Below are 72089 nucleotides of genomic sequence, written 5' to 3' on the forward strand. Positions count from 1 at the left end.
CCGATGTGTTCCTAACCTAAACACCCAGCGTTGTTCTCTCTCAGAGTCTCTTGGTACATTCTCTAGTGTTTGTAATGCGTTCCAATACAACCCATCTCAGGTTGTCAAGTGTATGTTGTAATTCAATGAAATGTTTATTAAATTGTTTTGCGGCTCGTAGACATCGTATAGTCCTCCGATGCTCATTGATACGTGTTTTGACCATTCTAGTGGTCATCCCGATGTATCGGAAATTGCATAGACAGGTGATCATGAAGATGCAGTTCTTTGTGCGGCAATTAGTATGTGTCGCTAATTGCCATGGTGTCCTCTCACCCAAGTCCACATCCTGTGTATGCATCGAAAAGGGACATACATTGCAGTTACCACAAGGATAATGTCCTATAACCCCTAGCCATGATCTAGATTGTGTGTTGTCACGATTTCATTGTGGTAGTGGTCTAGTGTTTACTACTAAGTCTTGAATGTTTTGTGTGCGTTTGAATGCAAAAAGGGGTTGCGCTAAAGCCTCACCTGAAATGTTCAGAATGGACCAGTGTTTTCTAATAATCTTCCTAACCTGGTTACTCAAAGGGGTGAAGGTGGTAACACAAGTCGGTCTTGATTGCCGTTCACGTGAATTTGTGTTAAGAAGGACATCTCTTGGGATATTTCGAGCTCTTTTTCTGGCCTGACTGATAATCCGTAGTGGATATTTACGGTGTACTAGCTTGTGGCTCAGAATCTCAGCCTGGTTATTATAATCAGAAACCTCTGTGCAGTTACATCTTAACCTCAGGAATTGACTAATGGTAAATTCTGTCGCAGAGATTTGGGGTGGTGGCTGTCAAATAGCAGTAAACTATTCCTATCTGTGGGTTTATGAAAAATGGAAGAGTGTAACAATCCATTAGTTAGGATCATACGTAAATCCAGAAAAGAAACTTCGTCTGAGGAAAAATTAGCATTAAAACGTAAATTGCTGTCCAGGGTGTGAACCCACTCAATAAATGCTTTCGCTTGGTCACAGTTACCCTTCCAGACTATTAGTATGTCATCTATGTATCTACGCCATAGTCGGATATTAGAGGAGAAAGGTTGAGTGGATGGTAGAATATATTTTGATTCAAAAGTATACATATATAGACAGGCCAGACTCAGAGCAAATGTGCTGCCCATTGAGGTCCCTTGAATTTGATGGTATAGTTGACTTTCGAACTGAAAGAAATTTTATTTTAGGGCTAGATTTGCACACTGTAAAATAAATGAAACTGGAGTTTTGTAGGGCCAGTCCATTTTGACAAGGATGTCTTTGACTGCTTCCAGAGTGGCATCTTGCGGTATGTTGGTGTACAATGCTTCCACATCAAGGCATATTAACATATCCGTGGTCCCACTCTTATTGATATCATCTAACAAGATCAAAGTGTCCTTAGTATCCTTCAGAAAAGTAGGTGTATCCTGAACAATTGGTTGTAGATAGAAATCACAGAATTTTGACAGAGGTTCTAGCAGAGATCCTATGCCTGATACAATTGGACGTCCCGGTGGTGGGGTCCCTTTGTGTATTTTAGGAAGGCAATAGAAATAGGGGACCCTAGGTTCTTTAGTGTCCAGAAATTAGGCCTCTGCATGGGATATCCAATCTGAATCTTCAGCTCCAGTGATCAATCCTCAAATTGTCTTCTGTAAGCGTGGGTTAGGGTCCGAGGATATAGGTTCATAGTATGTAGTGTCGCTTAATAGTCTCAGACATTCCTGTCTATATGAAGTTGTATTCTGGATCACTATCGCACCCCCTTTGTCCGCAGGTTTTATAGTGATCTCTGGATGATGGGACAATGTGCGGACAGCTTCTCTTTCTTTGTTGGACACATTCTGAAAGTGCAAGGTTGAATTCATTGACTCAATCTCTTGTCGTACTGCTTTTTCAAATTTAAGTACTTCCACTGGTACTAAAGAAGATGGAGGCATGAAAGTGGAAGGGTTTCTCAAATTAGTATCACCTAGAGGAAGGTTGGTTCTTAAAAAAGAAATGCATGCGGATCTTACGGAACAATGCAGTAATTTCACAGTTAAGGTGGAAAGAATCTTCTTTAGGAGTGGGCACAAAGCCCAGTCCCGATTAAGTACTGAGATTTCATCTGGTGAAAGAATAGTGTCTGATAAGTTAACAACTAGGGTTTCTTCGGTGGTCCTGCACTGCGGCTCCTGGTCACCATCTGTGGTTCCTCTTGGGTCCATTGTACGTTCCTGCCTCTTCCTCTGTTTCTTCCTCTGCCCCTGGCCCGGCCTCTTCTTAAAAAAGGATGATATGGGATTTGGGCTTGTGGTTGGAAGAAGGGGTATGGGGGTTGCTGCCACATTGGGAAGTGAGCGTATGGAAACGGAGGAGTTGGACCAAGTGGAAGTGGTTGGCGGTTCCGGTACGATCGTTGTTCATCATCGCTGCTCCAACCATCTGAGCTAGAGCTATACTGTGGTGTACGTGTTTTCCGGTTATTGATCGTATGTGCCATCTGAAGTTTCCGATCCACCCTCCTGCTGGTAATCTTCTTTTTTGTATGGATAAATCCTCTCTCTACTAAATTTTTTGATATCCTTTTGGAGTTTGGTAATCTTCTGGCGAGTCAAGTGTTCTTTAGTCTCATTGAGTTCTGTGTTGATTTCAGCTAAACGAGATTTGAATTGTGACAATAGAACAGTAGTCTTAATAGATGACTCCAACAAAGAAATCTGTATTGTGATGGAGTCCGCCAGACGTTTAGAGGTGTTGATAATTAATACCAACCAATCACATGTACATTTCTATGATACTTGTGCCCAGTCTTTTCGGAATTGCAGATCTTGTAGAAAAATTCTAGGGACATTGGTGACTATCAGACCATTAGGTGAAATATTGGCCCGGAGATATTCTGTCATAATAGTGCCATGTAAGACTGTTTTAATTAATTCTTTTTGAGGCTGGATAATTTATCCCAATCTTCTTTTGAACAAACAGATGGACCACTATGGTCACCATCAAGTATAGATGGTGCTCGTAAAATTGCTTGGACAGTGTCCTCATCAAAACTCAGGCCCTGAAGGTCAGCCATCACTACTACTGGTGAGACTCCACCAAAGTAGAAATATCTGGGTAAGCCCTACTGCAGAGAAGCTGTACTAAATTATCGAATACAAACAAAGAAGGGCTAATATGTCGGGAGTGTTTAGAGAAAAGTTGGTCCTGTGTACGGTACTCCCATCATAATGCCAAAAAACCAAAAGTACACAGTTCCAGCCAATAGACAAGTACAAATGTATACAGTAAGTAATAGAGTCTATGAGTCTGCTCTTATTAGAACAAGAGCCCTCACTCACCAAATGGTGACATGCTTCATCATCTGGCTTTTTGCTCCTCGTCAGGCTGGCACTGCAATGCCTGACGGGCCCCTCGTGGGGGCTCTTTGCCAGAGATCTGTTGAGTGTAAAGAATGCCGGTAGCTGAGTGCTAGTATGTGGGATTGGTATATGGGTATGTGAAAATAAAAATGGCTAGAGGTCTGTAAATATCGTATTTAATCAACCCAGACCTCTGTCATGATTAAAAACATAGGGGGTGATTCTGACCCCGGCGGTCTTAGACCGCCGGGGCCAGGGTCGGCGGGAGCACCGCCGACAGGCCGGCGGTGCCCCGCAGGGCATTCTGACCGCGGCGGTAAAGCCGCGGTCAGACCGGCAACACTGGCGGTCTCCCGCCAGTGTGCCGCCGCCCGTATGAATCCTCCAAGGCGGCGCAGCTTGCTGCGCCGCCGAGGGGATTCCGACCCCCCCTACCGCCATCCAGTTCCCGGCGGTCCGCCCGCCGGGAACCGGATGGAGGTAGGGGGGGTCGTGGGGCCCCTGGGGGCCCCTGCAGTGCCCATGCCACTGGCATGAGCACTGCAGGGGCCCCCGTAAGAGGGCCCCTACGAGTATTTCACTGTCTGCTTGGCAGACAGTGAAATACGCGACGGGTGCAAAAGCACCCGTCGCACCTTCCCACTACGCCGGCTCGATTACGAGCCGGCTTCATCGTGGGAAGGACGGTTTCCCCTGGGCTGGCGGGCGGCCTTTTGGAGGCCGCCCGCCAGCCCAGGGGAAACCTCAAAATACCCACCGCGGTCTTCCGACCGCGGTACGGTATTTTGGCGGCTCCCGCCGGGCGCGCGGTGACCGCGCCCGGCGGGAGTCAGAATGACCCCCATAGTCTCTGGAATAGGCTCTATCCTTGAACCGTTGGATACTTTTTGTGACCATTTTTTACAACCAATTGTCCAGTCATCTGCTACCTATCTGAAAGACACTAAGGACGTCCTTAACCAGATAGAGACTATCAATTCCACTGTTCATGTTCATGCCTTGATTACCTTGGATGTCGAGGCTTTGTATACTAACATCCCTCAAGAGGCCACACTGTGGGTAGTTGAAACTACTCTTTTGTCGACCGATCAACCGCTCACTACTCTGGCGCACTTTATCATGCATTGTGCTTCCCTAGCTATGAAAAAAAAAATCTTTCAATTTGAGGACCTCCTTTTCCACCAGATCCGCGGGACTTCTATGGGCAGTACCTTTGCCCCGAGTCTCGCCTCTCTTTATATGTTTGACTTTGAGTCGCGGTACATATTGCCAGATAGTAATCCATTTCATGGCAACATCAAATTATGGCGCAGATATATCGATGACATCCTGATAGTTTGGCAAGGTACTCTAACTGAGGTCAATTGCTTTACAACCTGGGTCAATTCTTTGGACCCTTTTTTAACTTTAAGTCCTCGGTATCCAGTACAGAGATACCTTTTCTGGATCTTCTGATCAAGATAAAGGACAGCAAGTTACACACAAGTACTTTCCAAAAAACTACTGAACGCAATAGTCTCTTGCTATATGAAAGCCACCATCCAAAAGCATTAAGAGATAATTTACCATACAGTCAGTTTCTTCGGTTACGACGTAATTGCAGCAGTATGCATACGTTTATTTCTCAGGCCAATGACTTGTCTGACAAACTTGACAATCGCCACTACCCCAACCCGGTGGTGAGGGCAGCTTACAAGCAGGCAAAATTTTGCAATAGAGATACTTTGCTTTCTAACATTCCACGCGCTGCAGACACTAAACTCACTTGTGTGTCCACCTTTACACCCTTATCTAACTCTATTAAGAAAGTGGTAAATAGGACATGGTCCATTCTATGTAGTGGAGGGTTGCAGATTCCAAAACCCCTCTTTGCCTTTAAACGAACCACTAATATCAAGGATCCATTAGTCCACACTAGACCTCTCCCTGCTTCTCGACCACCCAGACAGATGTCCTTGTGGGACATTCCTCCGGTCGCCGGGCACTTCCCGTGTGGTAATTGTAATGTATGCACCCTTACGAAACGACTTAAGTCCCATGTCCTTGAACCAATAGGCACTTGGAATCTCCTTAAACATACTAATTGTAACACTCGAAATTGTGTATATTTGATCACTTGCCCTTGTGGGTTACAATACGTGGGGATGACCACACGAGCGGTAAAACTACACATTAATGAGCATCGCAGTAATATTAGGTGCGGGCGCGCTTCCACCAAATTGAGCATTCACTTCCTGGAGGTTAAACATAGCCCAGACGACTTGTGGTGGGTTGTTCTACAGACTAGCCCACACAATAACATCCGCTCTCTTTTTGAATTAGAACAACGGTGGGTGTTCAAACTGCGCTCTCACATCATTGGACTCAATGACGATATCCCTTGGACCAGTTTGGCCCATTAGCTTTTTATGATAAGTGCCACTTTTATGGTCTCACTGACTTAACATTCATTACTGACCTGTACCATTCACTTGTGCCTTATTATTTCTGGTGTCCCTGCAATTTCTATTTTTATTGTTTCTTACCAACTTACTTTTTCCTAGTGGGAAAATGTATTTTATCTTTACTTTTCCCCTAGAGGTTAGATTTATTAGCATTCCCTCGGACTCTCCACTATTTTTGAGTCCTACTTCTGTGTTTACCCCCATGACTCTGATCATAGAGCCCTTATTTACTTTCCGCTAGAATACACGGAGAACCACGTGACTCAGCACTTTCCTGAGCCATCGGCGGTTTATTTCCGGGCTACACTGCTTTTTACCGGGTATCTCCGCGTGTCTCCATCCATTCGGGAGATGCGGACCCGGGTAGGTTACCCGTTTTCAGGAGCAGCAACAACAAGTAAGTTTGACTTTGCGCCGACCCGTTTTTTGGTGCCGACGACTTGCGTCTCCCACTGAGACCCAAGTCTGCGCTCTCCTTGTAGATACGGATCCCTACCACGAGGATTACGTGACTTGCCCTTTTACACTGTGCCTTAGGCTCATGCCTATTACTCTTTGCTGCTTTTCTGACAGACTTACCTTTAATAATCAGAACGCTGTCTTTGGCTGGGCCACTTCAGATTTCTCGCTCACGAGCTTAGTTGACTTTTGCTACATTTAGAAGGTCTGATTCCACCATGTACTAGATATTGCTCATTTTATGATTAAGATGTCTCCACAAATTAGAGATTATAGTTTCATTACCAGGTTTTACACATTTTTATATATGTATGTGAACAGCCTTTTGCGTTTGATTAAGACGTGTTATGTGTCACACTAACTAATTGTTGTACTACCTTTTATCTTTTTGCACTCCTACTCTAGAGTAGTTTTGCGCCTGACCACTGGTCCGTGTGGTCCCATGTAGCACGCTCCCTAATGGGGACGGTAAGCTTGCCCTCCTATATGTGCATGCACCTTTTTGATCACGTGTTGACACTTTCACTGTGCCCTACTACCGGTCTGACACCTCCTTTCCCTATTCCCATATTCAAGATTACTTCATTATGTGGATACGTATTAATATTATTTTCCTTGTTTTACCTGTGTTTATTTTGATTACAGGGCGACAGTTAGGAATAATAGATCCTTCCCATACTAGTGTAAGTGATTGGATACGTTTGTTCTGACAATTTCAGGTTGTAGTTATCCACGCTTTTTATGAATAGGAGATACATATAGTCAACTGGTCCTGAAGAAGCGTCACTGGACCCATATGGGCCACAAGAGACGCAAAACATGTTGACCCTTATGAGGGATGGCTTGGAAATTCCCCACCCTCTTTTCTTTTTCGTTATAGAGTGATTGACCATTACCTCTGTTTCACTCTTCTGACTATTTTTAATCTTGGACTCTGACCCCCGTTTAGACTAATAAACAGATTATTCACTACAGGTTTAGAGAGCCAATTTTATACCCATATCTCTTGATCTCATTCCTATACTCTCACACTTAAGGTCGTGGCATCATTACTGATAAGATCTCCGGTAAAGAGCCCCCCCATTCGGGGTGGTGCCCGTCAGACATTGCAGCGCCGGTCTGACGAGGAGCAACTCCGATGATGAAGCATGACACCCTTTTGGGTGTGTGAGGTTTTTTGCTCCTAAAAATTAGGACCCTTCTTTAGTATCCTCTCTCTTTCTAGCTGGAACAGTGTATTATCTTTATTAGGATTGGTATATGGGTATGTGAAAATAAAAATGGCTAGAGGTCTAGAAATATCGTATTTAATCAACCCAGACCCTTGTCATGATTAAAAACAGAGTGTGGGTAAGGATTAGAAGTAATGTCTAGTCCACCCTCAGAAACAAAAAAACTGTCAGTCCCTGAATTGGGGGAATGTGGAGAGTTAGAGTACAGAACTAACTATACTTCTATCATCGGGGTCAACATGTTTCTCGCAAAAAATGTCTGATAAGATCTGTGCGATTCGTCAGGACCAAAAAACTTACATAATCCACATGTTATAACCCAATACGGGATTTCTTTGTATCACAAAAACCTACAAAGAGCAAAAAAACTGACTCAAAATACAAATATAACCATGTGCACAGTGAGCTCATTCCGGTGAGAAGATCCTTTCCACCTTAACTGTGAAATTACTGCATTGTTCCGTAAGATCCGCTTGCATTTCTTTTTTTAAGAACGAACCTGTGCCACTTCCTCTAGGTGATACTAATTTGAGAAACCCTTCCACTTTCATGCCTCCATCTTCTTTAGTACCAGTGGAAGTACTTACATTCGAAAAAGCAGTGCGACAAGAGATCGAGTCAATGAATTCAACCTTGCACTTTCAGAATGTGTCCAACAAAGAAAGAGAAGCTATCCGCACATTGTCCCATCATCCAGAGATCACTATGTAACCTGCGGACAAAGGGGGTGCTATAGTGATCCAGAATACAACTTCATATAGACAGGAATGTCTGAGACTATTAAGGGACACCACATACTATGAACCTATGTCTTCGGACCCTACTCCACGCTTACAGAAGACAATTTGAGGATTGATCACTGAAGCTGAAGATTCAGATTGGATATCCCATGCAGAGGCCTAATTTCTGGACACTAAGGAACCTAGGGTCCCCTATTTCTATTGCCTTCCTAAAATACACAAAGGGACCCCACCACCGGGACGTCCAATTGTATCAGGCATAGGATCTCTGCTAGAACCTCTCTCACAATTCTGTGATTTCTATCTACAACCAATTGTTCAAGATACACCTACTTTTCTGAAGGATACTAAGGACACTTTGATCTTGTTAGATGATATCAATAAGAGTGGGACCAAGGATATGTTAACCTCTTAGCTGCTGGGCCTTCCCCCCCCCCCCCCAGTGCTGAGCCCTTTTTTGGCTATTTGGGGTAGTTCGCGCTTAGGCCTTCATAACTTTTTGTCCACATAAGCTATCCACGCCAAATTTGCGTCCTTTTTTTTCCAACTTCCTAGGGATTCTAATGGTACCCAGAGTTTGTGGTGTCCCCTGGAGGAGACCAAGAAATTAGCCTAAATACAGTGAACATTTGTTTTTTTCCAAACAAATGGGAAAAAAGGGCTGCCGAAGAAGGCTTGTGGTTTTTTCCCTGAAAATGTCATCAACAAAGGGTTTCTGGTGCTGAAATCACCATCTTCCCACCAATCAGGAATGGGCAGACTTGAATCAGAAAAGCACATTTTTCAACACAAATTTGGCATTGTACTGGGACATACCCCATTTTTACTATTTTTGGTGCTTTCAGCCTCCTTCCAGTTAGTGACAGGAATGGGTGTGAAACCAATGCTGGATCCCGGAAAGCTAAACATTTCTGAAAACTAGACAATATTCTAAATTCAGCAAGGGGTCATTTGTGTAGATCCTACAAGGTTTTCCTACAGAAAATAACAGCTGAAATAAAAAAATATTGAAATTGAGCTGAAAACTACAGCCATTTTTCTTTATGTTTTACTCTGTAACTTTTTCCTGCGATGTCAGATTTTTAAAAACAATATACCGTTATGTCTGCTGGTCTCTTCTGGTTGCGGGATATAAAGGGCTTGTAGGTTCATCAAGAACCCTAGGTACCCAGAGCCAATAAATGAGCTGCACCCTGCAGTTGGTTTTCATTCTATACTGGGTATACAGCAATTCATTTGCTGAAATATGAAGAGTGAAAAATAGGTATCAAGAAAACCTTTGCATTTCCAAAATGGGCTCAAGATAAGGTTTTGAGGAGCAGTGGTTATTTGAACATCTCTGAATTCCGGGGTGCCCATACTAGCATGTGAATTGCAGGGCATTTCTCAAATAGACGTCTTTTTTACACACTATCTTATATTTGGAAGGAAAAAATGTAGAGAAAGATAAGGGGCAATAACACTTGTTTTGCTATTCTATGTTCCCCCAAGTCTCCTGATAAAAATGATACCTCACTTGTGTGAGTAGGCCTAGCGCCCGCGACAGGAAATGCCCCAAAACACAACGTGGACAAATCCCATTTTTTTGACAGAAAACAAAGCTGTTTTTTGCAAAGTGCCTAGCTGTGGATTTTGGCCTCTAGCTCAGCCGGCACCTAGGGAAACCTACCAACCCTGTGCATTTGTGAAAACTAGAGACCTAGGGGAATCCAAGATGGGGTGACTTGTGGGGCTCTGACCAGGTTCTGTTACCCAGAATCCTTTGCAAACCTCAAAATGTGGCTAAAAAAACACGTTTTCCTCTCATTTCGGTGACAGAAAGTTCTGGAATCTGAGAGGAGCCATAAATTTCCTTCCACCCAGCAATCCCCCAAGTCTCCCGATAAAAATGATACCTCACTTGTGTAGGTAGGCCTAGAGCCCGCGACAGGAAATGCCCCAAAACACAACGTGGACACATCCCATTTTTTGACAGAAAACAGAGCTGTTTTTTGCAAAGTGCCTACCTGTAGATTTTGGCCTCTAGCTCAGCCGGCACATAGGGAAACCTTTCCGAACCTGTGCATTTTTGAAAACTAGAGACCTAGGGGAATCCAAGATGGGGTGACTTGTGGGGCTCTGACCAGGTTCTGTTACCCAGAATCCTTTGCAAACCTCAAAACGTGGCTAAAAAACAAGTTTTCCTCACATTTCAGTGACAGAAAGTTTTGGAATCTGAGAGGAGCCACAAATTTCCTTCCACCCAGCGTTCCCCCAAGTCTCCCGATAAAAATGATACCTCACTTGTGTGGGTAGGCATAGCGCCCGCAACAGGAAATGCCCCAAAACACAACGTGGACACATTCCATTTTTTGACAGAAAACAGAGGTGTTTTTTGCAAAGTGCCTACCTGTAGATTTTGGCCTCTAGCTCAGCCGGCACCTAGGGAAACCTACCAAACCTGTGCATTCTTGAAAACTAGAGACCTATGGGAATCCAAGATGGGGTGACTTGTGGGGCTCTAACCAGGTTCTGTTACCCAGAATCCTTTGCAAACCTCAAAATGTGGCTAAAATAACACATTTTCCTCACATTTCGGTGACAGAAAGTTCTGGAATCTGAGAGGAGCCACAAATTTCCTTCCACTCAGCGTTCCCCCAAGTCTCCCGATAAAAATGATACCTCCCTTGTGTGGGTAGGCCTATCGCCCGCGACAGGAAATGCCCCAAAACACAACGTGGACACATCACATTTTTTCATAGAAAACTGTGCCTACCTGTGGATTTTGGCCTCTAGCTCAGCCGACACCTGGGGAAACCTAGCAAACCAGCGCATTTTTGAAAACTAGAAACCCAGGGGAATCCAAGATGGGGTGACTTGTGGGGCTCTGACCAGGTTCTGTTACCCAGAATCCTTCGCAAACATCAAAATTTGGCCAAAAAAACACTTTTACCTCTCATTTCGGTGACAGAAAGTTCTGGAATCTGAGAGGAGCCACAAATTTCCTTCCACCCAGCATTCCCCCAAGTCTCCCGATAAAAACGGTACCTCACTTGTGTGGGTAGGCCTGGTGCCCGCGACAGGAATAGATCACACAACGGTCAATGTTGGTCCTTACATGAGGCAGCTGTTGACCCTGGGGTGATCCATTCCTGACGCAGGCACTAGGTGTAGGCACTCAAGTGGGGTAGTGTTTTTATCAGGACAGGTGAGGAGTCACTGGGTGGTAGGAATTTTGTGGATCCCAGTATATTCTTGTAGTTTGTGTGACAGAAATGCGAGAAAAATAGAGTTTGTATTCAACATTTCAGGTTTGCAGGGTATTCTGGGTAAGAAAACTTTGGGGGATCCAAACAAGTCACACCTCTGTGGACTCCCCTGAATGTCTAGTTTCCAGAAATGTTTGGGTTTAGTGTGTTTCTCTATATGGCTGCCGAACCCAGGACTAAAAACACAGGTGCCTGCCTAACAAAACCAGTTTGTTTTGCCATAGATAATTTTGATGTCTCCACAATACGATTTGGGCGGTGGAATTTGGGGCTGAACTAAATTGGGGAGCTCCCAAGAGAGCACTCTCTCTCTCTCTCTGCTTGCCGCCGCATTCACCTGCTCTTTGGGTTGGGCTAACCCACTATTACCCAGTTGCACAGACTGGTTGCGAAGGGACAGCAGGACTGTCCTCATCACCTCCCTCATAATGTACTGGAAGAGGAGTTATCGAATGGGACTCCTCCGACTGAAAAATCACTCCCAGAGTCTGCGCCATTGTCCTATCCCTCAGATGCTGTCTCAGTATCTGATGTCTCAGTCTCTGATCCTATGTCAGAGCTGTCCTCTATAACCCGAGTGCCGGCAGCAGTTATCCATCAAGATACCATCTCTGCTATTGGCTAAACTGTTGCTCTAAAACACTAGCCTACTTAGACAGTCACAAAATCGATGGTGTGTGTGAGATACGTGCAACAGTAGAGGCCACCTTACCTGCGCTTCTTCCCTCAATCAGCACGTTCTTTCAAGACACTCAAAAAACACCTTGTTACATACCATTCGTCACAGTCTTTAGCACCTCCTGCGCCCAGTCCAACAATCATTATTGGTGCTCCCACTCCCTCCTCCTCGGATTCCCTCATTACCACCCAGCAAAAGTGCCCTTCATCTCTCCATAGCCGCCCTCCACCCCGCACATACATTTAATTTGTATTATAGCGCAGGTAATGGCTGACTTTACTAATGTACTCAGCTATTTACATAAAATACAGATTTGCTCTTTGCAGTAGGCATATAAACCTTCTGCGCTTCTTTATGGCACTAAAACTGCCACTAGACAAGTCTGACCCTTTTGTAGCAGAAACATAGTCACAATACTTACTTGACTTTTTTATTGCTGCCTGTATATATATATATATATATATATATAATCACTTTTATATGTGGGTCTGGTTTTTCTTGGGGCCGATCGCAGCCCCCAGGGAAACCACACACATATTGGCAAAAGTGCTATATATATATATTTATATATATATATATATATATATATATATATATATATATAGATCTATCTCTATATAGATCTATCTCTATATATATATCTATCTACATAGATATATCTATAGATAGATCTCTCTCTCTATATATATATATATATATATACATATATCTATATATATATCTATAGATCTATCTATAGATATATCCATGTACATAGATATATCTACATAGATATATCTATATATATAGATCTATATATATATATATATATATATATATATATATATACATATAGATCTATATATATATATATATATATATATTTTTTTTTTTTTTTTGTTGTATGGTTTCCTTGGGGGACAAAATGGCCCCCAGGGAAACCCTACAACAACAAAAAAAAATATTGCCCCCACAGGGGGTCGCCCTGCCCATGGGCGACCCCCTGTCCATTTATTTATTTTTATTTTTGGAAAAATTCAAAAAAAGGTTGCCCCTGGGGGGGCGCGATCGCACGCCCCCCAGGGGGCACCTACCTTTTTTAAAAAAAAAATATGCCCGGGGGGTTGGCCTGTTTTCCGAGGGGGCCGACCCCCCCCAAGTGAAATCCCTGGCGTCTGCGATCGGGGGCCAGGAAACACTTTCAGAAGGCCTCGTAAGAAAGGGGAGACTCTTCCCTTTCTTACGAGGCCTTCCCGAACGTGTGGAATGCCGTTTTCCCCATTGGAGCAGGAAGCGGCCGCAAGGCTGCTTCCTGCTCCGATGGGAAAATCAACGTTGTTACGTCAGACGTCACAAAGGTGCGGGGGGAGACACGGAAGCTTCCGTGTCTCCCTGGGACATACAAAAAAAAATTATAATCCTCGGGTGCGACGCACCTGAGGATTTATTAACCCCCTCCCTGGTGTCGGCCACTGGTCGTGACCCGCAATAGGGAGGTAGTGCGGGCGTCGGCCAGTGGCCGACGCCCGCAGTGAAGGGGTTAATATGCCTTGATATGGAGGCATTGTACACCAACATACCGCAAGATGCCACTCTGGAAGCAGTCAAAGACATCCTTGGCAAAATGGACTGGCCCTACAAAACTCCAGTTTCATTTATTTTACAGTGTGCAAATCTAGCCCTAAAAGAACATTTCTTTCAGTTCGAAAGTCAACTATACCATCAAATTCAAGGGACCTCAATGGGCAGCACATTTGCTCCGAGTCTGGCCTGTCTATATATGTATACTTTTGAATCAAAATATATTCTACCATCCACTCAACCTTTCTCCTCTAATATCCGACTATGGCGTCGATACATAGACGACATACTAATAGTCTGGAAGGGTAACTGTGACCAAGTGAAGCATTTATTGAGTGGGTTAACACCCTGGACAGCAATTTACGTTTTAGTGCTAATTTTTCCTCAGACAAAGTTTTTTTTCTGGATTTACGTATCATCCTAACTAATGGATTGTTACACTCTTTCATTTTTCATAAACTCACAGATAGGAATAGTTTACTGCTATTTGACAGCCACAACCCCAAATCTCTGCAACAGAATTTACCTTTCAGTCAATTCCTGAGGTTAAGACGTAACTGTACAGAGGTTTCTGATTATAATAACTAGGCTGAGATTCTGAGCCACAAGCTAGTACACCTTAAATATCCACTACGGATTATCAGTCAGGCCAGAAAAAGACCTTGAAATATTCCAAGAGATGTCCTTCTTAACACAAATTCACGTGAACGGCAATCAAGACTGACTTGAGTTACCACCTTCACCCCTTTGAGTAACCAGGTTAGGAAGATTATAAGAAAACACTGGTCTATTCTGAAAATTTCAGGTGAGGGTTTAGCGCAACCCCTATTTGCATTCAAACGCCCACAAAACATTCAAGACTTAGTAGTACACACTAGACCACTACCACAATGAAATCGTGACAACACACAATCTAGATCATGGCTAGGGGTAATAGGACATTATCCTTGTGGTAACTGCAATGTATGTCCCTTCTCGATGCATACACAGGATGTGGACTTGGGTGAGAGTACACCATGGCAATTAGCGACACATACTAACTGCTGATGATATACCCTGGTTGGAATGTACTAATCGATAGTCAGAGGGTTCGATCTTTCCACCATGGAGATATCACAATCAATATATAGGCGGTCATTCTGACCGCGGCGGTCGGCGGTCGCCACCCGCCAAGCGGTTCCCGCCGAAAGACCGCGGCGGCCATTCTGGCTTTCCCGCTTTGCCGGCGGGCGACCGCCAGAAGACCGCCGGCCAGCCCAGCGGGAAAGCCCCTTCAACAATGAAGCCGGCTCGGAATGGAGCCGGCGGAGTTGCAGGGGTGCGACGGGTGCAGTGGCACCCGTCGCGATTTTCACTGTCTGCAAAGCAGACAGTGAAAATCTTTGTGGGGCCCTGTTAGGGGGCCCCATGGCACCCGTTCCCGCCATCCTGGTTCTGGCGGTGGACACCGCCAGAACCAGGCTGGCGGGAAGGCGGTCGGAATCCCCATGGCGGTGCTGCAAGCAGCGCCGCCATGGCGGATACCCTGGGCTAGCGGGAAACCGGCGGGAAACCGCCGGCTCCCCTTTTCTAACCGCGGCTTTACCGCTGCGGTCAGAATCGCCCAGGGAGCACCGCCAGCCTGTTGGCGGTGCTTCCGCCGCCCTCCGCCATGGCAGTCATGGACCGCCAGGGTCAGAATGACCCCCATAGTTTTTTTTTAACAGCATCCTCCATTATGCTTGGATCTACGAATATACAGCCATTTCTGAGGTTCAATATCATTTTATGATTGTGTTACCACAACTGATTCTATTATGACTTCCTCTGTCGTCAATGGCTGCATAGTGCACCCTCCTACACTGTTTATGCCCCCTTGATGGCAACTTTCATTTCAGTAAGATTGGGATATTTTCTATTTTCTATTATCTTTCTACAGACAGTCCTTTGGGATTACCATTTTGGGGGTACAGCTATTGGTTGCCACCCTTGTTTGACCCCCTCTGTATTGGTATTCCACTACAATATGGCTGCCATTTTTTTGTTACAAAAACATCTCTACAATATGTCCGCCACTATTTCCTATTCCTAACCCCATTACAAAATGGCTGCCACTCTTTTACTGTTAGGGAATTCCTTCAAGATGTCCGCTACTATTTCCTATTTCTAACCCCATTACAAAATGTCTGCCACTCCTTTACTGTTAGGGAATTCCTTCAAGATGGCCACCGCTTTTCTACAATCCTCTTTCTATCTTGATGCCCCACCACCATTTATAAAACCCCTCTCTGGCTATGTCTCACTTTTTCTGGGACGCGGAGCAGGGGTAGGTTATCCACCCGGTGGCCACACAAGTGGGGTAAGTCCTATGTTACCTTTCTTTAAGGAGCAGATGAGTAACTATATTGCAGACCACTTTCTTTGCCCCTTCTTGATCCTTGGTGGGAGCTGTCATTAAACATTGGACACTACTATGACCCTGTGGGGGTGATTCTGACCGCGGCGGTCGGCGGTCGGCACCCGCCAAGCGGTTCCCGCCGAAAGACCGCTCCGCGGTCAAAAGACCGCGGCGGTCATTCTGGTTTTCCCGCGGGGCCAGCGGGCGACCGCCAGAAGACCGCCGGCCGGCCCAGCGGGAAAGCCCCGTCAACAAGGAAGCCGGCTCAGAATTGAGCCGGCGGAGTTGAAGGGGTGCGACGGGTGCAGTGGCACCCGTCGCGATTTTCACTGTCTGCAAAGCAGACAGTGAAAATCTTTGTGGGGCCCTCTTACCGGGGCCCCTGCAGTGCCCATGCCATTGGCATGGGCACTGCAGGGGCCCCTCGACACCCCATACCGCCATCCTGTTCCTGGCGGGCGAACCGCCAGGAACAGGATGGCGGTATGGGGTGTCAGAATCCCCATGGCGGCGCGGATTTTCATGGGCAGCGGAAAGTCGGCGGTACACCGCCGGCTTTCCGCTTCTGGCCGCGGCTGTACCGCCGCGGTCAGAATGCCCGGCGGAGCACCGCCAGCCTGTTGGCGGTGCTACCGCCAACCTCCGCCCTGGCGGTAATTACCGCCAGGGTCAGAATGACCCCATGTGTCCTTATTATTAATACTATTGGTGTACATTATTGGACTGGCGATTGTCTACACTATACACATTTTTGGGACATGTTTGACTTGTGATTTAAGATTGTTTTGACAATTTGAATTGACTAACAACATTCCACATAGTTAAGGTGATTACCTGTGTCCTCATACTTAGGACTTTCTGTTATTGGACATGTTTGAGCCATGATTTAAGTTTGTCCTGAATAGTTTGAATGGATTTATATTGCTTGAGATATTTATACTTGTTATGTATGACATTTCATCTATAGCTATACTTAGTTGACTATACAAGCCTGGACCACTGATGCTTATCGCTATCCCGATGGGGCCCATCCTTTAATACAAGGAGGGTAAGGATTCATCCTCTGAATTGAGAGGAGTCTGTTTGATTTATATTTCACCATGTGATACACTGCACATTAGGGTTTCTCACCGGAATGAGTTCACTGTGCACATGGTTATATTTGTATTTTGAGTCTGTTTTTTTGCTTTTTGTAGGTTTTTGTGATGCGAAAAAATCATGTATTGGGTTATAACGTGGGTTAGGTAAGTTTTTTGGTCCTGACGAATCGCACTGATCTTATCAGACATTTTTTGCGAGAAACATGTTGACCCCGATGATAGAAGTATAGTTAGTTCTGTACTCTAACTCTCCACATTCCCCCAATTCAGGGACGGACAGTTTTTTAGTTTCTGAGGGTGGACTAGACATTACTTCTAATCCTTACCCACACTCTGTTTTTAATCATGACAGGGGTCTGGGTTGATTAAATACGATATTTCCAGACCTCTAGCCATTTTTATTTTCACATACCCATATACCAATCCCACATACTAGCACTCAGCTACCGGCATTCTTTACACTCAAAAGATCTCCGGCAGAGAGCCCCCACGAGGGGCCCATCAGGCATTACACTGCCGGCCTGACGAGGAGCAAAAGCCCGATGATGAAGCATGTCACCATTTGTTGAGTGAGGGCTCTTGTTCTAATAAGAGCAGACTCATAGACTCTATTACTTACTGTATACATTTGTACTAGTCTATTGGCTGGAACTGTGTACTTTTGGTTTTTTAGCCTTCTATTCTCACCAGAAATGGTGTGCAAAATATATTTGTCCTGTGCCATCCTGCACAACAAATGTGTAAGAAGGAACATTCCCCTATATGAACACGACCCACAAATGCCTGAAGAGGAGGAAGAGGAGGATGCTGTCCATCAACATGAGGGGGACCATCCAAACACAGCTGCAGGATTGCATCGGAGACAACATATTGCCCAAAATTCCTTTTAACTCTACTCACCCATCTCCACTGTCTTACCATATGTAAATAAACACCTATACTAATCACTATATCATGGTCTGGATAATCATTCCTGCATAGCATTATCTCTAACTACCTGAATCAAAGTGTAGCCTCATGGAGCATTGCTGAAATACCGATTAGGACAGAGAACATTCCTAAACTAGTTTGATGCGTATGAATGTACAGCCACATTCACTCACACTATAAATGACATATATCCTGTACATTTCACATTTGAAGGGCAATAGCAGAGGACCACACCTATTTCACACATACATGTTGGCAACATGGTTCATCGCAGCATAAGGCACACAACAAAGAAACCATCAGTCAATAAGGTAAAAAATGCCTCATACATGAGGCAGTGGATGTGCTATTGTATTGGCAAAAGGAATGTATGACCAGACCATTGACAGCAGTATGTCTTATATCACCTATCTTTGCAAGGACTATGTGTGACTAGATTTTCATATAAGCAGCAAATTCATAGCACAAGTGCCCCAGGTATGACTAGCATTGCTCACATGACATCCCATGCACATGGCAGCCCATGTCCTAAGTCCAGACACACCCATGTTCCCGGTCACACCCCACCCTTCTTCAGAGGTCTCTGGAATGGGAATATGTGTCCCCAGATAAACCCTCCTCTACACACTCCCAGACTCACAATGTAAATCCAGTGTGCTTCCCTCTTTAGTATGGTATGCCATAGTCATTGTACTTCTGTATGCATGGACGTCAGGTTAAATAATGCACTGGCTTGTAGTCTTTAGGACCTGTTATCACCTGTACATTGCTTCCCATGTGAAAGGTACTGTTGGCCCTTTGAACTTGAATCTCACCTACAGGACTTGTGAGAGACTGATGCTGCACACACCTGTGAGCACCTCCATGGAGACCAGCCATTTGAACATGCACTGCCCTTACAGCTGCTTGGAACAGCATAGAAGCAGCCATGTTATTTATAACACTGTTATGCCTTGCCGTATAAATCAGCTGTGTAACACAGCTCTTGGGTTCATGTGTTATGTTCCAACACACAGGACAAACACAGTTTTCCGTTTCCACTGTCTTGTTCCTCCTTTGACCAGTCTCAGTCTGACCACTGTGTATTTACCTTGTGAAATATTTGGATCCTGATTGACCCTGCATTCTGTTAGCCTGACTGGCTCCTGTCTTTGCATTACCCTAAAGGTTGCATGGGCCTACATTTGTATCATAGATGCTTTCCCAACCCTCATATTCCTCCTGCGGTATTGTTTCAGGTGGGTCTACAATGCATACTCAAATACATTGTATAGCATAATCAGTTTATTTATTGTACCATGAGGGTGAACTTGTCTCCAAATAGCCGAATCATGGCCTATCCCTTGCCTGGGTCTCATGTATGCATGAGTGACAAATTGTGACAGTGTACCATGGCTGTATGCATGGATTGGGTATGGTGCCTCCAGCACAACAAACAACATCAGATAATGTGCATGAAATGTCCACACATGTTAGGACCCAGACAGTCCACACGCTGATTCACATTGCTCCCAACATATTGATGGGGCTTGTGTGGTGAATAGCTCTGAGATTAATCAGCACAGAGGCACTGATGTTCCCAGATGCAGTGGGAATTTTAGAGGCCAACCTGTGTACAGATGTTGTGAGGACACCTACCGGTATAAGAATCCTGAGACATTAACTCTGTCAGCACACCAAGGTTGCCCTGTTGACAGTAAAACGTCTGCAGTGACAGGGTTGGACCATCCCCATGTGTGTTCTCAAATCCTCATTGCCTTTCCTTCTATTGATCTGCGAAGGATGCTTTGTAAATACAGGAAATGGCTCCACAGACTCATAACTAGACCTGCACGTAACTGTAACAACATAGACCCCAATTATTATACAGGCTAAACATTGGCCCAGACACATGAACCAGACACCTCTGTGCATTTTACCACTGGAAATATGTGAACAGGTGCTCCTTGGCCTGCTGGTCCTTCACTGCCATAGGAGAGACTTGGCTCAGTTATATGACTCCAACTGTGGCGTAATATTACAATTGTGTATTATATTTGGGACTCCGTGTCACAAACACGGTACCCACATAGTATGATTCCATGCCTGACTCATGGTGGGTTAACAAACAAGTGCCTAGGAAGTAGTATCCAACATTCCAGGACATGTGATGGCTAAGTTTTGGGAAATTGACATGAACAACCGTCTGCTATCTATCCAGTGCATGCTTGTTCCAAAAAACCTAGGAAGTGCACACTGCAGTTGTTGCTATGTGTATGACTAACACATGTCCTCTCTCATTTCCACACTGACTTGCATCTGAGGGTTGGACACATTGACTCCACATGCATACAAGCAGATTAGCAAAAATGCATCTTGTGATGCTCACACTGCGGGTCAACAACAATAGTAGTAGCCAAATCACACACATTCACCCATAGGCATTGAGTTATTGTAGTGAGTTGCGTCGCCTTGCGCAATTGTATCCCACACGTTTGGCCATCTATTGCGTCAGTGAAGAGTGAAAATCTGGTACACCAAGTAAAGGATCATGGTCACGCAGTAGTATGATCTGTCACATGTGCCCATACACCGTAATGCCCAATGTGGGTACAATCAGCCTATCTCTGTATTGTCACAACTGTCATGTCCCATTAAAAATGAGAAATGACCCAAACCCAGGTAATGGCTGGAATTTTGACGCATATGCGTAAAAAAAAACGCACATGCATCTAAAAATGATGCATATGTGTTGAAATATGACACACAATACCCTGAAACATCCATTGGCCCTGAGCGGTAATTCCCACACTGTACCCCCGGAAATTAGCTAAGTATGAAACATATTTAACAATATGGTTCTGGGTTATTTCAAATCATGTGCATAAAAAAAAATGACGCAGAGACTGTAAGCGTCATAATATTTTGACGCATAGCAAGAAAAACGCACTGCATTTGAGGTAGGAAGTGATGTAATATGATATCCTGTTTACATATTTGGTACAGTGAGTGTACTTTCACTTTCACTTTGCAGTCTGTGATATTTCTTGACTGTGTGGCTGTGTTTAAACTTGTCCCTTTGTGCATTTTGTGATTTTGTCTCCAGTGTGGTCTTTAAATTGTCTTTTTGTGTATAATAACTGTCTGTGGTATCCTGTCTGAGTGTTTTTTTGGTCATTTGTGTTGTCAACATTTGTCTTTGTTGTGTTGGGAGTTTGTTGTGGGTAGTGGTAGTTTGGGTATAGTTGGGCTGTGTTCTTAGTTATTTTGCATTTTGCTGTCCTACTTTCCCTCTATTCTCCTTTGTACCCCTTCATCTCCTCTTTATTTTTGGTGAAATAATGTTGGGTAGGCCTCGTCTTGGCAGGATGGGAGAGGAGGAGCAGGGTGGGTTTGTTTGGCTGGTGTGCCTCTTCCTACCCATGATGATAGAGGCAGGTGGTTGTGTGATCCAAGGCTATCACACAGAGGCAAGGAGGCTCCGGTGGACAAAGGTGTTGTACCATCTGCAGAGAATATACAACACACCGCGAAATGACCACCAGCTGAAGCACTGCTGGGCTGACCTTGTTGTCAGGGAGTAAGACCTGCTGGACCACCTGGGGTTTGTGATTGGTGGCCCTGTTGGTGAGTTCAAATCAGAGTAATGTGCACGTTTAAATGATCTGTAGTGACAGTAGCTCATTTTTTCATATTCTGCTGGCAATGTTTTTGAATATGTGGAATGCTAGTGAAACATACAGGGCCATATTTCTACTTTGTTAGCACCGCAATTGCGACCTGTTTTGAAGCAAGAGCGGCTCAAACTTACAAAATACAATTGTATTTTGTAAGTTTGCGCCACCTTTGTGTCAAACAGCAACACAAATGTGGTGCAAAATATGTATAGATATGGGCCACAGTTGCCTGTGAGGTATACAAATTTCCTACACATTACCGTCATTTGTTGACGCAACAGCTAGACTAACTTTCTAAATACAACAGGAGCCTGGAAATTAGTGCTGGCTTCACGTCAATTGATGATGGCAATGTGGCTCAAACATATGTTTCATTTGTGGTCGGTGAGTGTATCAGGAAACATATCTTGGAATTCCAGAAATATTCAAGGAATATTGTGTCCCTCAATTGTTTTCAGATACATTTTTGAACTGGATTCTGACACATACGTAACAAGTTATAGCTTACCTCAGGTAACATCTTAGACTGATATTCTGAGTTTGTAGTGCCACATTTCAATTAGGGATGGCTGGCAAAAGGTATGTACACAGATTCATATCTCTATGGTTGGTGCAACTCACCATAGCTGTGGCAGATCAAATGAAGAAATGTATACAAATTGAGGGCTTACAACTCTCCCTGGCCCTCTGTACATTGTACTAATTGGTCTTAGTCACAATGTCTGGGTGACTGGTATTGCAGTCCTCACGGAAAGTGGCTTTGCATGTCTCTCATGGATGCACATGATGAGAGGAATACACTCCATGATTTTGTCTGCTCACTTATGATGGAGCATGTTTGCCACCACATTATAGTTAGGGCCACTGCATGTGTGCGGATATGTGTGTATCACTCACTGGAGTCCCCAGGTCTGTACATGTTTGCAGTGGTATGTAGGATGCAGTATCATCATGTCTGAGAGGCTTTACTTTCGGAGTTATTATTACACATAGTATTTGTATTTTGAAGTGTTGTACAGTGCACAGACATCTAGCCCATTTTTCCCTTCCATGCCTTACAGGTGGACCTGTACCCTACACTATTGGAGAGGTGGCTCAATTTGCGGACCCAGAAATCTCCAGTAAGTGTTGATATTTCTGTTCTGTGTTGTGTTTGCAGATGATGTGTGATAGACTCCTGGGTGTTGGACACATAGCAATGTGTGATGCGCTGGTCAATCATCTATTTTGTTCCTTGAGTGGAGTATCATTTTTTCCCTATCTTTGAGTTGTCCAATCCTTATCGTATTGTCATATTTTGGGATTCTAGGTCAGTCCTGTAGGCACGGCAATGTGAATAGGGATGAGTTATGTGGATAAAACTTGAAATCAGAAAATGTACCAGTGGACCATATTAGTGATTTAGTCAGCCAGTCAGATCCTGATTCTCCCAGAATATGGATGCCAAAGTCTTACCCACAGACTTCAGCTTCCCTATTCACTAATGAACATGTTTGACTGTATGTTTAGATTCCTAGCAGCATGTAGCTCCACATTTTGTGCTACGAGTATAAGGCACTTGAGTACAATGGCCTAGGTGTGCATGCTGCTCATAGCCAGAGGTGTGCTTGCATCTATCTGTTTGTTGTAAGTCATGGCTTACTGGTAGGAAATAATGTAGACAATGGCGTTGATGGGGTTGTCCAAGGTTTGGGTGTATCCTATTTGGAGTTCCTCCTTACCTGTGGTGTGCTTGTCCAAACCCATGTACAGCTTTCCAAAGCTTCCTGGGTGTCCTTGCTGTTAGAAATTATTAGTTGGTTGTCCACCCCCCCTCAGGAACAGGCGTACGGTTGTGAATAGTGTAACTAGGACTGATGATCCAAGTTTGGTACGCAGACATGTAAATCAGTAAATCACTTTTCTAAACCTGGATACCCACTCATGATTAGCACATGCATTCTATACTGGCAATTCCATTTACAACTCGCAGATCTTGTGGCCCAAGATTGCCATGCAGAACATAGAAATTTGTTGGCCTGTCAGTGGTGCAGGATTTGCAACATAATTTTTACCTGACAAGTGGCAGAACAATGATGCCAAAGTCATTCCAGTTGTTACCCATCTTGTAGGGTTTGGATGTGCTATTTGATGATAGGACATGTGTAGGCTGGTTTGCCATGTACTTACTCAGGGTCTATCAGTGATCTGTATGATGATATGGGCTGTTACAGATACATTTGATGTATTGTTTGATTTACTTCTTGAGCCATTTCACACAATGAAGTACCTAATGTTTGGTTTTCTATTTGTCTTAACAGCTGCCAATATGACTCCCATCCAGATTCGAGAGTTTCAGCGCAGGGCAATGTGTTACCGCCACATTCTGGATGTGGTACCTGGGTACCGCAACATGGCAAGACGATATCGCCATGAAAGAGCCTCCGGAGTGTGGAGGGCATTTGCCAAAGGGGGCCCTTCCGTGTCCACCACAGCCACCACCACCAGCACCACCACTACCACCCAGGTGGCACCAACAGTAGCTGGGACCTTTGCTGGACCATCTACAGTAACAGCTCCAGGACCAGTCACAGCACCACCTGTACCTCAGCCTACAGACATGGCACCGACAAGGGCCCATACTTCATCCACTGGCACCCAGACCAACCCTGCTGCAGCCATAGACCCTGCAGCTTTTGCCCAGATGCAAAGGAACTTGGACCGTGTCCTACGGAAAATGACCAGACTGCAGCAGGAGGTGGCACAAGTTAACCAGAGGGTGCGTGCCATCAAAAAGACCCTGAGGAGGGCCAACTTGTAGGCTTATACTCAGACATGATTTCCTCCCCTCCCTCCTCTTTCCTGGTTCTTTAACTTAGTGGGTTAAGGGGGCTTAGGGTTAGGTTAGTATAGGCTGTTAGTTTAGTTATTAGTAGTGGGCAGGGGGTGGGGGTTTCATACTTTTTTCAACTGTTTTTTATTATGTGTGTTGGGCAATGTTGGGGTTTTGGTATTTTAGAAAATGAAAAAAAAAAAAAACAATTACAAAAAAATATATATTTGTTTAGTATTAGATAGAATGTGTTTAGGTTAGTATCTGTTGTCCTCCATGTGTCCCGTCTTATAAGGGGGTGGGGGGTTGATCTTTAGATCATTTTGTTAAATGTGATATATAAGTTTAACTTAGGTTAGTTAGGGACAGTTGTGGGTAATGTGAAGTTAGAGTAGATTAGGTTAGGCTAGGTGTTTCCCCTGGTTTTAGCTTCTGTTTTTACTGTTTAGTAAATATCTAGGCAACCCTTTACAGTATGTGTCAAATGCTTGTAGATCAGGGCCTTGCCATGAGTGAACAGAGCCTCTTTTGTATTAGCTTTTGCGTTCCATGCTGCAACCATATCCTAACTGAGCTGTTACATTGGCAGCTACACCAAAGCTACTTAGCTAAGATTCGGCCATCCATTGCACCCACCACTCACGGTTACTATGGATCCCAAAGTCTGGTTATTTTGTGCTGTATGTTTTCAATGTCACATACTTTGCTGCCAGATTTGGTATTGGGGACACTGTGTTAAGTCTGCCTGCAGCCTGATGTCCAAGCAAATCCTTATAAGGTGAGTGGTAGTATGCTCTCATGTAGTATGTTATACATAACTCACACATATCATTTGTTACAATGTTCAGCATGGTTACTTGTTTGTATGGAAACTCATACACATCCCTTCATGCTGTTTGGTGTGTGTTAGGTAAAAATTGGCGAAAATGTCACATACGTAAGTTTTGACTTTCAGTAACAATCAAAGGCACTATTTTCTGGCCTAGACATCCCTTGAGGAGGCATTATTCTGTACAACACAGCATTTTGGTGCCTAGTTTATAGTTTCCTTAGAAATAACCCTCAGGGAGGGCAGATGATGGTACAATCCAGGCCACTGTGCATAGTTATCAGCCAAGATTTGTTCAGGTCAGGTGTATAGACAATCAATGATCCTTGACCTGAGGTTAACATCACTGATGGCCATCACGGTTGATGTGTCACATTACACAGAGACAAAGTTGTTGTGTAAGTGCTATTTATTTAAAAGTGCTGTAGTGCTATATGTACATTGTCCACGATTGTGAGTCCATTAGTGTGACATCTTCCATTGTGATCCTACAGAAGTGCAAAAGGACATGTCATTGGGCATGCTGGGGTGAAGTGTCAGACAGTGCGGAGGGACAGGATTTGCCAATCAGTTAGTGAGAGACAATCATAGGGCAGGCTTACAAGATAAACTGTGGGTTGAAGAACAGTGCTTGAGTAAAGATGCTGCAAGACTGGCATGTTACAAAGCACAGGACCTTGGTAATAGGTGGCCATGTGGCAGGGACTAGTGCTACCGGGTACTCTTACGGGTGAAGGTGATCTGCTCCACGTCTTCATCTTCTGATGTGTGTGTAGTCGCCTCTGCCCTAGGTGGCGGTGGCTGTGAAGGGGCAACACACCACTCAGTGTTTGAAGACGTGGAGTGAGACATCCCGGTAGCTGCTAACTGTGGGGGTCTTAAGGGCAGTACTGCAGCAAGAAGGAGCTGCTGGTTCTTAAGAATAGCCGCCACATCACGGAGGTAGGCAGCCAGGTCGGCCCTGAGGGGTTCAATATTGCATTCCTGCATGCGTTGACAGGATTGTTGTAGGTGTTGGGTCAACTCTATTACAGCTGTGCTGATTTCCTTCAACCTTTTTTCAACGTCCTGCAAGATTGTTGTTCTCCCTTGCATAGCTGCTGCCTGTTCTTCAGTTGACATCATGCACGAACGCACCCCCTCTAGGCTGGCCGCCATAGTTTGCATCCCCACCCGCACCTCCTTGGCCAGCTCCCGCTGTACTCCAACTACAGTTCGTTCAAAGCTTGTGCCAGGGTCGTCAGAGTCCTCAGCTGTGTTGGAGCTGGCAGGTAGTACACTTGGGGTGGTGGGTGGGTCCTCTGTGATGGCTGCTGTATCTGTGGTCCTCCTTGTGACTGAAGGTGGGGTCTGGAGGGTTCCAAGGACATCTGGGAGGGCCTGCTGGCTGATGTTTGTCAGCTCATCATCCATGTCATCAGGGAAGTCCAGGACAGGCATATCCGCAGGAGAGCCATCATCCTCTGCAATGAGATACGGTACAATTAGTGTGTCTGTGTTGTGGGCTTTGTAATGTGACATACCTGCCTTCCGATTATTTCAACACTGTGATCTTGGTTCCTGTTCATTGTTCCTGTCTTTCATATTAGCATTCTCCCAGGCCTATGCCCCACCTGCATGTCACATGTATTGTGGTCAGTTTGTGGACTTGTCAGTATCACATCCTCTAGGTGTTGGTTCAGGCCAAATTGTGAATTGCCACCTTCTTGTCCTACTCTCCCTCCATCTACTTCCATTCTCATGGTGGGGCCTTTCACTGGCTGTGGGTGCTCTGATGGCACTAGCACCACACTTAACAATCTGGACCTGCCCCAGTCTCTGATCTTTCACATCCACCTATATGTATTTTAGATGTAGCATACACTATGTCTAGCTTTGTTTTGGCACAATATGGATGTCAGCATTGGTAATGTGTACTGCTGATGTTGGGGAATGTGTGGTACATTGGATTGCACTGATAGTCGTAGCAGTGTTCTATTTCCGCCTATGACTGTGCAGGTGTATTTCTGTAACCAGTTACATGTGTCCTCCCCCTCAATGCTGTTGTCTGAGCAGTATGACATTTGGGATGTTGCATGGTGTCACTGGAGCTATTATGACCCAGGAACAGGGTGGACCCTGACATATGCAGCATGGGTATGACATTAGTGCTGTGTACCTCCTAATGTTAATGACAATGGCTGATGTTTGTAGCAACTTTGGACAATCACATTTGACTGGATTGGAACATTTGTCTTGATTTCAGGGGATTGATAACGTTGTCATCCTGAACCCTCTAATTTGGTGTGTTTGATCCATGGGGACGTTACTGCCATTAGCTACTTGACCTGCACACACAGCAGTTGTGGTAGTGGCAACTGTGGTCAATGTTACATTCCACTTGCAGGTATGGCCAGAGGTTGTTAATTGGGCCCTAGTTACTGTAGGGAGACTATTGGCTGAGGTGTGACGGGCTGCCAGTTTTACTTTGTACCCTGCCCTCCAGGCCTGGCTTTACCTTTGCAACATCCTTGGCATGGCAGCATACCCCCATGCAAAGGTTGTTGGCGTTGTGTAGTAGTGTGCCCCAGGTTTCCTCAGAACGGGCCACGCCCCGTGCTGTGCCCCTTTACCCATTTCACTCCATGAATATCATGACTTACATACATTGTGTAGTAGATATGTCCAACCACCCTGCTTACAGTTAACATTTGTGCATTTTAATTCCCCATGTGACTTACCCTGCATGTGCGTTGTCTCCTGGTAGTCTGCGCTGTCCTGTCCTTGAATCCCTGTGACGATCTCCTCAGGGATATCGGCTGCCACCATCTCCTCCATATGGTCCAGGGCCTCCTGCGGTGCTGGACTCCCACCTCCAGTCTGCAGTGCTGCCTTCCGGTTCCTGGCCATCTTTGCCTTGGTCCTGCACTTGCAGTCGTGCCAGTGTTTCTTGCACTTGATGACTGTTCTCCGTACTTCTGCCACACTGTTGATCTTGTCAACAATTGGTTGCCATATTGCCTCTCTCCTACTGATTGGCAACTTTGAGGTGACAAACAGTTGGCGCTGGTGTTCCGTCACCTCTTTAACCAGAATTTCCTGCTCCTCTGCACTGAAGCAACACTTTCTTTTCTTCTTCTCCCCGTCCTGGGTCTTCTGTAGGTCCTCCTGGCTGGTTCCTGGTCTGTTGTCATCTTCCTGCGGTCTGTGCAGGCATCTCCTATGCACATTTTGCAGTGTTTGCGGCGCTTTTTGAAGCAATTGCATAAAAAAACAGCACATATCCGGTTTGCGCCGCTGTTAACCAGCTCACAGTAATTTTCACAGCGTTAACGTAATTTTCCTTTACGACGTGACGCAGTGGTTTGAGTAAAAAAAAATGACTCACACCTGTGGTATACATTTGACGCCCACACTGCGCAAAGAAATGGCGTTAGCTGGCGGTAATATTTTTGACGCAAAACTGCATCGGCGCAGTTTTGCGTCAAAAAGTATAAATATGGGCCTGAGTGTGTGTGCTAGATGTGAGTATGCTGGTGGTAGCATAATACTTGTGGATTACAGTACTGGGAACTGAATGTGCTGTGGCTATACACTAAATGCAGAGGATCCTGCACTACTACCTAATATGGAGGACCTTGTGTTCCTTTTTGGGTAATGCCCTGCCTGCCTGGGGAAAATATAAGGAGTAGAGGAATGCAGTTCGAGATTTATACTCCAGCAAAGCTGCAAGCTGGGTTGGACAAACACTGGAGGATGGGGGAGCTAGACATTCTCTGCACCATCCTAAGGCCCATATTTAAAAAAAATGACGCACACCTGCGCTAGCGCAGTTGTGCTTCATTAAATTTAACGTTGGCTAATGACATTTCTTTGCACCATTCATGTGTCATATTTTGAAAGGTTAGTATAAAACAAATTACGCTAACCTTTGTGACACGCCATAAGAAAAAACAACGCTAATGCTGCAAAAGTGGCATTAGCATGATTAGCGGCACATTTTTGTATGCTAATTGGATAGCTCCATATTTTTCAGTATTAGCATAAAAAAAAGCCTGCAAGAAAGAAAAAAAAACAATAACCCAAGATTGAGAATGCTAGACAGGAGAGACCAGAAAGATCCCAATCAGCATATTACAAGCCAGGATGGACCCGCAAAATGTCAGGAAAAGGAGAAAAGAAAGCAGAAGTGTTGCTTTAGTGATGAGGAGCAGACTGACATCTTGGTCAGAGAGGTGATGCAGCACCATCACCAGCTCTTTGTCACCTCCAAATTACCAATAGGTAGGAAGGAGGCCATAAGCATTCAATCGTAAATAAAGTCAACATTGTGCTAGAGGTGAAGAGGACTGTCACTGATTGTAAGAAGCGCTGGGCCGAAATTGACCAGGAACTGAAAGGTAGGACAGCAGACTGGAGGTGGAAGTCCTGCACCCCAGGAGAACCTGGAAAAGCTGGAGGAGATGGTGGCAGTGGTCATCCCGGAGGAGCTGGTTACTGGAGTCACAGGACAGTGCAGACTCCCAAAACCTACCATAAATGCAGTGCAAGTTGCAGTGGGGAGCAATCTTGATACAAACAAATGGCAGAAGGGGGAGGCATATAGGACACAACAAATGCATGTAAAAGGCTCACATTGGGACACAATAATGCCCAAACACTTCTAATGCACCCACACCATAACCCCTATAAGCACAGACCACCACCCAACCCACACATCATTCCCTACACTGTTGCAACTGAACAACCTGCCCATGTGTAACACTCATTGGGCAACATGTACAATGCATGTTGCATAGAGTGGGCTAACAAGAAATGTGAGACGCCTCCATGCACCATTGGGCCACAAAAGTGATCAGACACAACGTATGGGGCATGTCCGTGATCATCATCTGTGCTACTTTACAAGTAGCTTCCATGACCACAAAGCAAGCTTGCGTGTGTACTGGGCATGGTTGATATCGTCCACAAAGGGACACCTTCATGCATAACGTCAGCTATAAGTGATCTTACTGTCCCATTAGGGGGGGGCATATTTAAAAGCCATTATTCCAACATTAGCACCATCTTGTATGAGGCCAATGTGGACTCAAGCTGCCCATTCCCCTTGTGCTACCTTAACAAAGTCACAGAATGCATGCATAGATCTACTTTGCACATCCTTTCACCAAAATATACCTGTGCCATATATGATGTATGCAAGGAAATATTTCTCACACACGGAGGGAAGAACAAATGGGGCAGACTTTTCATAAATATTGCACTTTGCTATCTGTAAACCTAGGCCCATATTTATACTTTTTGACGCAAATCAGCGCTAGGGCAGATTTACGTCAAAAAGTTTACCGCTGGTTAACGCCATTCCGATGCGCCAGCCGGGAGCTTTATTTATGGAATGACGTTAGTCGGTGCTGCAGTTTGGTTAGTGTAAAAATAAATGACTCTAACCAGGCAGCGGAAGCGAAGGGAAGACTGGGGGCTGTGCGCCAAAGAATGGTGCAAGTAAGGTTAGAGTAAAAAATATTGGCTATAACCTGACTTGAGCCATTTTTTGACGCACAACCCCCATGGAAATGACTCCTGTCTTAGCAAACGCAGGAGTCATACCCCCCTGCCCAATGGCCATGCCCAGGGGACTTCTGTCCCCTGGGCATGGCCATTGGGCACAGTGGCATGTAGGGGGGCCTAAGTTAGGCACCCCTATGCCACTTAATTTTTTAAAAAAAAATTATACTTACCTGCACTTACCATGGATGGGTCCCCCCATCCATGGGTGTCCTCCAGGGGTGGGCGAGGGTGGCAGGGGGTGTCCCTGGGTGCCCAGAAGGACATCTGTGGACTGCTTCCATGGTCTCCCACAATGGAAATGAGCCCACCGGTCCCTTAACCCCTGCCCTGACCCAGGCGTTAAATATGGGCCTTAATTTGTGAGGCCTGCCAAAGGCATATGTGAAAGTGATGCAATCATTCTAGGCAATGGACCTCCCTGTGCTTTGCTGTACTAGTTACATCATGTATGGTACCAATGCAGTAAAGCAACACAATAGTGAAAAACATCATGAGGCTACATGGTGACCAGTAATGTAAATATGGGGGCTCCATGGTATTGTTGGCTGGGGCAAGGGTGCAGCTAGGAAAATGGTGGTCTGTGATCAATGTACCAAATACACAGAAAATGTGCCCTATGTGTGATGCACAATGCAACATACAATGAACAACTACAGTCTTTGGAAATGTAAACTAGTCACCCACACACCACCCAAGAGTTTCTGGACTACACTGAACCAAATACAGATGTGCAAAATTTGTAAAAGAATCAGAAGCAGGGTGGGTTACACATGTGTTGATTGGAAAGATCCCAAATATACACATGGAATACATAATACATGCAGTTTCAGGTGTGTGAGGGGGAAAGGGAAGTTCGATTCAGGCCAGGATAAGGTACGGAAGGTGCCTTACCTTAGCATGGTACTTATGAGCTACTACTATCCACCACAGGAGTGCACGGTAACAAAAAGGTGCATTGGTAGAGCTCTTTGATGTCTGTGTTAAGATTTTGTGTCACCCATTTATGAAGAAAGACGCAGTGAAACTGCTCAGCTTTCTGTGCTGCATCATGTCAAATGTGTAGTTGTCACAGATAGTCAATGCATCCCTTTCTTAACTTTTTTTATGGCACAACATATGACGGGCAATACCAACTTTGCCACAAAAACTGCATGGTGTATCGGTGTCCCTCTTGCCGGTCCTAATCCTACAAATTTAACTAACAGGAATGCTGTCTGCCACTTACAGAGATTGATGATGATTTCAACACACTTTGAAAGTAGTCCACGATAGGATTACAACAATGTCAGTCACCAGTACTACGACTACAATGCCACCCCTGATGTGGTGTCCAAACCAGATGCATCCACACAACAAGCCTCAAAATGTGTAATGTCCTCATGCCACCTCATGTGTGTTGTCTGAGTAATGTAAGTGGGTGGGCTTTCCACAAGCATCCCACTAGGTACTTTGAGTTGTGTTCAGCATCTTACATTACACAACGTAACAATGGACCACCATGGTTGTATGTGTGCAAACAGGAAGGTCTGCCTTCCAGCAAAACAACACTCATTTCAGGGATGGAGGCGTCCATACACCTCGGCAGCAAGGAAACCTCTGATGCATGGATGAGTGTTGTTCTGCAAGAAGGGAGGAATTCCCGTTTGCACACATACACGCAAGGTGGCTGAATCTCACAATGCATGGTGCAGGATGCTGGACACGTGACTCAAAGTGGCTAGCAGGATGCATGCTGACAGCTCAGACCCTTCACTAGGTATCCATTCCCGAAATGAGGTGGAGTACAAAGTGCTAAACCTTTCAAGGATGAATGTTACAGAACTTAGGACAAACAATAGATGTTGCATGATTACCTGTCTTAGAATGTATATTGATACACAATCCGAGTGCCAGGAACACTGCTGAAAAGTGTATTGAGTAGCTGATGTCATACCGCTGCCAATCAGACAGGTCTGTGGTCATAGGGGATACACATAGTCACACATGTAAATCAATACTGAATGAATACCCAAAGGCATTTGTCTAACCTGGCCAGTGCAGACATGATAACACCCAGACAGTCAATCACCATGGACACCAAATTGTAGAAAACTAACAAGATTTATTATCACTAAGAAGCACTACCTATAAAAAACCTAAACTACACTATCCTAACCTATACAAACATCTTAAATTATCCCTACAGCTACCTTTACTAATCTAAATTATTTTATACATGTAACACCACACAATAAACAGTGCACCCCCACCTCATTTAACCCCTTCGCTGCCAGGCCTTTTCCCCCTCCTGTGCCAGGCCTTTTTTTGCCTATTTGGGGCAGTTCGAGCTTAGGCCCTCATAACTTTTTGTCCACATAAGCTAACCAAGCCAAATTTGCGTCCTTTTTTTCCAACATCCTAGGGATTCTAGAGGTACCCAGACTTTGTGGGTTCCCTTGAAGGAGGCCAAGAAATTGGCCAAAATACAGTGAAAATTTCGTTTTTTTCAAAAAAAATTGAAAAAGTGGCTGCAGAAGAAGGCTTGTGGATTTCCCCCTGAAAATGGCATCAACAAAGGGTTTGCAGTGCTAAACACAACAGCTTCCTAGCTTTCAGGAACAGGCAGACTTGAATCAGAAAACCCAATTTTTCAACACAATTTTGGCATTTTACTGGGGCATACCCCATTTTTGCAATTTTTTGTGCTTTCAGCCTCCTTCCAGTCAGTGACAGGAATGGGCATGAAACCAATGCTGGATCCCAGAAACCTAACCATGTCTGAAAAGAAGACAAAATTCTGAATTCAGCAAGGGGTCATTTGTGTAGATCCTACAAGGGTTTCCTACAGAAAATAACAACTGAAAAAGAAAAATATTGAAATTGAGGTGAAAAAAACATAAATGTTTCTCTACGTTTTACTCTGTAGCTTTTCCCTGCAATGTCAGATTATCGAAAGCAATATACCGTTACGTCTGCTGGACTCCTCTGGTTGCGGGGATATATAGGGCTTGTAGGTTCATCAAGAACCCAAGGAACCCAGAGCCAATAAATGAGCTGCACCCTGACGTGCGTTTTCATTCTATACCGGGTATACAGCAATTCATTTGCTGAAATATAAAGAGTAAAAAATTGCTATCAAGAAAACCTTTGCATTTCCAAAAAGGGCACAAGATAAGGTGCTGAGGAGCAGTGGTTATTTGCACATCTCTGAATTCCGGGGTGACCATACAAGCATGTGAATTATAGGGAATTTCACAAATAGATGTCTTTTTTACACACTCTCCTATATTTGGAAGGAAAAAATGTAGAGAAAGACAAGGGGCAATAGCACTTGTTTTGCTAATCTATGTTACCCCAAGTCTCCCGATAAAAATGATACCTCACTTGCGTGGGTAGGCCTAGCGCCGGCGACAGGAAACACCCCAAAGCGCAACGTGGACACATCCTAAATTTTGGAAAAAAACAGAGGTGTTTTTTGCGAAGTGCCTACCTGTAGATTTTGGCCTCTAGCTCAGCCGGCACCTAGGGAAACCTACCAAACCTGTGCATTTCTGAAAACTAGAGACCTAGGGGAATCCAAGGAGGGGTGACTTGCGGGGCTCGGACCAGGTTCTGTTACCCAGAATCCTTTGCAAACCTCAAAATTTGGCTAAAAAAACACATGTTCCTCACATTTCTGTGGCAGAAAGTTCTGGAATCTGAGAGGAGCTACAAATTTCCTTCCACCCAGCGTTCCCCCAAGTCTCTCGATAAAAATGATACCTCACTTGCGTGGGTAGGCCTAGCGCCGGCCACAGGAAACACCCCAAAGCGCAACGTGGACACATCCTAAATTTTGGAAAAAAAAAGAGGTGTTTTTTGTGAAGTGCCTACCTGTAGATTTTGTCCTCTAGCTCAGCCGGCACCTAGGGAAAGCTACCAACCCTGTGCATTTCTGAAAACTAGAGACCTAGGGGAATCCAAGGAGGGGTGACTTGCGGGGCTCGGACCAGGTTCTGTTACCCAGAATCCTTTGCAAACCTCAAAATTTGGCTAAAAAAACACATGTTCCTCACATTTCTGTGGCAGAAAGTTCTGGAATCTGAGAGGAGCTACAAATTTCCTTCCACCCAGCGTTCCCCCAAGTCTCCCGATAAAAATGATACCTCACTTGCGTGGGTAGGCCTAGCGCCGGTGACAGGAAACACCCCAAAGCGCAACGTGGACACATCCTAAATTTTGGAAAAAAACAGAGGTGTTTTTTGCGAAGTGCCTACCTGTAGATTTTGGCCTCTAGCTCAGCCGGCACCGAGGGAAACCTACCAAATCTCTGCATTTCTGAAAACTAGAGACCTAGGGGAATCCAAGGAGGGGTGACTTGCGGGGCTCGGACCAGGTTCTGTTACCCAGAATCCTTTGCAAACCTCAAAATTTTGGTAAAAAAACACATGTTCCTCACATTTCTGTGGCAGAAAGTTCTGGAATCTGAGAGGAGCTACAAATTTCCTTCCACCCAGCGTTCCCCCAAGTCTCCCGATAAAAATGATACCTCACTTGCGTGGGTAGGCCTAGCGCAGGCGACAGGAAACAGCCCAAAGCGCAACGTGGACACATCCTAAATTTTGGAAAAAAACAGAGGTGTTTTTTGCGAAGTGCCTACCTGTAGATTTTGGCCTCTAGCTCAGCCGGCACCTAGGGAAACCTACCAAACCAGTGCATTTCTGAAAACTAGAGACCTAGGGGAATCCAAGGAGGGGTGACTTGCGGGGCTCGGACCAGGTTCTGTTACCCAGAATCCTTTTCAAACCTCAAAATTTGGCTAAAAAAACACATGTTCCTCACATTTCTGTGGCAGAAAGTTCTGGAATCTGAGAGGAGCTACAAATTTCCTTCCACCCAGCGTTCCCCCAAGTCTCCCGATAAAAATGATACCTCACTTGCGTGGTTAGGCCTAGCGCCGGCGACAGGAAACAGACCAAAGCGCAACGTGGACACATCCTAAATTTTGGAAAAAAACAGAGGTGTTTTTTGCGAAGTGCCTACCTGTAGATTTTGGCCTCTAGCTCAGCCGGCACCTAGGGAAACCTACCAAACCTGTGCATTTCTGAAAACTAGAGACCTAGGGGAATCCAAGGAGGGGTGACTTGCGGGGCTGGGACCAGGTTCTGTTACCCAGAATCCTTTTCAAACCTCAAAATTTGGCTATAAAAACACATGTTCCTCACATTTCTGTGGCAGAAAGTTCTGGAATCTGAGAGGAGCTACAAATTTCCTTCCACCCAGCGTTCCCCCAAGTTTCCTGATAAAAATGATACCTCACTTGCGTGGGTAGGCCTAGCGCCGGCGACAGGAAACACCCCAAAGCGCAACATGGACACATCCTAAATTTTGGAAAAAAACAGAGGTGTTTTTTGCGAAGTGCCTACCTGTAGATTTTGGCCTCTAGCTCAGCCGGCACCTAGGGAAACCTACCAAACCTGTGCATTTCTGAAAACTAGAGACCTAGGGGAATCCAAGGAGGGCTGACTTGCGGGGCTCGGACCAGGTTCTGTTACCCAGAATCCTTTGCAAACTTCAAAATTTGGCTAAAAAAACACATGTCCCTCACATTTCTGTGGCAGAAAGTTCTGGAATCTGAGAGGAGCTACCAATTTCCTTCCACCCAGCGTTCCCCCAAGTCTCCCGATAAAAATGATACCTCACTTGCGTGGGTAGGCCTAGCGCCGGCGACAGGAAACACCCCAAAGCGCAACGTGGACACATCCTAAATTTTGGAAAAAAACAGAGGGGTTTTTTGCGAAGTGCCTACCTGTAGATTTTGGCCTCTAGCTCAGCCGGCACCTAGGGAAATCTACCAAACCTGTGCATTTCTGAAAACTAGAGACCTAGGGGAATCCAAGGAGGGCTGACTTGCGGGGCTCGGACCAGGTTCTGTTACCCAGAATCCTTTTCAAACCTCAAAATTTGGCTAAAAAAAACACATGTCCCTCACATTTCTGTGGCAGAAAGTTCTGGAATCTGAGAGGAGCTACAAATTTCCTTCCACCCAGCGTTCCCCCAAGTCTCCCGATAAAAATGATACCTCACTTGCGTGGGTAGGCCTATCGCCGGCGACAGGAAACACCCCAAAGCGCAACATGGACACATCCTAAATTTTGGAAAAAAACAGAGGTGTTTTTTGCGAAGCGCCTACCTGTAGATTTTGGCCTCTAGCTCAGCCGGCACCTAGGGAAACCTACCAAACCTGTGCATTTCTGAAAACTAGAGACCTAGGGGAATCCAAGGAGGGCTAACTTGCGGGGCTCGGGCCAGGTTCTGTTACCCAGAATCCTTTGCAAACCTCAAAATTTGGCTAAAAAAACACATGTCCCTCACATTTCTGTGGCAGAAAGTTCTGGAATCTGAGAGGAGCTACAAATTTCCTTCCACCCAGCGTTCCCCCAAGTCTCCCGATAAAAATTATACCTCACTTGCGTGGGTAGGCCTAGCGCAGGCGACAGGAAACACCCCAAAGCGCAATGTGGACACATCCTAAATTTTGGAAAAAAACAGAGGGTTTTTTTGCGAAGTGCCTACCTGTAGATTTTGGCCTCTAGCTCAGCCGGCACCTAGGGAAATCTACCAAACCTGTGCATTTCTGAATACTAGAGACCTAGGGGAATCCAAGGAGGGCTAACTTGCGGGGCTCGGGCCAGGTTCTGTTACCCAGAATCCTTTGCAAACCTCAAAATTTGGCTAAAAAAACACATGTCCCTCACATTTCTGTGGCAGAAAGTTCTGGAATCTGAGAGGAGCTACAAATTTCCTTCCACCCAGCGTTCCCCCAAGTCTCCCGATAAAAATGATACCTCACTTGCGTGGTTAGGCCTAGTGCCGGCGACAGGAAACAGCCCAAAGCGCAACGTGGACACATCCTAAATTTTGGAAAAAAAAAGAGGTGTTTTTTGCGAAGTGCCTACCTGTAGATTTTGGCCTCTAGCTCAGCCGGCACCTAGGGAAACCTACCAAACCTGTGCATTTCTGAAAACTAGAGACCTAGGGGAATCCAAGGAGGGGTGACTTGCGGGGCTCGGACCAGGTTCTGTTACCCAGAATCCTTTTCAAACCTCAAAATTTGGCTATAAAAACACATGTTCCTCACATTTCTGTGGCAGAAAGTTCTGGAATCTGAGAGGAGCTACAAATTTCCTTCCACCCAGCGTTCCCCCAAGTCTCCTGATAAAAATGATACCTCACTTGCGTGGGTAGGCCTAGCGCCGGCGACAGGAAACACCCCAAAGCGCAACATGGACACATCCTAAATTTTGGAAAAAAACAGAGGTGTTTTTTGCGAAGTGCCTACCTGTAGATTTTGGCCTCTAGCTCAGCCGGCACCTAGGGAAACCTACCAAACCTGTGCATTTCTGAAAACTAGAGACCTAGGGGAATCCAAGGAGGGCTGACTTGCGGGGCTCGGACCAGGTTCTGTTACCCAGAATCCTTTGCAAACTTCAAAATTTGGCTAAAAAAACACATGTCCCTCACATTTCTGTGGCAGAAAGTTCTGGAATCTGAGAGGAGCTACCAATTTCCTTCCACCCAGCGTTCCCCCAAGTCTCCCGATAAAAATGATACCTCACTTGCGTGGGTAGGCCTAGCGCCGGCGACAGAAAACACCCCAAAGCGCAACGTGGACACATCCTAAATTTTGGAAAAAAACAGAGGGGTTTTTTGCGAAGTGCCTACCTGTAGATTTTGGCCTCTAGCTCAGCCGGCACCTAGGGAAATCTACCAAACCTGTGCATTTCTGAAAACTAGAGACCTAGGGGAATCCAAGGAGGGCTGACTTGCGGGGCTCGGACCAGGTCCTGTTACCCAGAATCCTTTTCAAACCTCAAAATTTGGCTAAAAAAACACATGTCCCTCACATTTCTGTGGCAGAAAGTTCTGGAATCTGAGAGGAGCTACAAATTTCCTTCCACCCAGCGTTCCCCCAAGTCTCCCGATAAAAATGATACCTCACTTGCGTGGGTAGGCCTATCGCCGGCGACAGGAAACACCCCAAAGCGCAACATGGACACATCCTAAATTTTGGAAAAAAACAGAGGTGTTTTTTGCGAAGTGCCTACCTGTAGATTTTGGCCTCTAGCTCAGCCGGCACCTAGGGAAACCTACCAAACCTGTGCATTTCTGAAAACTAGAGACCTAGGGGAATCCAAGGAGGGCTAACTTGCGGGGCTCGGGCCAGGTTCTGTTACCCAGAATCCGTTGCAAACCTCAAAATTTGGCTAAAAAAACACATGTCCCTCATATTTCTGTGGCAGAAAGTTCTGGAATCTGAGAGGAGCTACAAATTTCCTTCCACCCAGCGTTCCCCCAAGTCTCCCGATAAAAATGATACCTCACTTGCGTGGGTAGGCCTAGCGCCGGCGACAGGAAACACCCCAAAGCGCAACGTGGACACATCCTAAATTTTGGAAAAAAACAGAGGGTTTTTTTGCGAAGTGCCTACCTGTAGATTTTGGCATCTAGCTCAGCCGGCACCTAGGGAAATCTACCAAACCTGTGCATTTCTGAAAACTAGAGACCTAGGGGAATCCAAGGAGGGCTGACTTGCGGGGCTCGGACCAGGTTCTGTTACCCAGAATCCTTTTCAAACCTCAAAATTTGGCTAAAAAAACACATGTCCCTCACATTTCTGTGGCAGAAAGTTCTGGAATCTGAGAGGAGCTACAAATTTCCTTCCACCCAGCGTTCCCCCAAGTCTCCCGATAAAAATGATACCTCACTTGCGTGGGTAGGCCTAGCGCCGGCGACAGGAAACACCCCAAAGCGCAACGTGGACACATCCTAAATTTTGGGAAAAAACAGAGGTGTTTTTTGCGAAGTGCCTACCTGTAGATTTTGGCCTCTAGCTCAGCCGACACCTAGGGAAACCTACCAAACCTGTGCATTTCTGAAAACTAGAGACCTAGGGGAATCCAAGGAGGGCTGACTTGCGGGGCTCGGACCAGGTTCTGTTACCCAGAATCCTTTGCAAACTTCAAAATTTGGCTAAAAAAACACATGTCCCTCACATTTCTGTGGCAGAAAGTTCTGGAATCTGAGAGGAGCTACCAATTTCCTTCCACCCAGCGTTCCCCCAAGTCTCCCGATAAAAATGATACCTCACTTGCGTGGGTAGGCCTAGCGCCGGCGACAGGAAACACCCCAAAGCGCAACGTGGACACATCCTAAATTTTGGAAAAAAACAGAGGGGTTTTTTGCGAAGTGCCTACCTGTAGATTTTGGCCTCTAGCTCAGCCGGCACCTAGGGAAACCTACCAAACCTGTGCATTTCTGAAAACTAGAGACCTAGGGGAATCCAAGGAGGGCTAACTTGCGGGGCTCGGGCCAGGTTCTGTTACCCAGAATCCGTTGCAAACCTCAAAATTTGGCTAAAAAAACACATGTCCCTCATATTTCTGTGGCAGAAAGTTCTGGAATCTGAGAGGAGCTACAAATTTCCTTCCACCCAGCGTTCCCCCAAGTCTCCCGATAAAAATGATACCTCACTTGCGTGGGTAGGCCTAGCGCCGGCGACAGGAAACACCCCAAAGCGCAACGTGGACACATCCTAAATTTTGGAAAAAAACAGAGGGTTTTTTTGCGAAGTGCCTACCTGTAGATTTTGGCATCTAGCTCAGCCGGCACCTAGGGAAATCTACCAAACCTGTGCATTTCTGAAAACTAGAGACCTAGGGGAATCCAAGGAGGGCTGACTTGCGGGGCTCGGACCAGGTTCTGTTACCCAGAATCCTTTTCAAACCTCAAAATTTGGCTAAAAAAACACATGTCCCTCACATTTCTGTGGCAGAAAGTTCTGGAATCTGAGAGGAGCTACAAATTTCCTTCCACCCAGCGTTCCCCCAAGTCTCCCGATAAAAATGATACCTCACTTGCGTGGGTAGGCCTAGCGCCGGCGACAGGAAACACCCCAAAGCGCAACATGGACACATCCTAAATTTTGGGAAAAAACAGAGGTGTTTTTTGCGAAGTGCCTACCTGTAGATTTTGGCCTCTAGCTCAGCCGACACCTAGGGAAACCTACCAAACCTGTGCATTTCTGAAAACTAGAGACCTAGGGGAATCCAAGGAGGGCTGACTTGCGGGGCTCGGACCAGGTTCTGTTACCCAGAATCCTTTTCAAACCTCAAAAATTGGCTAAAAAAACACATGTCCCTCACATTTCTGTGGCAGAAAGTTCTGGAATCTGAAAGGAGCTACAAATTTCCTTCCACCCAGCGTTCCCCCAAGTCTCCTGATAAAAATGATACCTCACTTGCGTGGGTAGGCCTATCGCCGGCGACAGGAAACACCCCAAAGCGCAACATGGACACATCCTAAATTTTGGAAAAAACAGAGGTGTTTTTTGCGAAGTGCCTACCTGTAGATTTTGGCCTCTAGCTCAGCCGGCACCTAGGGAAACCTACCAAACCTGTGCATTTCTGAAAACTAGAGACCTAGGGGAATCCAAGGAGGGCTAACTTGCGGGGCTCGGGCCAGGTTCTGTTACCCAGAATCCTTTGCAAACCTCAAAATTTTTCTAAAAAAACACATGTCCCTCACATTTCTGTGGCAGAAAGTTCTGGAATCTGAGAGGAGCTACAAATTTCCTTCCACCCAGCGTTCCCCCAAGTCTCCCGATAAAAATGATACCTCACTTGCGTGGGTAGGCCTAGCGCCGGCGACAGGAAACACCCCAAAGCGCAACGTGGACACATCCTAAATTTTGGAAAAAAACAGAGGTTTTTTTTGCGAAGTGCCTACCTGTAGATTTTGGCCTCTAGCTCAGCCGGCACCTAGGGAAATCTACCAAACCTGTGCATTTCTGAAAACTAGAGACCTAGGGGAATCCAAGGAGGGCTGACTTGCGGGGCTCGGACCAGGTTCTGTTACCCAGAATCCTTTTCAAACCTCAAAATTTGGCTAAAAAAACACATGTCCCTCACATTTCTGTGGCAGAAAGTTCTGGAATCTGAGAGGAGCTACAAATTTCCTTCCACCCAGCGTTCCCCCAAGTCTCCCGATAAAAATGATACCTCACTTGCGTGGGTAGGCCTAGCGCCGGCGACAGGAAACACCCCAAAGCGCAACGTGGACACATCCTAAATTTTGGGAATAAACAGAGGTGTTTTTTGCGAAGTGCCTACCTGTAGATTTTGGCCTCTAGCTCAGCCGGCACCTAGGGAAACCTACCAAACCTGTGCATTTCTGAAAACTAGAGACCTAGGGGAATCCAAGGAGGGCTGACTTGCGGGGCTCGGACCAGGTTCTGTTACCCAGAATCCTTTTCAAACCTCAAAATTTGGCTAAAAAAACACATGTCCCTCACATTTCTGTGGCAGAAAGTTCTGGAATCTGAGAGGAGCTACAAATTTCCTTCCACCCAGCGTTCCCCCAAGTCTCCCGATAAAAATGTTACCTCACTTGCGTGGGTAGGCCTAGCGCCGGCGACAGGAAACACCCCAAAGCGCAACGTGGACACATCCTAAATTTTGGAAAAAAACAGAGGTTTTTTTTGCGAAGTGCCTACCTGTAGATTTTGGCCTCTAGCTCAGCCGGCACCTAGGGAAATCTACCAAACCTGTGCATTTCTGAAAACTAGAGACCTAGGGGAATCCAAGGAGGGCTGACTTGCGGGGCTCGGACCAGGTTCTGTTACCCAGAATCCTTTTCAAACCTCAAAATTTGGCTAAAAAAACACATGTCCCTCACATTTCTGTGGCAGAAAGTTCTGGAATCTGAGAGGAGCTACAAATTTCCTTCCACCCAGCGTTCCCCCAAGTCTCCCGATAAAAATGATACCTCACTTGCGTGGGTAGGCCTAGCGCCGGCGACAGGAAACACCCCAAAGCGCAACGTGGACACATCCTAAATTTTGGGAAAAAACAGAGGTGTTTTTTGCGAAGTGCCTACCTGTAGATTTTGGCCTCTAGCTCAGCCGGCACCTAGGGAAACCTACCAAACCTGTGCATTTCTGAAAACTAGAGACCTAGGGGAATCCAAGGAGGGCTGACTTGCGGGGCTCGGACCAGGTTCTGTTACCCAGAATCCTTTTCAAACCTCAAAATTTGGCTAAAAAAAACACATGTCCCTCACATTTCTGTGGCAGAAAGTTCTGGAATCTGAGAGGAGCTACAAATTTCCTTCCACCCAGCGTTCCCCCAAGTCTCCCGATAAAAATGATACCTCACTTGCGTGGGTAGGCCTAGCGCCGGCGACAGGAAACACCCCAAAGCGCAACGTGGACACATCCTAAATTTTGGAAAAAAACTGAGGTGTTTTTTGCGAAGTGCCTACCTGTAGATTTTGGCCTCTAGCTCAGCCGGCACCTATTGAAACCTACCAAACCCGTGCATTTCTGAAAACTAGGGACCTAGGGGAATCCAAGGAGGGGTGACTTGCGGGGTTCGGACCAGGTTCTGTTACCCAGAATCCTTTGCAAACCTCAAAATTTGGCTAAAAAAACACATGTTCCTCACATTTCTGTGGCAGAAAGTTCTGGAATCTGAGAGGAGCTACAAATTTCCTTCCACCCAGCGTTCCCCCAAGTCTCCCGATAAAAATGATACCTCACTTGCGTGGGTAGGCCTAGCGCCCGCAACAGGAAACGCCCCAAAACGCAACGTGGACACATCCCATTTTTTGAAAGAAAACAGTGCCTACCTGTGGATTTTGGCCTGTAGCTCACCCGGCACCTAGGGAAACCTACCAAACCTGTGCATTTCTGAAAACTAGAGACCTAGGGGAATCCAAGATGGGGTGACTTGCGGGGCTCGGACCAGGTTCTGTTACCCAGAATCCTTTGCAAACCTCAAAATGTGGCTAAAAAAACACATGTTCCTCACATTTCTGTGGCAGAAAGTTCTGGAATCTGATAGGAGCCACAAATTTCCTGCCACCCAGCGTTCCCCTAAGTCTCTCAATAAAAATGGTACCTCACTTCTGTGGGTAGGCCTGGCGCCCACGAAAGGAAATGGCCCAAAACACAACGTGGACAGAACATATTTTTTCACAGAAAACAGAGGTGTTTTTGCAAAGTGCCTACCTGTGGAGTTTGGCCTCTAGCTCAGCCGGCCCCAGGAGGGGGGGGGGGGCAGAAATGCCCTAAAATAAATTTGCCCCCCCAGCCCCCACCCGTCCCGGAAGCGACCCTTGCCTAAGGGGTCGCTCCCCCTGCGTGACATTGGCGCCAAAAAACAAATCCCCGGTGCCTATTGGTTTCTGCCCCCTTGGGGGCAGATTGACCTAAAATCAGCCAATCTGCCCCCAAGGGGGGCAGAAATGGCCTAAATACAATTTGCCCCCCAGGGGAGCGACCCTTGCCTGATGGGTCGCTCCCCATCTCGAAAAAAACAAACAAACAAAAAAAAACACAACAAAAAAATTTGCCCTGGTGCCCTGAGGGTTCTGCCCCCCCCTGGGGGCAGTTCGGCCTAATAATAGGCCGATCTGCCCCCAGGGGGGGCAGAAATGGCCTAAAATAAATTTCCCCCCCCCCAGCCCCCACCCCCCCGGGAGCGACCCTTGCCTACGTGGTCGCTCCCCCTGCGTGACATTGGCGCCAAAAAACAAATCCCCGGTGCCTAGTGGTTTCTGCCTCCTTGGGGGCAGATTGACCTAAAATCGGCCAATCTGCCCCCAAGGGGGGCAGAAATGGCCTAAATACAATTTGCCCCCCAGGGGAGCGACCCTTGCCTGATGGGTCGCTCCCCATCTCGAAAAAAATAATTAAAAAATAAAATAAAAACACAACAAAAAAATTTGCCCTGGTGCCCTGAGGGTTCTGCCCCCCCCTGGGGGCAGTTCGGCCTAATAATAGGCCGATCTGCCCCCAGGGGGGGCAGAAATGGCCTAAAATAAATTTGCCCCCCCCAGCCCCCACGCCCCCCGGGAGCGACCCTTGCCTACGGGGTCGCTCCCCCTGCGTGACATTGGCGCCAAAAAACAAATCCCCGGTGCCTAGTGGTTTCTGCCCCCTTGGGGGCAGATTGACCTAAAATTGGCCAATCTGCCCCCAGGGGGGCAGAAATGGTCTAAATACAATTTGCCCCCCAGGGGAGCGACCCTTGCCTGATGGGTCGCTCCCCATCTCTAAAAAAAACACAAAAAAACACAAAAAAAAATTGCCCTGGCGCCTAGAGGTTTCTGCCCCCCCCCCGGGGGCAGATCGGCCTAATATTAGGCGGATCTGCACTCCGGGGGGGCAGAAAAGGCCTAAAATAAATTTGCCCCCCCAGCCCCCCCCCCCGGGAACGACCCTTGCCTACGGGGTCGCTCCCCCTGCGTGACATTGGCCCCAAAAAACAAATCCCAGGTGCCTAGTGGTTTCTGTCCCCTTGGGTGCAGATTGACCTAAAATCGGCCAATCTGCCCCCAAGGGGGGCAGAAATGGCCTCAATACAATTTGCCCCCCAGGTGAGCGACCCTTGCCTGATGGGTCGCTCCCCATCTCGAAAAAAAAAAAAAAAATAACACAACAAAAAAATTTGCCCTGGTGCCCTGAGGGTTCTGCCCCCCCCGGGGGCAGTTCGGCCTAATAATAGGCCGATCTGCCCCCAGGGGGGGCAGAAATGGCCTAAAATAAATTATTCCCCCCCCAGCCCCTACCCCCCCCCGGGAGCGACCCTTGCGTACGGGGTCGCTCCCCCTGCGTGACATTGGCGCCAAACAACAAATCCCCGGTGCCTAGTGGTTTCTGCCCCCTTGGGGGCAGATTGACCTAAAATTGGCCAATCTGCCCCCAGGGGGGCAGAAATGGTCTAAATACAATTTGCCCCCCAGGGGAGCGACCCTTGCCTGATGGGTCGCTCCCCATCTCTAAAAAAAGAAACAACAACAAAAAAAAAAAACACAAAAAAAAAATTGCCCTGGCGCCTAGAGGTTTCTGCCCCACCCGGGGGCAGATCAGCCTAATATTAGGCCGATCTGCCCCCGGGGGGGCAGAAATGGCCTAAAATAAATTTGCCCCCCCCAACCCCCACCCCACCCGGGAGCGACCCTTGCCTACGGGGTCGCTCCCCCTTCGTGACATTGGCGCCACAAAACAAATCCCCGGTGCCTAGTGGTTTCTGCCCCCTTGGGGGCAGATTGACCTAAAATCGGCCAATCTGCCCCCAGGGGGGTAGAAATGGTCTAAATACAATTTGCCCCCCAGGGGAGCGACCCTTGCCTGATGGGTCGCTTCCCATCTCTAAAAAAAGAAACAACAAAAAAAAAAAAACACAAAAAAAAAAATTGCCCTGGCGCCTAGAGGTTTCTGCCCCCCCTGGAGGCAGATCGGCCTAATAATAGGCCGATCTGCCCCCAGGGGGGGCAGAAATGGCCCAAAATAAATTGCCCTCCCCCCCAGGGAGCGACCCTTGCCTAAGGGGTCGCTCCCTTTGCGTGAAATTCACGCAAAGAAAAAATTCCCTGGTGTCTAGTGGTTTCTACCCCCCTTGGGGGCAGATTGGCCTCATCAAAATAGGCCAATCTGCCCCCAAGGGGGGCAGAAATGGCCAAAATATAATTTTCCCCCAAGGGGAGCGACCCTTGCCTAAGGGGTCGCTCCCCACCAGAAAAGGCCTTCTCAAAAAAATGCCCCCTCTGGGAGCGACCCTTGCCCAAGGGGTCGCTCCCTTTTGTGTGTTTCAATAAAAAATAAAAAAATCCCTGGTGTCTAGTGGGGTTTCAAAAGCCGGATTGCAAGCAATCCGGCTTTTGAAACCCTCGGAGGGACTTCAAAGGGAAGGAAATACTTTTCCTTCCCTTTGAAGCCCCTCCGGGCCTCCCAAGTGATTGAAAAAGAAATGCTTTTGCATTTCTTTTTCAATCGCGCTGGAAGGAGAGCTTCCAGCGCGACTAGGGAGGCCCCTGTGACAAATCAGCGCGCGCTCGCGCGCTGACGTCACAGGGGAGGGTGGGGGGGGGGTCGGGGGTGGAAGGGGAAGGTCTTACCCTTCCATCCCGACTTGGGGGGGGAAGGGGGGTGCACGGGGGGCGCGCTAGCGCGCCCCCAAGTTCCCCTGTGCCTAGGACGAGATGATCTCGTCCAAGGCACAGGGGAACTGTAGCCTTGGACGAGATCATCTCGTCCAAGGCACAGAAGGGGTTAAGAGACAATACGCAAGTAGGACAACATGAACTAAAGCTAAACATAGACTAACTAAACATAAAACCGAAGTTTTTTTCAAACATATAACCCTAAACATAAGCCCCAACACCCCCAAAACAAAAAAATCCTATAACCCACCTCCTAACTATACTAACTATTCTTACAATTAACCTACTCTATGCGATCAATCATCTCACCTTTGCTTTTCAACATCTACATGATATCATTACCAGAACTGATCAATGATTTCCATCTCACATGCTACAACTATGCAGATGACACACAAATACTACTTAAATTAGAATGCCCCAAAAACATTGAAAACTCAGAAATCTTCAGTTGCCTCAGACCCGTTGATCAGTGGATGACCTGGAGCCATCTCAAACTAAATACCCCCAAAACAGAAATACTCATATGTGGTGACTGGAAAAATTATGACTCTCTGTGTGTCTGGCCTGACGATCTCGGACCACCTCCTCTATTATCCAAGGAAGTTAAAAACCTTGGAATCACCATGGATTCCAAGTTAACTATGAATGCCCAAGTGGACAAATTAGCACGAACAAGCTCCATCACCTTGAAGACTCTAGGACGCATCTTCCCCCACCTCGGATTTCCACACAAGGTGCAAGCTACTATCTTGCTTGTACTCTCCAAACTGGATTATGCCAATGGCCTCTACCATGGATCATCTCTATCTATTATGAAAAAACTACAACGTATTCAGAACTCCACAGCCATGCTACTATTACATGTAAAGCCACAAGCCCACATCTCCCCTGCCTTGAGAGCACTCTGCCGTTGCCAGAAGATGCTCTTTCAAGCTGCTTTGTATCACCCACAAAGCTATGCATGGAACAGGACCGCTTTTTATCAGAAACAAAATAACCAAATACATTCAACAAAGAAACCTCCTCTCAAGATTGGCACCCCGCCTTAGAACACCACCATACAAGAAAAAGACTATAGGTGGTACATCCTTCTCCGTTCAAGCAGCCAAACTTTGGAATTCATTACCCCCAACTATAAGAGCCACAGATAACTTTCTTGTCTTCAGAAAACTACTCAAGAGTTGGCTCTTTCCTTCATAACCACCATATTCGAACAACTATGGACTGCATATGCCTATGTTGATAAATATTTTTTCTGATTATGTGTCTATTTCTAGTTATGTATAGTTCTTTAGAAAATATGTATTGCTACTATGTCATAACAATAAAATACACACACACTCTTTAAACTTGTTTGACTAAGTATATTTGCCCATGGTTCTAAGTATGTATTGTATGTACATATATGTGTGCATAAGAGTGTGTATTCATGTGTGTATGTATGTGTGTGTGTGTGTGCATGTGTGTGAATATATATATATATATATTTATATGTATGTATGTGTGTATTTTGTTCTGTGCTTGGCATGTTCGTGGGTCATTGCATGGCTCCTGAGTGGGTTTGTTATACTAGATATCAATGAATCCCTGCTCTCATCTTATCACACTTATCTACCCATCATCATCTGTCATATCTCTATCAATCTATCCTCCATTCCCACTTTGACTCATCCCAAATCCATTCTACTACTTTCATCTCCTAAATAACTCTGCCGAAGCTCTTCCCTCCGCTTCCAAATCTAACTCACCAAACCTCACTCTACTACCATGACCTCCCAAACAACCCTACTAAGTTCGCCCTCATTTATCTCAACCTGCTACTATGATGTCCCTAACCCTTCCACAGACTCTTCCCTCCGCCATCCCCCTTTACTCATCCCAAGCCTTTGGGAAGAGTAAATGAGGGATATAATCCCAATTAACACTTCTGGATTTCTTTCCTCCTCCACCCCTCGAGTCAATCTAACTAACAAACTCTCATATCCACGGCTCAAATTAACTCATAATAATACTAAAACTCTACTCATATTTCCCGATACTAATCTATCACTAATTCTTGTTGGGTTCCGGAGTAGCGTGCTACTCGCCAAAAAGCACTTTGACGCCTCGTGAGGGGTAGTAAGCACTATATAAATACTATTACAATACAATACAATACCAAACCTATGCCTACACACCTACAACCCACTAAAACTATTTACAGTGGGCACTGGGGGAAGGGAAGGTACTGGAAAGAGGACACTATCCACACTTAGAACTTCTTCAGCTTTTTCTTGTTGTATTTCAAAAGTTTATAGTTTCTTGCATTGTCCTACTCCAGTTAGGCCAACCTTGCTTTCACATACGCTATGTCCTTGCGCATATTTGCTGCAAAGGTTGAGCCAGTGGCGCTTGGGGGTTGCTGTTGCTGGGATGCCAGTGTTGTATGGGCCATGGGTGTTGAAGGGACGGGACCTGCTGAGGCACCCCTTACCCTCTGTGTTGAGGTCACACTCTTCTTTGAGATTGTTGCAGGCTGTTTTGCTATTCCCCCATGTGGAAACGCTTGCCATGATCCCTATGCCTTCTCCCTTCGGTACCTTTTGCCCATTCTGTGGTACCATCTTTGGACGTCACAGATTTGCCGGAACTGCTCAGTCCTCTTTTCAAAGTCACGCTTCTGTGCTGGAGTCATTGTGGCAGCTAAAACATGAGAAGAACATGTTATCAAAAACTGCGTTGGGTAGAGGAAGAACAAGCATGCAATGGAAACAGATTCTTCAAATGACACATGTTGTTTACCAGGCATCCTAAACAATGTAAAGACCCAAGTCCAGACCAATCTGCCTCCCAAGCATCTACGAAATATTGTTGATGTCGCAGGGATAACAGCTATCCAATGTTGCACACTATCTGTGTACAAGCTTAATACATCTCCTAAGTCCCAGGTAAACACTAACTATGCACATCTCATACACACGTGATGTGACCATGCTTGCTCACAAGCATCATGATGGTTAGATCATATAGGTTCTTCACCATACATCTTGTTTGCTACAATCCATGGACATGTCACACATCTATCTGGAGAAGAGCTGAAATCTCTGTGTGTACCCAACTGACTGTTGGCCTTCTCGAAAAGCTCCTTGCATGGTTGGTGCCTCACTTCATTTCTGAAGAGTAATGAAGAACTGGTGGGCCAAGTGTCTCATTGATAAGCCCCTTAGAGACCTCATCACATGTACATAAATTGCACCATGTCCAGAGTAAATGTGTGCAAGTCTGGCACACAGTGCAGTAACATGTGCTGTAACTAATACCTTGTCAATATCCATACATTTCTGAAAGTCCAGACCTCTGACGAATATCTTGACTGACATCACTGTGTTTTGGACACAATTAACTTTTCCAAAGACTCACTAATCCATTGCAGCACACGTTGGCACCTGTGCATCATTCAACTCATTCCACATCCTCAACATACCCTCAGACATGATGTTGATAACCAAGGAGAGATGATTGTGTCTTAATTTACACACATGGCATTTGAACATGGCATTGCACACATCATACTCTCTCACACATAACCCTTGATCTACATATGTGACATACAAGTCAACACTTACTGGCTGCATCAGGGTCTTCCAAATAGGTAACCTCACCAATAGAGGAGGGTGGAGGCCCACCTGCAAGAAATTACAGGAAGACATAGCTGTGTGATTGTTGAACAAAGAAAAGCATGGGCATCTTTTACACATTCCACTTGTTTAGCTGAGTGATCTAGTCAACTTAGTTTTAGGAATGACCAACTGGCATTTATAACATGTCAGTAATGCAGACATAGTTAGCCCACACAAACTTTTACAGATATGGGATTCACCCATACATACATGTCTCACATACATACATTACAATTTTCATGAGGACAGGATACTGTTAATTGACAGAAAGCTTTGTACTTTATAGTATATCTATGTGAAAATGGAGCAAGCACTCAGATGCTTGACCATTTTCAACCCCCCACTACCATCACATAACTCTACCATATGTGTGCTGTATTTGACATATGGCATACCATGGCACATGTTAGGACATTGCCAGTGTAAACTATGACATCCTGTTGGCATTTAGCATGCCTTGCACCCTACATGAAGGTGCAAAACCTGCTGAGTGAAAATAGGCATATTGAAAACAATGGGATTGTCATTTAACCAACCTGCCTTAGGAGCGCTTTCAGGTTCACTCCAAAAATGGCACAGTAGAAACTAGTAGATTTAAATGCTCATTTTTTGTGTGCCTCCTACCGCAGGAATGCACACCTTGCATTCATCATGGCTGGCGCAGGCATCATGTGGCACCAGGGATTAAAACAGCCACAATTCTTGCAATGCACAACTTTTGACATGTGGTGGGGCAATGCTTGCCTCCATCAGCCACATTACCTTAAAAAACGATGACGCTGATGTTGCAGTAGTAGCCAGGAAGTCCTATATTTGTGTCCTTGTTGTGTCACTCTGCACCTACCTGACTCAATGAATGCACACACCCATGACTATTAATACTCCAGTGTCATGTTTGTCATCACTTAAACATTGCTTTACAAATTTCCACATTTGTGAAGCCCATGATCGACATGTACATTTGTACCTGGGAAACATGAACCATTGCACCATTGAAGTGTGCTCCATTCTCTGCACTTCAATATGTGTATATGATGCACATGGTACAAAGAGAAGAATGTGTAAATTGCCTGCAACTGGTGCATTACTGACCTCTCATGAATGCATGTTGGCTGAGACACAACACTTTCTGTCTCCACCTCTGGCATTACATGCTGTAGTAACCCTTATTATTGTCAAATACTTGCAAATAAGGATGTTGCTATGCAGAAGGGGTACTTACCAAGAGGTCAGCTGACCCAACTCACCAGGTGATACAGGAGATCCCTTTCACAGGCAATGAGGTCTGCCCACCGGTGCTTCAACTGATGTTCCATATGCTCCACCAAGAAGATGCATTGAAGCTGGTAGAGCACCGTGACCCAGCGCAGCTTCCTTGCCTCAGTTGGGTAGCCCATGATCACATGGCCACCCATTACCACCATGTTGGGGAGGTAGTAGCACACCAACCATATGAACCCTTTATGTTCATCCCCAGTCATCCTCTGTGCCCCTCCCCTCCCTGGCATCTTTCAATTTACCTCCACTGCAACCTAATTACCCCAAAAATAAGAACCTATTCCCCAATTAACCCAACAAACTTAACTACCCCAACACACACACCTGAAAATATGATAAAATTAAAACATTCACAGGAAGGAAAAGACACAGACAGGACACAACACAAAACAATCTCAATCCAGCACTCCTCAAACAGGCCCTACCACCACACAGCCTCTCTCAAGCACAGACTACGAGACTATAAGGTAAAAGTGAAAGTAAATTCACTTTTCTATGTGTGCAGCAAGGAAGACATATTACATCACTTCCTGGGCGTATGCATCACGCTTTCCGATAAATGTCATATTTTTTTCATGTATGAAGGATTTTTCTATGAAGGCTGACAAGGCCTGTCGACTTAGATTAGACGTGCAGGTGTCAGGCATCATTTTTGGGAAATGCAATGTTTGAAGGACTACAGTATGCATCTTTTTTTGATGCATGATGGCCATGCGTGGATTTTTCCAGGAAGGCTGACAAGGCATGAGGACTGAGATCAGATGCACAGGTGTGAGGCATTATGTTTGTGATTTACAATGTATGGAGAAGTACCGTATGTGTCATTTTTTTTACGCATGACGAGTATGCGTGGATTTTTTGGGGAAGACTAACAGGGCACCCAGATTCATATTCCGAGTCACAGGGGCTATGCATTATTGTTCTTTGCATGGTAGGGCAACATGTGTATGCATGTGTATTATACTGTGTACCGGTAACATAGGAATGTGTTGCCGTATGTTTGTAGGTGTGTGATGCATGGGAGGACTGATACTGTTTGCAAATGTGCATGTGTATGAGGATTATTTTCCACATACATGGTTGTGAGTGTACATATGTGATGGAACTCATAATGACAAGTCTTAAGCAAAGGATGCTATTGACTAAGACTGAGTGACGTTCGGGTAACTCATGACAATGTGAATGCAAGTATGTCCACACTTGGGTTTGTTCTAAGGGCCATGCTTCATGATGCAAAGCAACACGTATAACATATAGTTCCCCATGCATGCAAATTGTTGAAGATTGTATCCTGACATGTGTCATTGCTTGCATGTATGTGACATATTTTCCAATGAAAAGATATGTTTCATGTATGATAAGTGATGCATAATACAGTGGTGTGTTTAGGGATTTGACACATATCAATTCACTATTCCAGCATGGATATATGTAGTCCATTGTCTCAAGGCTGTGTACTCAGAACTGTGTCAACTATGTTTCCCTCCGTGTGGAACATTTGTACTGTTCATATAAGTTTGTGGGTACATATGTAACACATACACATTTTCATATATGAATTGTTCCATTTTGTCCATACGCAAATAGATGGCACCAAGTCTGGTGCACCTAAGTGGGGCATGTGTGCTAAGATTCAGGAAGAATATGTTTAGCACATACACTTGGAATGTACAATGACTTAAACTTTATTTTTATTGCCAAATTTACATAATTGCACACAATCTGTATGCTGGGCTGCTCTCAGGCAGTGATGGCACCCTAGTCATCAGTGCTCCAGTGGCACTTTGCATGCCCACAGAGGGCCATTGTTGCATGTACTGACACATTTTGAATGTGGTCACCACAGCTCAGTTAACTGCACAGGCAGCAGGCCTCAGTCCTTTGTGTGAGGGCAGGCCATTAGCCTTTGAAATGTAAGTGTCAGGCCCTCCACCCTTCAAGGCCAGGAAGACCCATTCAGTATGCAGATGAATACAGATGTGACTGAGTGTCATGTGTTTGTGGTTGTCTGGATGAAATGCTCAAGGAGCGGTCAACCAGCACAGACCAGACGTTGATTGGAGACAGGCTTCTAAAAGTGACATTTCTAAAATACTAATATAAAATCCAACCTCACCAGTAAGTAGGCTTTTCTATTACCATTCTGTCCATACTAAATATGACCTGGTTACCCCTTTCAGATTAGAATCTACCACTCAAAAAGTATATAAGGGCAGTTCTAATGCTAGTCTATAAAAGGCCAGGCCCTAAAGTATCGGAAAACAAATTTAGGAGTTTTTCACTACCAGGACATATAAAACACAAATGTGCATGTCCTGCCTTTTACCTACATAGCACCCTACCCTCGGGGTTACCTAGGGCCTTCCTTAGGAGTGACATGTTTAGAAAAAGGGGTGTTTAAGGCTTGACAAGACCTTTTAAATGCCAAGTCGAAGTGGCAGTGAAACTGCACACACAGGCCTTGCAATGGCAGGCCTGAGACATGTTAAGGAGCATTTAATTTACAGGCCCTAAGCAGATGTAGTGCACTTTACTAGGGACTTATAAATAAATCATATATGCCAATTGGTATGAGGCAATGTTACCATGTTTTTAGGGAGACAGCACATGCACTTTAGCACTGGCTAGCTGTGGTAAAGTGTCCAGAGTCCTAAAGCCAGCAAAAATTAGGTCAGAAAAAGAAGAGGACCTTTCAGGGAGGCCATTTTCTAACATTGGGGCACTCAGGGTGGGGGTACACATCCTTCACAATGCAGGGGATATGATATCTAGGACGTAACACAACTACTATATAATAATAACCTTTGGCTCTATATGGCGGCCACTGTCAAACTTAATTGCCTCTGGGCACATAACTCCACACAAATATGAATATCACTATGTCAACTAAGTAGTGTTTAATTTATTGGCCTTGAAAATATGAAAGCTCAGGTCAGTCTTGTTGCAGGCAGGGTACTCTTTGTGTGACACAACAAACATGTTGGCCATCTGAAACACTGTGCAATTACAGAAATAATCCTCAAATCATCAAAAATTGTGCAAGGAAAAATAGCAGCTTTTCTAACATGGCAACTTTGATCACCTTTAGGAGGAATCTAATCTTCACCATTAATTAAATCTCTACATACCTCCTGGGGAGCGGTCTCATTTTTTGGGACCAGCTGATGATACAAACATATTCTATGGCCTAAAAGAGACTGGGTAAAAGTGTGATATCAATCTGCCTTTGTATATTTCACCTTTTTACCTGCTCACCAGGACCCAATTCAGGAGCTCTGTAAAATAATATTCAAGAATAGGAATTACTAATTGAATAACTAACTGTTTGTAAGCTAGGCATATTAGCACAGGACTGGCTGTTGTGTATGGATTAGTTATGAGCTCTGCAGTAGTACACATCATCCCTACAATTTCATAATCTAGGTGATATTATGGCCTCTTTTAGGGTTTGTGGGGCAAAATACACCATCACAAACCTGGCAGATGCTCTTTCTCCCTATTAGAAATGCAGAATCTCCTGAGGTACTTGGAATACAGTAGAAGACAACAAATTGTGTTATTATGGAGTATCCAATCCACTAAGCTCTAAATAAGGTCCTTATCCAATGACTAGATGACATGCTATTCTACATGACTGAAGCAACAACTGTAAAGCAAACTCAGAAGCCCTGATCCACAAAGGTTTTGCTGAGAGTAAGCATAATTTACTCCTGTAATACCCATGGCTTATTGCTGTAATTCAGGAATAAACCAAGTTTACTACAAGAGTAAGTCACAGCAATATCTTTGTGAATCAGATCCATGGTGTAGAACAGATGTAATTAATGTTACTCAAGTAGTTGCAGCAGGACCAGTGTTTATAGTGTGTAAAATATGTGCCTTTCTGAGGAACTTTGTTTTGATTTTATACCATAGTGGTGATTTGTATAAACTGAATGGAACCCCAAATATTAGGTCTCAATTGCAATTTCAAGTGATGTATGCACTGTTGTTAATGGCTGGACTACTTGCCAAAAAAGTGACAAATTTGAAATAAAATGATTCCTCTAATTTCACCATCTAATAACTGTTTTTGCACCTAACAGTTATTTCTGGAGATAGCCATTTGTGATACCAAATTAACTGGACTGTAGGAATACTTTCAACTCACCAGCCTTTCAAACAAATGAGAAAGCTAAGGCAAGAGATTTTATTTTTAATAATTAGTTATAAGGGATTTCATAAAATGAATTGGTGTGTTGTTGTGTCATTCACATTTTTCTGCAGCCCACTACAACAAATGGGGAAAAGTTCATCTTTCCGCAGACATAGATTAACTTCACTTGGATTACAGCATACTGTTGTTTCTCAATGAAGAAATCCACACACAAAGTAGTTCTCTTCATTTACATGGGCTACTGTGGCAATGTGTAACCAAAACTTTTTTGTATTTCACCATTTTTAAAAATATATTGACAAGAGCATGGTAGTCCCCCACCAGCAATAATGTTTTACAAAAATCCTGATAAAACAAAACAAATATTTACAAAGCTAAAAGGCTGCCTCAGCAAACACCAGACTTACTGGCTTTGCTATTGCTTGTTAATGTATGGTTAATTTTTCCCTTGCTGCATCTCTGTTTTTCTTTTGAATTCTTTACAATGAGAAAAATCCATCACCTTATGCATTGCAATATTTCTAGCCAAATGTTTGAAAAAATCTAGCTTGTTATTTGATACGTTTAAAAAACAGATCGATTCAACATATATATCGCTCTTGCAATACTTTACTACCACAGTTTGTATAAGTCCATTTCCTTGGATCCCTATGTGTTATTTTTCCTTTTGACATCTTTTTAATATTCATACCATTTCTTTTCACTTTTTATTAAAACTTCATGACATTATTTGATTTCTATAGTCCTCACATGCATTGTTATTTTACTTGTGCCGTCACTCATGTTATTGTTATATATTTGTTAATAGAACTTGTAAGGTGTGACAACACAGTAGAACCTTAAAGTTCCTACCACCACACAAACATTTTAAGGAGATCACCTTGTTGCTTGAGTCTTGCTAACGGAAATGAGCCAATGAACTTTGAGAGAATCTGTGGGAATAATAAATCTGACCCCTCCAAAATTCAACGCTTTCCCCACTTTTGCTTAGGTTGGAGTGGGAATAAGTACAGTTCACCCCTCCAAAGTCCAAAACTTTCCATGCTGTTTCTTAGGTTGGCATGAGAGTAGTGAACTCTAAAACTCTGTTTTGTTTTAAAATATATATTTTGTTTCAATTTTTACACATTAGTGTAATGCAAAATAATTTATTATATTTACTTTTTTCTCTTTTATTAATTTTTTATGTTAATTTATACCATTTTGAATTTTTTAAGATCCAGGCCCATCTTTAAGAGGGCCCAGCACCTCCTTGCACCACATTAGCTTCATTTCTTTTTACGCTAATTTGGCCCAACAAGGCCAAAATTACTGCACCGGATTCACAAAGTGACGCAATGTATGCATTGTGCCACTTTGTAACCCTTGCGTCACATTATGCCTGCGCCAGGCATAATGTATGCAAAGAGGGTGTTCCCCTGCTAGGCGGGCCAAAAAAAAAAGTGCAAAGAAATCTAAAAGTTTCATTTGCACCATTTTTGTGGCATTTTAATGACTGCACAGAGCAGGTGTTAAAAGGAGGCACTCCATCATTTATAATGGGCCTCAATGAGCTTTGCAGGATTAGCATCATCATTTTTGACGCGAATTCTTCAAAGCACAAAAGTAGCGTAAAAAATGTTGATGCTAATTCCCTAACTTCCGCCATAGTGCGCCGTATCTTAAATACGGCGTACACATGATGGCGTTAGGGGGGACTTGAAGGGGTGTACAAAATCTATCTAGCTATCAAATCTATCTATCTATCTATCTATCTATCTATCTATCTATCTATCTATCTATCTATCTATCTATCTATATATCTATCTATCTATCTACACTGGAACTCTCTGCCTCTTCATCTAAAGAGATGCACGTCTATGCGGTCTTTCAGGAGGCAGCTTAAGACCTGGCTTTTCCTTCTGTTTTTCGGCAGCGTCAAGACGCCTATGGGAATTCACAAGCTTTATAAAATGTATTTTCATTTCATTATATATATATATATATATATATATATATACAGGGAGTGCAGAATTATTAGGCAAATGAGTATTTTGACCACATCATCCTCTTTATGCATGTTGTCTTTCTCCAAGCTGTATAGGCTCGAAAGCCTACTACCAATTAAGCATATTAGGTGATGTGCATCTCTGTAATGAGAAGGGGTGTGGTCTAATGACATCAACACCCTATATCAGGTGCGCATAATTATTAGGCAACTTCCTTTCCTTTGGCAAAATGGGTCAAAAGAAGGACTTGACAGGCTCCGAAAAGTCAAAAATAGTGAGATATCTTGCAGAGGGATGCAGCACTCTTAAAATTGCAAAGCTTCTGAAGCGTGATCATCGAACAATCAAGCGTTTCATTCAAAATAGTCAACAGGGTCGCAAGAAGCGTGTGGAAAAACCAAGGCGCAAAATAACTGCCCATGAACTGAGAAAAGTCAAGCGTGCAGCTGCCACGATGCCACTTGCCACCAGTTTGGCCATATTTCAGAGCTGCAACATCACTGGAGTGCCCAAAAGCACAAGGTGTGCAATACTCAGAGACATGGCCAAGGTAAGAAAGGCTGAAAGACGACCACCACTGAACAAGACACACAAGCTGAAACGTCAAGACTGGGCCAAGAAATATCTCAAGACTGATTTTTCTAAGGTTTTATGGACTGATGAAATGAGAGTGAGTCTTGATGGGCCAGATGGATGGGCCCGTGGCTGGATTGGTAAAGGGCAGAGAGCTCCAGTCCGACTCAGACGCCAGCAAGGTGGAGGTGGAGTACTGGTTTGGGCTGGTATCATCAAAGATGAGCTTGTGGGGCCTTTTCGGGTTGAGGATGGAGTCAAGCTCAACTCCCAGTCCTACTGCCAGTTCCTGGAAGACACCTTCTTCAAGCAGTGGTACAGGAAGAAGTCTGCATCCTTAAAGAAAAACATGATTTTCATGCAGGACAATGCTCCATCACACGCGTCCAAGTACTCCACAGCGTGGCTGGCAAGAAAGGGTATAAAAGAAGGAAATCTAATGACATGGCCTCCTTGTTCACCTGATCTGAACCCCATTGAGAACCTGTGGTCCATCATCAAATGTGAGATTTACAAGGAGGGAAAACAGTACACCTCTCTGAACAGTGTCTTGGAGGCTGTGGTTGCTGCTGCACGCAATGTTGATGGTGAACAGATCAAAACACTGACAGAATCCATGGATGGCAGGCTTTTGAGTGTCCTTGCAAAGAAAGGTGGCTATATTGGTCACTGATTTGTTTTTGTTTTGTTTTTGAATGTCAGAAATGTATATTTGTGAATGTTGAGATGTTATATTTGTTTCACTGGTAATAATAAATAATTGAAATGGGTATTTTTTGTTTTTTTGTTAAGTTGCCTAATAATTATTCACAGTAATAGTCACCTGCACACACAGATATCCCCCTAACATAGCTAAAACTAAAAACAAACTAAAAACTACTTCCAAAAATATTCAGCTTTGATATTAATGAGTTTTTTGGGTTCATTGAGAACATGGTTGTTGTTCAATAATAAAAATAATCCTCAAAAATACAACTTGCCTAATAATTCTGCACTCCCTGTATATATATATATATATATATATATATGTATTTATATAGAAATATAGATATATATAGATATATAGATATAGATTTTTTTTTCACTTAAGAAAACACAGGTTACAGGGACGTTATAGTTAGGTTTTGAATTTACTTGCACAAAACCACAGAATTTCAGCAGTTATAGTTAGAGTTATTCAAGTAACTATAAATTGTGTCCTAGGGTAACTATAAAAAAAATGTGTTTTAGCCCTGGCAGGGTCCATAACGCACCCTTGACCAAGGCTAGGGACTCAAGCGGACCGTACCCTGACCCCTTTTCTTATTTCCTCACTTTTGGCTGGGACTCGGCTGATGCCAGGACGGCTGCCAACACTTCCTTGTTGAAATGTTGGCAGCCAATCAGATGAAAGCAAGGGGCCTGTTGGATCTGCGAAGTATCGTGTGCACAGATAACTGTATTTCTGTAGTCTATATCTATATTTTTTGCCCTCTAATATCGCTAAAACCAGTGAACGGGTTTAAACCAAGTCACAAAAAGTGTGCTTTCTGTGGCAAGTGTTAGCTTTTTGTAAAATTTGGTTCAATTCCGTTCAGCAGTTCAGGCCGTAGTCGTGTTAAAAAATTTGAAAAACCCTATTGCCACAGAATAGGGAAAAGGTGTTTTGGGACTCCCCCCTTTTCTCAACAGCTCTCACTTGATGGATCATCCCAAAACCTTCAACACAACAGCTGAACCAACTAAAGTATACGTTTTGAAAATTTTGCAGTGATTCTTCAAGCCGCACCAAAGTAATTGGCAAAACAAAAAAAACATTTAAAAAATTGACTCTGGAAAAACTGGTCCTAACTATAACTATCTACTGGCAACCGTCTGTCAGTTTTCTAAATATATAGCCAATAAAGCATTTAGTTTGAACCCCTGTGGAGGAGTGTGACTCTCTGGTGCTTGTTCGTGTCGGCATCGACCCTAACTTTGGATGTTAGCAATTTTCCTGTTCCCGCATGGTGCACTGGCCCCTGTGGTGGAGGAGACCGGTCCTCGGGGAAATTTGTAATATATATATATATATATATATATATATATATATATATATATATATATATATATGTCTTTATATATATACATACTTTTTCTGAAACCTCTTTCTTGCCTCTTGTTCCAGGAGAGCTCAGGGAGGCTTGATCAGTTGATTGAGCATTGGGACAGGCACCCAAGTTATATCACAACCATGTAGGGTGGGTTAAAGATTCTCTCTTCCAATAATACTATTTATATCCCAACCACAGCCCCAATATCCAATAAGGCATGAAGCTATACCTCTATAGTTGGCCCATCACATTTGGGATGCTGCTATTCCTCAGGACAAAGGCATCATGCACCGACCCAGGATACTTAGCATTGACGTGGGAGATGTACTGGTCCACCAAGCACACCATCTGTACATTCATAGAGTGGAAACTCTTACGAATTCTGAACCTCTGTTCATTCTGATGGGGGGGCATATGCAATATGTGTTCCATCAATCACACCAATTAGGTTGGGGATCTGTCCCATTGCATAGAACTCGGCCTTCACTGTGGCCAAGTGTCTTCAACCTGGTGAAATACAATGTAGCTGCACATGTGTTTAATCAGGGCAGACAACACTCTTGTCAGCACTATTGAGAACATCGGCTATGACATTCCTGCTTCCAAGCCCACTGTCACATGGAAAGAACCAGTTGCCAGGAAATGTAGCACTGATAGAACTTGCACAAGAGGGGGGATCTCAATGGGGTGACGGATAGCAGATATCAGGTCAGACTCCAATTGGGCACATAGATCTTTGATTGTGGCACTGTCAAGCTTGTAGGTGAGAATAATGTGCCTGTCCTCCATTGTTGCAAAGTCTACCAGGGGTCTGTACACAGGGGTATGTCTCCATCTCCTATTCTTCCGCAGCGGTAGCAATCTATGGGGCAAATGAGTGAGGAGCCGGTCACAAACTGAACAATTGAGCTACAACAGAATTTTGCATGCTGTTAACTTGTAAAGGGTCAGTGTGATGTGTCCAGTATGTCCTGATTTCACCAGTGAAGCAGCAATTTTCCAGGGCCTGCCCCCCCACTGAAATGGCATCCGTCTGTCCTGTGTGGAGGGACAGGTGGACGTGAGATAATTCCGCTGACATTGTGCGCTGTTGCGGGAGGCGGTCAGGAACTGCAGGGCAACTCCTCATTGGTTAACATTGGGCCCTATTGGGTACAGTGCCCAATGGTGATGTACGCTGGTGGTGACGGTATGCACCGCCGTGGACGTGACCGCTATTTTCCATCATATCCCTCACTTGCTAACTGATCTTCCACAGGAGAGAACCTACACTGCATGTGCTGCTGTGACCTGTGTCTGGAACCTACCATGGCCAGTGCAACTGGGGAGAGGGCCCTAGCCTTCACTTCGGAGGAGTTGGAGAGACTGGTGGATGGGGTCCTACCCCAGTACGGACTGCTGTATGGTCCTCCAGACCAACCGGTGAGTACACTGTGGGCATGATGCATGCAGCATGAATGCATGGAGGTGTGTGTGTGTGTGTGAAGGCCTCGTGTAAGGGGGGTGGGTGGATGTCCTCTTGGTGGCATACAGGTTGTGTGCAGAGCCATGTGTGTCTCAATGGTGATGGAAAGGGGTATGGTGAGCCATATGTGTAACAGGCAGGACTGTTTGTCTATTTCTATTTTTCTGTGTGTATTGCCTCTGCAGGTCAGCGCCCATCAAAAGAAGGGTATTTGGTGTGCCATCGCCAAGGAGGTGTGGACCCTGGGGGTCTATGGCAGGCGGAGCACCCACTGTCGCAAATGGTGGAAGGATCTGAGACGCTGGGCATGGAAGACCATGGAGGCCTAGCTGGGGATGGCCTCCCAATCGAAGGGGTGCCTGTCGAACCTTGACCCCCCTGATGGCCTGCATACTGGTGGTGGCCTATCCTGAGCTGGATGGGCACTTGAGGGTATCACAGCAGCCACAGGGGGGGTGAGTACAGTGCCCATCATTACAACTTACGCCTGGTAGGGTGGTGTCTGGGTGGGGGATGTGGGTGAGTGGGTGCCCCTAGGCCAGGCCTGACATTGCAGCATATTTTCCCTGGTGGCTATGGTTCAGGATGGAAATCTTTGCTACCTAGCTAGTAGGCATCCTCTACTGGTCAGGGCTGCGTGGGTCCTAGTCGTGCTGCATTTTGCGGTGTGTTCCCCTCCCTACGCCTTGCCCGCTAACTATTTCTTTGGTAGTGCTATGGCATGTTGTGTAGGTCTGTTCCCTGTGTGTGAGTGTGCTGTGTACGGCAAAAGTGGTGTTGGTGTAGCCATTGACCAAGTGTATCCTTTGTCTCACCCCCCCATTTTTGTTTTGTCATCCAGTCTTTATGTGCATTAGCATCATCTGGCAGAGGAGCAGAGACACTGGTGATGGAGGAAGCTGCATCCCACAGGACCCGGGAGGCAGAGTCTACCAACACTGAGGGCACCAGTGGGACAGGGGGAGACGGGAGCACCATGGCGGAGACTGGAGGGGACAGTACTGACACAGGATACTGCCTCCAATGGAAGCTCCCTAGTGGTGGTGGACACTTCCATAGGCAGGCACCTCAGGGGGATGGGGGAAGGGGGGCACCTCAGCCGGAAGATAGAAAAAGACCACTGGTTCTGGAGGGGGCAACGTGCCCTGTGCTTGGTCCTGGGGAGTGCAAGGCCACAGTCTCTCGAGTGGGTGATCTGTGGCTTGCCCTCTTTGGTTGGATTTGCCCAGGCAGATTTTACTTGTGTATGTTGGTGTATGGTGGGATTGTTAGTTCTCTATGGTGTGCATGCTTTAGTGATGAGTGTCCATTCAGGGCTGTGAGTGGTGCCCATGCATTGGAAGAGCATGCAGGGCTTTGCATTGGGATGAGTGATCTGTGATGGTGGGGTGTGTGGGAAGTGGTGGAGTGATGGGAGTGAGGGTGAAGGTGGAGGTACATGATGCTATGCAGGTAGGGGGTAGTAGTAGTAGAGAGTTGACTTACCAGAGTTCAGTCCTCCTCCTACTCCGGCCAGGCCTTCCGGATTGCCAAGACTTGCTCCTCCCATGCTGTTGGTTGTTCGGGAGGAGATGGGGGTCCACCGCCAGTCCTCTGTACAACGAGCTGGTGTCTTGCTGCAATTGAACGTACTTGTTGGGGTGTGTGATGTGGGGTGCGTAAGTGGTGTATAGGTGTGAATAGTGTGTGGTTCTAGTTGTGTCTGTGGTCTTAGTGGCTCTCTGTTGGTAATGGTTTATAATGGTAAAGGGTTGTGGGTAATGTGGGAGTGTGTTTTGCAGTTGTGTGGGTGTGGTATTTGTATGGGTGTCGGGTGTGTGTTGTTTGAATTGTCCAATGTAGTGTTGTTTTGTTTGTGTGTTCCCATTTTGAGCGCAGCAATGGTTTACCACCGTTGAGTGTCCGCCGTGGTGATTCGTGGGTCATAATGTGATGGGCATTGTTCTGTTGGCGTAACAGTGTGGGTTTTGATACCACCACTTTATCACTGACCTTTGGTCTGGCAGATTTGTGTATGTGGATGAATACAGACGGATTTGTGTGTGTGTCATAATATTGTGAATGGATATCCACCACGGCAGCAGTAAGTTGGCGGCAGTCATCGTGGCGGTAAGTGGGATTTATTGCCAATGTCATAATGAGAGCCATAGTGTTGAGCTGCCGAAATCCACCAGGAAGACCTCGAGGTTGATCGGATACTGCTCAGCATCCGTCCTGGTGAAGCCCTCTACATTTGAACTTAGACACTTTTCTGTAACTCAGATTTCCTTCAGCAGGGCAAACTAGCAAGCTAAGGATGGCAGGCAATTTGATGGTTATAACCCCAGCCCCCATTGGTGCTCCAGGTAGAAAGCTGAGAAAAAGTTTCCAAGTTCCTGCTTTTGCAGTTGGAGAAGGAGGAGTACACTGTAACAGCAACCAAGGGTTAAAAGATCTGAGGAACAGCAATCGGTAGTCAGGACTAACTGAAACACAACCCACCTGAGGGGCTAGCTGAAACTGGTTAACTGGGCTCTTTCAAAAAAGTGGGCTTCTTGTAGCTTTTGTGTCCCTGTAGTTTAACATGACGTCAGCTAATTTATGCTTGGAGTCCACTTCTATGCCCTGGGTACAAGTGGGAGCAGGTCCAGTCCTTTGGGTTCTCCTTACAGGTCACATCGGGTGCAGTCCTTCTTCCATCTTCCACAGGTTACAATAGTATTCTGAACAGTGTGACCAGGGTTGCCACGTTAATACCTGCCACTAACCTGTGGGAGGCAGTGTTTCAAGTACCCTCTGTGACCAATAGTGAAAAAGAACACTACCCATGTTAGCAGAGGTTCCTATGTGCCTTACTGCAGATAATCCCACAGTGCGCCTTTCTACCTAAAACTAAGAAAACAGAACCTTCCTTCTCCTTTGCAGAGCTGCTATGCACACCTTAGAGGTGAGGCCAGAGAAATAAACCACCCGCACTATGTGGTCACTCAAAATCGATTCTGGGGGAGGGGGTGGCAGCTCCTCTCCTACTGGAATTTGTGTCTGGTTGGCTTGAATCACAATAGAGGGGTGTTGGTTCAGGTCTGAGGTACATCTGCATGTAGCAGGGTTGGCATACTTTGAATATATGTAAATGGCTTGGCACAGAATCTTGATCATCCTATTATCCACATCCATGGCCTTTGTATCAGCTCCAGGAGACAATTCTCATCTAATCAAGGAGCTTTCAGCTCCTGTGTGAGAGCTGGAAGCTCAGGCAAATGGGCTTCTGGAGGCATTAGGCAAGCTAAAGGTAACTTGTTTTAAAGTACCTTTTGTAAAATATTTATTGTAAATCTGACGTTACCAATGATTTGGATTTGTAATACATACCTTAATAATTCCATTTTATCTGGTTCCTAACTTTATCAACTATTCTAAGGTATCCCAATGCTTTTCTATGGAACAACCAAAGCTGCTACAGTGAAAACAGCTTTTAGGGTATGTTTATTCTAAAGACATGTTTAACACTGAACTTTTACATGTCCTACTTTTATATTTCATGCACTCTGCATTATGGGCATTTAGGGGTGACCTTGAGGCCCCCTTTTGGGGTGGCTGGACTGGCCAAGAGACTACTGGAGGACTCAATCACATCCAGGGACAACATTTGCCTTTAAGGCAGCCCTTACTTTGGTCTGACAACTTAAACATTTAGATTCTGACATGTACCCTGTCACCGTTGTAAATGTTATGAACATACCACTGGGTCAGTCCAGAAGTTAGGGAGAACATTCCAGCAAACTGTCCTAACAATTGGTGACTGTCTTCCTCCTGCTTCTGTGTCAGTTTAAGGGAGAGCTCTCCTCCCACCTCAAAACCATCCTTGCATTGTGGGATAGGACATCTGGAACCTGCTCACTCTTTTCTTCCTCATTTAGGAGCATGAGCATGGTCATGTCTACCCTATGTAGTGGGACGACAGATGGTTAACATGGAACTCCTGGCAGAGGTTTCTGGGGATACCAAGGTCCACCACTTAGACAACCCCATCCATCTTTTCCAGTATCATGAAGGGCCCCATCCATTTGTCCTTTAAGGTCCTCCAAGCTACAAGCTCCACAACCCACACTTTTTGACCTGACTGGTAGTCTACCACAGTTGCCTTTTGGTCATACCAGTGCTGGATTAGTTGGGGCTGCCCTTCAAGTTCTTGTTAGCCCTCTTCACATACTCAGCCATGTGGGGATGCTGGCCCAGCACATAGCCTATAATGTCCTATTTAATTTCCTACAAAAGCTCAAAGAGGCTGAAACCCATGCCCTACTGTGGAACCTCCCTGTAGGCGCCAATAAGCAAAAAGGGAGTAGGACATCCCACTTCCTACGGAGTTTCTCAGACAACCCATAATCATGACTTTTAATGTTTTGCTGAATCTCTCCATGAGACAATTGGTTTTGTTGGGTGCTAAGGGGTGGCAAATGTGTAGGTTAACACTCACTCATCCCATGTAGCCTTCAAGTATGCAGACATGAAGTTTATTTCACTACCTGAGATTACCTCCTTTGGGAACCCTACTCTGGCAAAGGTACAAAACTGGGCCCTCACCTCCACAGGTACAGTAACCCTCCTTAGAATGATGTCTCCAGGGTACACAGTGGCACGGTCCTATACCACGAAGATGAACCAGAGAGCTCTTGCAGGCCTCTCAGGGTGGGTTTTTCTTCTGCTTTAAGGTCTAGATCTTCCCCCTTGGGGTCATATTCCCTCTTCTGTGAGTCATTTTGAGGTTGGCTCCCCATGCCTTTTGCCCTTCCTCTTGGTTGTGGGAAACTGAGCCATTGTTCAAGGCTCAAGTCTCTCTTGAATTTTCTGATAGGTTGTTTTGGCTCTTGTGGTCACACACACTCATTCATGCAGACCCAACTTTCCTGTATAAGCCTTCTTTTACACCTCAACCCAACTAGAGGTTTTTAAGGTCTTTTTCTAACAGACAGTCCAAAGGAATGGCAGGGTTCACTGCCACCTTCTTCAGGCCAGTACTCTCTTCCCACTGAATGGTAACCATTGCCATGGGATGAAACGTCCTTGTTAATGCTGACTGCCCTATGGAGAGTATCTGGAAAATCCTGCTCTAGGAAAACTATCCTATCCACCATTGTGGTCATGCTAGCTTCTATATACCTCAGAGCCTCTACCCTGGTCTTTTTCATGATTGGCCATTATCTGTATGTCAACATGCTGGGAGGTAAAGCGGCCAGGGCTTCAACATCAACCCCACCCACAAAGATTAAAGTGGCTTTAGTTCAATCCCTTGTTTCTTTAGGGCTACTCCCATCCCAATTTCTAGATTAGCAAACTGCATCACCCGCCTGTGAGGAGCTTCTTGGGTCAGACTTATTCACACTTGTATGTCTTGGTTTCTCATAGCCCAGGAACATGCCAGCCTTCAAGGACTCAAAAGGTTTCTTTCTTTTGTTCTCTATCCACTTGGGTTTGGAAAAGGCACTAGACTCCCACCCTGGGGTAGAATTTAGAGGCCCGGGTGAGAGCGTCTTCTTTTTATCCTTGTTGCTCCCCTCTTTTCCCTTGAGGGGGGCTGAAGGTGGGTTTCCAATGATCCACCCTTAAAACTGAATACAATTGACTTGAAGGCTTAGTGACCCTGGCTGCTTTAGGAAATAAGTTTCATTTAGTTGGTTGAATATTGAACTATGACCTTTGGATGGGCGTGAGCATGCCATGAGATGGTAATTTTTATGTGAGGTTTATTTGGGTTTTCGGAAGAGGCAGGTACTTTTCCACTTATGATAAAACAAGTGCCAAATGGTATATAGTGTAGAGCTAGTAGCAGTAATACTTTTTTATTTTCTTGAAGTTCTTCAGGTATCTTTTCAACAAACCCCATCCACTTGTGAGTTTTGTCATTGGGCTCACCACAATCTGTAACACATCTCACAGTTCTCTCTGATCTAACATTCAAATAAATAACTTTGATGTTCCTAATATTTTGCACTCATTGCAGACCATTTCAGCTTCAAGGCACTGCTATGATCAGAACAAAATATCCCAAAAAGACTGCAGGTTCCATGACAGAAAACAGACTCAGGTGAATTCAGTTTCCAAGTATTGAATTAAAAATCTCTTAACTGTCCAGCACATGCAGAACTTTTTTGCCTATTTTTTAAATTTGAACTCAGTATTTGTGGTTTTAGAATGGAATGTGAAAGAGGACAGACTAACATGTAATTGGTAGGCACTTCTAAGATATTCTCCACGTGTCGCTACTATGCCCCACTGTTTGTTTTATAGAATTATTATATAATACAAAACCGTAAGAAGTGGCATATGGCCTGGGCAGTTCCACATGTCACATCCTATCAACACCAAGATGCAAGAGGCCTTTTCTCCACAGCAATATATCTTGTGGATAGTCAACTTTTCACACCTTCCCACTAAACAGCAGACAAGATACTTTTTATGGAGGCCTCCTGAAGATTGTGGCACCGCAGTGTTGATAGAATTCCACATGGATAAAAGTGTGCATTTTTGTACCATCCTGCTTCACTGGTTCAAAGGCCCAGGAATGCTCCCAAAAGTAATGATTACATTTAGCATGAGTCCTTTAAACCTGAAACTGAAGATTGGTTCAGCATAGGCTGATATGATTTTCTTTATAACGTTCTTCCCACAGTGAAGCAGTCAAACTATGGTATTTATGACATGTGATTCAACAAAATACAAAAATAAATAAACCCACTAGCTTTTTGGTGGGAGACAATACACAAGTAATTCAGATGTAGATGTTGTGCCCCAGTCTCTATTATTCATGAGGCCTGCCTAAAAATGACAGGCACTAGTTCAGAATCTTTAACTTGTGGACAAAATACATGTTTGGAGAGATCACCCAGAAGCGGAGGTCTTCCAGCTTAAGTGTCATATAGGAGCCACAAGAATCAGATTTTTTATGGAGAAGTCTGCACGCTTTCCAGCCACATAATTTAAGTACGAACATGAACAGATTGAGGAGGTTGTGCAATCACACTGCCAAATTATTCCATTCATGTGATGCATTCTTAGTACCTTCCATTGTTAGAATTAGTGGCATGTCAAGTGCCATGTTGACAGAGGCTGCACTAGGAGAAAAATGAACACTATGTTACAGTATATATAGGGCCAGATTATGAGTAGTACTGGACAGGGGGTATAGTACTACGGGGTCTGGAATTACCATTTGCAGACGGCAGACCAACCCCTAAATCATGCAGTTTCAGGATTTTAGGCTCAAGCAAGGAAATAAAATACATTATGAAGTCTTTATCGCATGTGCCTCGGCACACAAACACAATATACTTTCTGCAAGTGGAATCTGTGAATGGGCGCACAAGTGACGTTACTGAGTGCCACTCCAACCCCAGTCAATTTGTAAAGGGGTGTTGAGATATCATTTAGCACAACACCTAGATATATACATTGAGGCCAAAGCCTGGTAAGCAGGTCTATGATTACAGAAGAGGTCAAATCCATTGCATACATAAAGCAAAAATATCTGGGGAACCAAACTTGCAGATCTGACATGCAAATGTTGCATGGGATGCATGCTCTACAAGAATGTGGATTGTCATGAAGCACCAAATAGGGATATAATATAACAAACGTTCAGTGTTAAAAAGGTGGTGTTGTGCTTATTTGTAGGATGATAGTTGGAATGTTTCACATTAGGTAGATTATTAGGCACAGTGTTATAATACTATAATTTTTACACTTTCGAATCTTATGGGTTATGAAATGTAATAGGTAATGGCCGACCAAATTTAATGAAAAAATCCTCACCATTTACCTCTGCCTTTCAGTTTACTTTCAATTTACTTTTCTCAATTAATATGCCAACTTGATTTTTATATCTAAATATTTTAATACCTTGGCTTCGATTTATTAATTTATGAGCAGCATGGTACTGTGTGAAAGTGTGCAATGTTTTGGTGAGTGATTCAGGGTTTCAGAAAGTGGATTATTAGTTTGGGTGGTTGGTAGTCCAACACAAGTAATAATTTCACTATTAGTATTAGGTCCACTAAAGGTTTCAGTAATATAAACCTCAGCTCAACCCCTCTTAACTATGGCACAAGGTAGGCTGGCTTAACTTAAGAAAACGTATAAAGGATTTAGAAGTACCAAAACATTTAAAAAGTTGAAAACACAACACAATAAAAAATCCCACTCCAAATTATAAAAATAGATAATATTTTAATGAACAAAATGACACTAAAAGCATGAGATGAGACCAAACATGATGGGGCACAGGTCAGATATATAGACCAGGTTTGTCATGTTTGGCCATTTTACCTTCAAAAACGTTGCTGAAATGGAAGTAAAAAATCCTCATTGGCGGAAAGCAGGAGGCTGAGGCCAAAATGGGCTTCTCAAGGCCAGATAGCCATCGTTCAAAGTCCTGGAGAAGTAGTTGATTTTAGGGAGACACTTACCTGGCGGGGGACACTTACCTGTCGAGGGGACACTTACCTGGCAGCTTCCCTGCCCGCTAAAACTGCCATGTTTCCTGCTGTTGGCCTGGCTGAGGTGGGAATCAGTCTCCGAAATCACAGTGCTAAAAGCACTCACAGCAGCCCGCAGCACAGGACTCTTATCTGGCAGTGTCCCTTCCTGCTAAAACCACCGAATTTCCTGCTGTTGGCCTGACTGGGTGGGATTCAGTCCTCCAGATCACTGCACACCCAGAGGGGGGGCATTTGGCAACATGCTAAAAACACTCACTGTAGCCCACAGCATGGGAAGCATGTGGGATGCGTCCAGGCTTGTGCCGGGCGAAGACCAAGCCAAGACATGCCCATCTGCACCCATCAGTGGTTGACAAATGCTGGGCTGGGACACCCTCCTAACATTCAGCTTGCTAAGGTAAGCATTCTTATTTTTTGGGGGGCAATATCAGTAGTTTTGCCATGGGGAAACAAAAAAAAATTCTCTGGTCCCTGTTCTGGGATAAACTATGTATTGTTTTTTTGCAGCCAGCAGTGAGTGTCATTAATAAAGAAATAGAGCTGGTGGAAAGACGCCTATCCCTGACATCTCCTCCAGTTGTTTGTGCTCCAACTTCCTCACATGACCCACATGATCCTCCGATATAGCTTAATTGGAGAGCCCCAGGTCATTGTGCCCACAAGCGTAGATTTAGGCACTACTCCTTCCCTTACCCCTGGTGACCAAGGAAAAGGAGCACAATCAGCAGACCAAGCCCTTGCTAAAGTGAACAAGCCCCAAACCCAAAGAGGTAAAAGGAAAAGAGCAGAGGGAGAGTTAAGATTGAAACAGCTATCCCATGGCCTGTTTACTGGGGAACACAGTCCAGGGCTAAACACAATCAAGGATAATCAGCAGCCTGTGGAGGGAAGAGCAGCATAGCCTCCTGGTAGAGGAGATCTCCTAGGACATGTTTTCATCACTCTCTGCTGCATTGAGACCCATTCTAGTACACCTAACCAAGATTCAAGAAACTCTACTAAACTGGAGCCCTTGCTTGGGGGAAAGGTCCACAGGCCAGCCGAATATGGACAGAGGGGGTAACACCCCAGATCTTCCTTCTCTAGGGGGACTTTTGTTCAAGGGGATTCCTCCATAGAGAAACAGGCCCCTTATATGTGCCATCTAGGAGTCCACAATCCCCCGGAGGAGAGGGGGGGCAGCTAAAAGCACCTGGACAAAGTATCACATAGACGGAATACGGAGCACCTACATTGACCCCCCCCCCCACAGACCACCAGAGGCCATAAAGTGCTGGAGGCCCATCATCAGTAATCTAATGCCCCTTTAATAAACATTGATTTCTGCCCTATAGAGCCCTCATCGTTCCCAACTCTGCCTCTCCCACCACAAAGTACTCCATATGTGTTGATGCTAAAAGGTGTGCCTCCCCTGAGGCAGGGTGCCAGGGAAGATCACAATCAGTTCCTGAACAAAATAGTGCACTGAATAAATGAATGACT

The sequence above is a fragment of the Pleurodeles waltl genome, chromosome 10 (genome assembly GCF_031143425.1).
Source record: "Pleurodeles waltl isolate 20211129_DDA chromosome 10, aPleWal1.hap1.20221129, whole genome shotgun sequence".
NCBI lineage: Eukaryota > Metazoa > Chordata > Amphibia > Caudata > Salamandridae > Pleurodeles > Pleurodeles waltl.